The following is a 72,089-nucleotide window of genomic DNA, read 5'->3' as shown; positions in this document are numbered from 1 at the left end:
TATTGATTATGATTATTCAATGACCCTAAAATCTGTATTATGTCTTCATTCCAATCCACTGTAGAAGTTGTGAAAGTGATTGAAAATGATGGCTCATCAACATTGCACTAAAGTAGTTATGCATATAATATGAGGCAATGTAGAAAGTGATACAAATAGATGATCACCAAATAAAGAAAATGTGTATGCATCATATTTATCATATTTAAAGAATGCTAGACCGCTAGCAAGACAAAACTGAGACACACCTCTATACATTCACCAATTTTTTTTGTGGAAATTCCTGGAAAAAGTTACATAGCTAATGACAAAAATGTTAAGTTCAAATAAAATACAGGTATGAATATGATGATATTCCCCAATGCTTTCCTAAATTCCTAGTATAATTATAAAGCTTACCCATAAATCTAAAACAACAAAAGTGAATGAATTCTCTCAACAGATCAGAAAATGCCAAATTGGTACTGGTAACAAGGCTCAAGCAACATTGAAAGGTTGTCCATCTCAAAATTCAGTTGAGTATCTTGTTGTTGTGGTTGTGGTTGGTAACAAGTGCCACGCCTCGAGAATTTCTGTGACACAAAGAGCAGCGTTTGAGGTGTGCTGAAGGTGCTGGAAGGTTTCGGAAGGCGTGAGAACGAGCTAGAGTATGCTGGAAGGCTCTAGAACCTGGTGGAAGGGTCTGGAGTGGCCTGAAAGATTCCGGAATATGATGGAAGAACCTTGGAGGGTCCAAAAGAGTCTGGATGGGTCTGGAACATCCTAGAATATCATGGAGAAGCCTACCATGTACTACACTAGTATTGAAAATTCTAGAAGGTAGTACAAGGGTAGTTGTCCTAGATATTTCTATGGAGGGTTCTAGAGGAGAACTTGTAGCCCTTGGATCAAAATGATCGTAGCCATCCATTGAGGAGGTAGATGGCTATATAAGGGGAGGAGTCTCATTTGTAGAGGTCCCAAGAGAGGAGATCCAAGAGAGCTCTAAGAGTAAAGCACTTGTGAGGGTGAGAGCCTTGTAAAGCTTTGTACACAACTATACTTGTATAGTGAATACATTCTTCCACCTAAATTTTGTGTTTTAGTTAGTGTGGTCGAATGAGGAAGGCTGACTTAGGTGCAACCAAGTGGGTTGATAAGCATCTAAGGTCGCACGGTTGGCTTGGAAAATCCAAGGCCGTGACACAAGGCTCCATCAACATCGAAACATTGTCCATCTGAAAATTCGGTTGAATAGCTTGTTGTTATGGTTGTGACTGGTAACAGGGCTCAATTAACATTGGAAAATTGTCCATCTCAAAATCCAATTGAATTGTTTGTTGTTCATTTACTGCCATATTTGATTTGAGATTTTATGAGTTGGGTTTTGCCTAACAGAATTAACGTCAATAAAAGAAAAGAAAAATGAAAGAAAATTTATGTTTGGTGAATTTTTAAAAATATTTTTTTGCATTTTTAATTCGTATTTTTATAGTTTTAGTGGTTTTTTTATTAATTTTTTTTACTTATTAGATCTACTTAATTTTGATATACTTTGAAAAATCTAGAAATCCCCTAGATGTTGATTTGTGATTATGTATCAATTTTAAGCAGAATATAACAATCCCAATCAAACAATCAAGACAAAGAGACACAACGATTTAACGTGGAAAAAAACCACAATTGGACACCTCCAACTGTGATCAAAAAACCACGGGCAACAGCCACAAGACAATCCACTAAGAAGAATTAAAGGAATTACACAGGTATACTCTCAATTACCTAGCGAATCCACAACGCCTAATTGAACCAACCTCTATGTGCCTCTTCCAACCCCATCTTCACCACGGAATTGTCTTTCTGATGAGCCACTCCGGATTCCACCAAAGCTTCAGGCTCGAATTCTTCAGAATCCACAACTGAAGAATAACTCTCTCTTTTGTGTATAACAAACAAACCTTTGATGTACTCTCTTTAGATCATGAGTTGAATACTCAATAAAAACATCAAAGAAAACTCCCAAAGTATCCCCAGATATAAACCCTAGAAACCAAAAAGAAGATCTGGAGAAGTCATCCTTAAAATCTGACCCAACACGCGAATTTATAGAATCTGTCCCGCGATCTCCGCTCGAGCTCAACACAGCCCGCTCGAGCGGACTGACCAAAAACTGCGTGCGAACAAACTGAGATGCGCTCGAGCGTAGGAGAATCCGCTCGAGCGTACAATCACACATTCCAGTATTTTTACAGGCGACTGCAGAGATGCTGAGAACTTCCAATTCACGCTCGAGCGTCCCTTTCCCCGCTCGAGCGGACAGGCCAAAATTGGAAAACTGGAAAAAAATAACAGCTCGATCCCCGTCATAATCAGCGAAGTGGCAATCTTGAAAGCTAGCCTCACAAACTTCTCTGAAAAGCACAATTCGGGTTGGATTCGCATCTAAACACTCATAGTCTCACTGAAATAAAAAGTGCGAATAAAATTACAACTCAAAGGAGTTTTGTCAAACGGGATTGCCAAGAATAAAACCTAACATACTTAAAAAATATAAAATTTGTACAATTTAAAAAAAAAACATTAGAATGTACTGAATTTTCATTTTTTAATTTTTTTGTATTTGGTAAGTGTTTTTTTTTTTTTTACAAATATTATGTTTTTAAGTGTATCTAGATCAGATGTATTTAAAAAAAAAATTGCATAAATATTTAAAAAGATCACTAAAAATAAAAAAAATACCGAAAACAAAAACTTAATTTTTAGAAAAATGAGTTGATCCAAACAATTATCCCTAATTTATCGTTATTTTTCTATTTCATTATTAAAATATTAATTTTATCTATTTACTTCCTATTGTTTATAATCTTAGATTGCATATGGTTGTCAAAATGTTGAAGCCTAATTTAATAGACAAAAATATTATTTTAAAATTTAAATTATTTAAATCATACAACAAAATACTTATATTTTTTTGTTCACTATTTTGAAATGATGGGTGGAGAGGAAGTTATATATTTGGTTGTAAGGTGTATAATATGGTCTGAATAAGATGAGATGTGTTTAGTTGCATGTTTTTTTTATTTTAATTTTTTAATCAGAAAACTCAAAACTTAATACATTGTATATTTGACAATAAATCGTTCAATAAAATATATTAAAATACAAAATAGATCTCAAATTGTAAAATTACCCATTTTACTCATTAAGTTTTCACCATTTTTAATTTAGACATGTTAATTCCAATTAGCTCGTGTGAATTGAAATTTTTAATTTTTAAAAAAAAAAAAAAAAAAACTCTGATGACGAAAGCCCATTTGGCAATTTAAATAATAATAAAAAATTAACAAATTATTAAAAAATCTAATTCCGAGAACGACGCTTACAAGATTAAATTGATAATTTAAAATGAAAAGGAAGAAAAAGATAAATAACAAATGCATCTCTTCAAGCTTGCTTAAAATATAATTTTTTTTTGTAGTTTTAAAAATTATAAATATTTTCTTGTCAAAATTTTTTATTTAACAAAATTAATAGAAAAAAAAGGAAGAAGAAAAGCATCAAATATTCTATTCTATTGGGAGGTTCTAAAAAATTATCTTAATAAATAATTTTAACATTATCAATACCTGTTAAATGACTTGATAGAAAGTAATTCAAATTTTAAACAAATTTCATAATTATATTTGTAATTTACCTAAAAAATAAAAGTTAAAGGAATAAAGTGAAATTAATATTTTAAACTTTAAATTACATCATTCACTCAAAAATATTTATTCCTTATTTCATTTTTTATTGTTTTAAAATATTAGTCTCTTTTCAAAAATCAAGGAATAAAATAATATGAATTTACTATTTTGCCCTTCTTTTAAATTCATTAATAACATAAAAAATATAATTATGATAATTGATATTCTCAAAAAAAAGTACTATCAAAGGATAATTTTAAAAAATTAATATTTTCAAAATGTAATAATTGTAATATCAAAAAAAGTTAGATTTCTCAAAAATTATTATTATTTTGAGACAGAAGGAGTAACACTTATACCGTTAAAAATAATAATAATACTTCATCCGTCCTCAAATAATAGTCATTTTTGGAGAATTTAACTTTTTTTTTATAGTACAATTATTAGATTTTAAAAATATTAATTTTTCAAAACTACCATTTGATAGTACATTTTTTAGAAATATCAATTGTCATAATTGTACTTTTTGTATTGTTAATGAATTTTAAAAAATGGATAATTAAAAAAATTATATTATTTTAGTTCTTAATTTTTAAAAAATGACTAATATTTTGAAACAATAAAAAAAATAATATTTTAAAACAGAAGGAGTAATAATAATAATAATAAGGGTAAATTACAAATACACCCCTTGAGGTTTGCTTAAAATACAGATTGTCCCTTGTGGTTTGAAAAATTACAAATACCCCTTTTATTAGAATTTTTTTAATAGAATTAACTAAAAAAATGAAATTCATAATTGCTCTCCTGTACAATAATAAAATTACCTGAATTATTAATTAAAACATATTTTAAACATCATTAAAACTGTTAATTGATTTGATGATTTATTAATAAAATGGGCCATTTATTATGAAATTAAGAATCTCAGGGTTGGAATGTAATTTTCAAAATCATAAGAGACGATTCATATTTTAATCAAATCTCAAGAAGTGTATTTATAATTTACCTTAATAATAAATACTAAATACTAGGACACAAAGCTGTCCCGGTATTTGACATAACCCGACAAGCATGACAAGTTAACACCTGTTCCCAAACAATTCCAATTCCTAAAGCAGCATACAAACCCTAGCCCACAAAAAAGTGAAAAAAATTCTTAACTTGCAGACATTGAAAGCTCGAAGATTGAGATTGTATTTAGGTTGAGAGATTTGGATTAGTGTATTTAGGTTTTATAGATTTGATCAATAAAATGGAGGAGATTGCAGAGGGAGTGCACAACAGCACCATCATCGAAGCAAAGGCGAAGAATCGTATTCAAGTCTCCAATACCAAGAAGCTTCTCTTCTTCTATGTCAATCTCGCCAAGGTAAACAAAACCCTAGTCCCCAAATTTGTGATTGTGTTCTGTTTTGTTGATTTTTATTTTTATTTTTTTGAATTGTTTATTTGATGTCTCTGCAGAGATAATGTTTCGGAACCTTCTAGGATATTCTAGGATATTCTAGAATCATCCAGATTTCTCTAGTTCTTTCCAGAATCTTCTTGATCTTTCTGGAGTATTCTAGATTCATATGGAAACTTCTAAAATATTCTAGAGAGAAGATTTTAGAGAGTGGAGAGAGTTACGCTATGTTTGGATTGAGTGATTTGGAGAGAAAAGAAAAGAAATAGAGTGATATGTATTTCTTTTGTTTGTTTGGATAACCTAAGTAGAGAGAAATGGGAAGAAATGGAGAGAAATGGAGAGAAACTCATTTCTCTTATAAGTCTCATTTTCAATCTTCTCAAAAGTGGAGAGATTGAGAGAGAAAAGAAACCACTATTTTCATAATACCAATTTTATCCCTATAAAAATAAAAGAAATAAAATGATTGAAAATATAAAAAGGTTATTTTGGTAATATAACATAAAATAATTTCTTTTCTTTTCTCTTAATGAAACCTAACCAAACAAGAATGAGAGAAATCACAATCACAATCATTTCTTTTCTTTTATTTCTTCCTTATCCAAACAAAAAGGAGAGAAATCACAATCATTTCTTTTCTTTTTCTTTTCTCTTATTACTTAAGTAATCCTTTCTTTTCTTTTCTCTCTTAAGTTCCCAAACATAGTGTTAGTGATGACTCTCAAAATAAGAAAGCTCCGAGAGTTACGCACATGAAGAGAAAGGACTGTGCTATCAAGAAGACAATGGAGCTTTCGATTCTCTGCGAGATCAATGTCTTCACACTCTATTTCAGCCCCAATGAAGAGGTTGACACGTGGCCCCAAAACCCAAACGAAGTGAAAGCTGTGATCAAGATGTACAAAGAGTCTGCCAAGAAAAGCCCGGTTAGGAAAACTTGTGGATCTTCTTTTTCTGATTGTTGTTTGGGTTCTGCGAAAGTTGCTAAGAAAGTTTTGTTGGGGAATGAGGATGGTTATGGTTGGCTTGATGGGTTATCGGCATAGTTGGTAATGAGTTTCTTGGGAAAGTTGGAGTTAAAATTGGAGGTTTTGAAAGCAAGAATCAAGTTCTTGAAGATGGTGAATGAGCAGAAAAACAGAGGAGTAGTAGTAATGGGAAAAGAAACAGAGAAAACTTGTTGGTTTGATGATATGAATGCGATCAACAATTTGCAGAAAAACAGAGGAGTAATCGTAGCGAGGAAAGAAACAGAGGAAGCTTGTTGGTTTCATGATATGAATGCAATTGACAATTTGTAGAAAAACAGAGAAGTAATGGTAATGAGGAAAGAAACAGATGAAGCTTGTTAGTTTGATGATACCAATGCAATCAACAATTTTGAGGACTATCTTGCAATGTTGCTTGAGCCTCATTACCAGCCACAACCACAACAACAAACAACTCAATTCGATTTTGAGATGCAAAATTTTCCAATGTTGATTGAGCCTTGTTACCAGCCACAACTGCAACAACAAACTACTCAACTGAATTTTGAGATGGACAATGTTTCAATGTTAATGGAGCCTTGTTATCAGTCACACCCACAACAACAAGCTACTCAACTGAATTTTGAGATGGACAACCTTTCAATGTTCCTTGAGCCTTGTTACCAATACCAGTATGGTTATTTTTGATCTGTTGAGAGAGTTCATACACTTTTGTTGTTCTAGTTTTGTGGGTAAGATTTATAATTATACTAGGAATTTAGGGAAGTATTGGGGAATATCATCATATTCATACCTGTATTTTATTTGAACTTTACATTTTTGTCGTTAACTATGTAACCTTTTCAAGAAATTTCCACCAAAAAAAAAAAAAAAATGGTGAATGTATAGAGGTCTGTCTCTTCTTTAGTTTTGTCTTGCTAGTGTGACTAATTTCTCAGTTTTGTCTTGCTGGGGGTCTAGTATTTTTTAAATATGATATATACACATTATCTTTATTTGGTGATCAAAATCTATTTGTGTCACTTTCCTTATTTCATATTCTATGCATAACTGCTTTAGTGCAATGTTGACAAGAGATGAGCATGCATATGGAGAAGTTGAGTTTTTAACCAAGTAAGAAAGGACCCATCATTTGCAATCACTTTCACAATTTCTATTGTGGGTTGGAAGTGATTAAAACACAAATCTAAGGAATATTGAATAATCATAATCCAGAAATACTAATAATTAAATATATGAAAGTTAAAAAGGTGGATCAATAGTTAAATGTTATACTTGTTTCTATCTTTTTAGACAATTACCAATTTTAGGCTGACGGTGGGAATAAAAAATACTATTTGACCAAGTCTATTTTAAGTATTTATAAGGGAAAAAAAAATAGCATTTGGCCCTTACAAAATTTATATAGCTTTATTTTGGTCCCTTGAAAATCTATGACCCCTCCAAAATTTATATAAGTTTACCTTGCATCCTAAACCAAACCAAACCAAGCCTTAAGTCCCATCAAATGGGGTCGGCTACATGAATCATTCTTCTCCACGCGGTCTTATCAAAAGCCATTTCATTAGTCAAATTAAGTAGATTCATATCTCTATTTAAAACGCTAGTCAACGTTAATCTAGGCCTACCCCGTCCCCTAACACTTCCATCTACCGTTACAGCATCGCATCTCTTCACTACTGCCTCTGTTGGTCTCCGTTGAATATGACCAAACCATCTCAAACGATTCTCTCTCAACTTATCTTCTATCGGTGCTACTCCTACCCATTCCCGAATACACTCATTCCTAATCCTGTCTTGTCTAGTCTTACCACACATCCACCTTAGCATCCTTATCTCAGCCACACTCATCTTATCTACATGTTGTTTCTTGGTTGCCCAACACTCCGTCCCATACAACATAGCTGGTCTAATAGCCGTTCTATAAAACTTACCTTTTAGTCTAGTGGGCATTCGTTTATCGCACAATACCCCAGACTCACTTCTCCACTTGCACCATCCCGCCTTAATCCTATGGGCCACATCTGCATCAATCTCTCCTGCTGTTGTGATAATCGATCCTAAATAACGAAAATGTTCACTCTTAGGCAATTCTTGGTTCTCAATCTTCATTTCTCCTCTGTTTTCATTGTTACTATTACTAAATTTACACTTCATGTATTCTGTCTTAGTTCTGCTTATCCAGAATCCTTTAGATTCAAGAACTTTTCTCCAAATCTCTAACTTTGTGTTAACTCCTTCTCTAGTCTCATCCACTAGCACAATATCCTCTGCAAAAAGCATGCACCATGGCACGTCATCTTGAATATTTATCGTCAACTCGTCCATAACTAAAGCAAAAAGATAAGGACTTAAGGTAGATCCTTGGTGTAACCCTACAGTGATAGAAAATTCATTTGTTTCTCCAGCTGGCGATCTAATAGTGGTCACCACCCCTTCATACATGTCCCTAATCACGTTAATGTAACCTTTTGTCACCCATTTCTTCTCTAACACCCACCATATTATATCCCGAGACACTCTGTCATATGCTTTCTCAAGGTCGATAAACACCATATGAATGTCTCTTTTTTTTTTTCTTTATACTTTTCTATTACTCTCCTCAAAAGATAGATTGCTTCCATTGTTGACCTACCAGGCATAAACACAAATTGATTCTCTGACACCTCGGTTATATCTCGCAATCGGCGTTCCATCACCCTCTCCCACATTTTCATTATATGACACATTAGCTTGATTCTTCTATAATTGTTACAATTCTGGACATCACCTTTATTCGTATAGATTGGTACTAAAATACTCTTCCTCCACTCATCTGGCATTTTCCTAGTCAACAAAATTTTGCTAAACAACCTAGTCAACCAACCAACTCCCTTTTTACCCAAACACTTCCAAGCTTCAATAGGGATATCATTGGGTCCTAAAGCCTTATTTGATTCATCTTCTTAAGTGCAATTTCCACTTCAAAGTTCCTAATCCTGCGATAGAACCTATAGTCTTGGTTTATCGTATTACTGGCTATTTCTTACGTTATTGTCGTACCTCCATGTTTCTCATTCAATAGTTTCTCAAAATAATTCTTCTATTTTTCCTTAATCTCATCATCCTTCACCAATACCTTAGAATCCTCACTCTTGATGCACTTTACTTGATTAAAATCTCTTGTTTTCCCCTCTCGTATCTTAGCAAGTTTGTATACCCTCTTCTCCCCCTTCTTACTATCTAGTCTAGTGTATAGGTCATCATTTACTTTCAAATTGGTCTCTCTCACTACTTTCTTGACCTCTTTATTAGCCAATCTATAACTCTTAAGGTTTTCCTCAGTTCTATCCTTCTGCCACTTTTTAAAGCACTTTTTTTTTTTTGCCTTAACTACTGCTTGAACCTCTTCCCTCCACCACCAAGTTTCCCTAGAGCTGGGTCCCATTTCTTTCGGCTCTCCAAGCACTTCCCTTGAGATTCTCCTCATAAAATTGGCCATCGAGTTCCACATAGTGTTAGCATCACCTTCTAAATCCCAAGTACCTTCTTTATCCATTCGATTCTTAAATATTTCTAGTTTATCCCCTTTTAGGTCCCACCATCTCGTCCTACGACGCCCATCATCCTTCTTAGCTTGGTATTGCCCTCTAAAACATAAATCTAGTGCCAAAATCCTATGTTGCGAGACCAGACTCTCTCCAGGAATCACCTTACAATCATTGCATTTTAGGCGGTCCACTTTTCTCACTAAGAAGTAATCTATTTGACTCTTAACTAATCCACTCTTAAAGGTTATCAAATGCTCCTCCCTCTTCTTATACATAGTATTGGCCACCACCAGGTCAGAAGCCAACGCAAAATCTAAGATACTCTCTCCAGCCTTATTTCTATCACCAAAACCGTATTCACCATGCACCCTTTCATAACCTAGTTTATCTATGCCCACATGGCCATTAAAATCTCCACCTATAACCAGGTTCTCTCCTACGGGTATCTCCTGTAAGATCTCATCCATTTGCTCCCAAAAATCCCTCTTAGTCTGATCATCTAACCCTACTTGAGGGCGTATGCGCTAATAATGTTCACTATATTCCCTCCAATAACTAGTTTAACTAGCATAATCCTATCTCCTTTCCTAGTGACCACCACTACACTTTCCATAAGACCCTTGACAATTATGATTCCTACCCTATTCCTGCGTCTATCCTTACCACTATAATATAGTTTAAAACCGGTATCCTCAATTTCCCTAGCTTTCTCTCTCGTCCACTTAATTTCTTGTATGCAAGTTATACTAACTCTCCTCCTAATCATAACATCTACCAATTCCATTGTCTTACCAGTTAAGGTTCCTATGTTCCAAGTGGCTATCCTAAACCTATAGTCTTGGACTAGCTTCTTTACCCGCGCTTGTCCAGAAAAGTGAGGAAACCTTTGCCCATTTTACACCGCACCCAGGCGTCGATGCGACGCCTCTTGCTCACTTTTCGAAACATCCGGAGGCAGGCGCAACGCGTCACTTGAGGGGAACGACCTAGCATTTAAACGATTCAAAGTAGGATTCATTTTCATAAGGGATCCGAGCGGGTTTTTTACGTGTTGGCTGTCGGCTACCTAACACACAACCCTCCTCCTTAACCTGGGCTTGGGACTGGAGGAGTTGTTAACAACCCTGGCGGAGTTATAAGTTTACCTTGCATCCTAAACTTCAAAAAATCTCATTTTGCCTATGCTATATTTTGACTATTTATAATAGAAATTAATATTTTTGCCCCTTGAAAATCTTTATAATTTTATTTTAATCCCTAAAATTCAAAATGATTTTTTCCTGGAGCACAACTATATGGGATTAAACCCTACTTGTACTTAAGGAATTAATTAATATTAATTAATTGGGGTGGAAACCACCTCATCACTATTTTAAGGTTACATATTGTTTTGACTTGATAATTAATTAGTGTATATAATGTAAGGCCCTGAAATTTTCCCACAAGAATATGCCCAAACAAATACAACAATATACCCAAAAAGTCCACGTTCCCACTGAACTAAGAGATAAGAGGTTACAATTTACTATATACATTCCCATAATGTTCAGAATTCGTGTTCCAGTTCAATGAACTAGGTGGTCTTACAAAATATAAGCCTCTAGGGCGTACAATTACAACAAAATAAGTTAATAGTCTTGTCACAAAAATCTCAATTCGAAATAACAAAATACACATGGATCAACTTTTCTAAAAGGGCTATTGTTAGACCAATCCTTCAGGGAGGTGGAACTCCATCATTTCCTGAAAAAAAAAAAAGATAGGGTTGAGCTATATACCCAATAGGAACGCATTTAACCAAGTATTTAATCCTTTGAATAAGATTATAGTATCTTTGCGACCAAACATTACATGGAAATTTATCTTTACATGTAATCCTTAACAAACATACATATCCATGATAATCAAATAATAACAGTGACTATTCAGGTCATCTAGCGCAACAATCAAACATGCACAACCATAGAACGCAAACCATGTGTCCATCTGTAAGAGTCCAATTAAAAACACCCTTTACTTTTGTTTTTAAAACCACCCCCACATTTGCCGGCTATTATACGACAGGGGGTGGGCACCGGAAACAAAACCATCTGTTTTTCCACTTTTGCTGGCTATCATACGGCAGGACTGTGTGGACACCCAAAAATATTTTTCCCACATTCGTCCAGCGATAAGCCTAGACAGGGCATTTGGGCACCTTTTTACACTCCCTGCGTGGGTACCAACACAGCACCACACTTGGAAAACCGACTCTTACCCAGACTCATGCACGATTAACAATTCATTCATATTTTATTCCATCAACAACCATCTAACATTACCCAAGAGTTGAATACAACACAAGATTTAAGGAAAAAAAATAACATCCAAGCCACAATTCTTTTAGTATATCAACATCCACATCCTTCATCTATTTATTTTTACAATATTTTATGAACCAAGGAAATTCCCCATTCAATGTGGTGTTTTTAACTCAAATAGAGAATCTAGGGTTTTTACCAATTTGGGGGTTTTTCTCCTCTATTATAGACATGGCTTGTAGTAACATTTATATACATGTTTTGAAAAGAGGGAGTAAAGAAATCTCAAGCAAGAGTCAAGTAAAATGGTTTATTTATGTAAAACATGAGATTGATCCAACAATACTCTCCAATTAACTCATAAATCACAATCATACCATGAAATCCCTTCAAAACAAAGAAATACTAAGGTAAAAGCATCCCTACCTCAAGTCGTGAGGAAGAAAACCCGAAATACTCAAGGTTGACGAAGCCACGAACTTCTCGGACCAATAGAAAGCCCTTGACAAGATCTTCAAGTTATCTCAAAGGATCAAGGTGAGAAGACACCTCTAAGAGTGTAGATCTAAGGATTGAAGTGGAAAAAGTGAGTTTTTGAGAGAAAGAGAGAGAGACTCTCGGTTTTGAGAGGAAAAAGAGGAGAAAAATTATGAGAAAGGTGGGGTTTGGGTCTATTTATAGTATTAGATGATAGCCCTAAGGTCAATGAAAATGATAAGTCCAAAACCCCCCAAAAATAGGGCCCATTCGAAGTCCAAAATTATGAAAAAAACTCGTAGGGGTCAACCTTTCGGGCAAGGAGGTCGACCCTTTAGGTAGAAAGACAATCTAGAAACCAGCAAGGGGGTCGACCCTTAGACAGGAGAGGGACGACCCTATTTTCCAGCAACCATCACAGAAATTCTGCAACATAAGAGGGTCGACCCTCCGTAGACTGGTGTCTACCCTATTTTCCAACAACACCTCCAGAAACTTCACCAACAGGTAAGAGTCGACCTTTAGGAAGGCTGGCGTCTACCCTATTTTCCAACAACACTTCTTGAAGCACTACAACATGCAAGGGTCGACCCTTAGGAAGGCTTGTATCGACCCCAAGGCAAAATTTCTGAGTTTCCAAGGAACTTTTGACAAGAACAAACGCGAACTAACAAACCCAACGAGTTTAAATCAGATTGTACTCCTTCAAAACCAATAGACAACAACTCCAAAGACTTCCAAGATAAAAATAAGGATATTAAACACACCTTCCAATATATTAAAACACCCAAGTGTTACAACTTCTCCACCATGGGAAATTTCACCCTCGAAATAATATCCATCCTCACCATGATAACATGGTTTGGCAACAACATCATATTTGTTCAATCTTCAACAAACTCATAACCAAGCAAAACATGTATATCAATTTGACTCCAAGACAAGGAAATAATAGAAGGTTTTGGCTCATGCCCAATTCATCATGTACAAAAAAGAACAACAAAACAAATACATCACAATTTAGAAAATAAGTCGAGGTATTTCTCGCGAATCTCCACTTTACGTTCCCATGTAGCTTCCTCCACACCGTGATAGCGCCATAACACTTTAACTAAGGGAATTATTTTACCCCTCAAAACTTGTTCTCTAGTATCTAAGATTTGGGGTGGTTTTTCTTCATAAGACACATCTTCGTCTATCTAAATCTCTGTCCAATCTAACACATGAAAGGGATCGGGTTCGTACTTGCGAAGCATAGATACGTGAAACACATTGTGGACTCAGGAGAGTTGTGGCGGCAATGCAAGGCGATATGTAACTTCTCCAATCCACTCAATGATATCAAAGGGGTCGATGAATCTAGGTGATATCTTTCCACTTTGGCCAAATCTCATCAACCCTTTTCTAGGAGATATCTTCACAAAGACATGGTCACCAACTTCAAAGGATAAGGGTCGTCTTCTTCTATCTGCGTAGCTCTTTTTTCAGCTTTGAGCGGTAACTAACCTTTTCCAAATGAGGGCTATTTTCTCAGTAGTTTCATGAACTAGATCTGAGCCTAGCAAGGGTGAATCTCCCACTTCAGTCCAACATACCGGTGATCTACACGGACACCCATACAATGCCTCGAAAGGTGCCATCTCGATGCTTGCTTGGTAGCTATTGTTATAAGCAAATTCAACTAAGGGTAGGTGTTTCTCCCAAGAACCTTTAAAATCTAGTACACATGCCCTCAACATGTCTTCCAAAATCTGAATAGTACGTTCGGATTGCCCGTCGGTCTGGGGGTGGTAAGCAGTACTAAAATTCAGTTGAGTACTTAAGGCACTTTGAAGGCTCTGCCATAGCCTGGCTGTAAAGAGAGGGTCTCTATCAGACACTATACTCACTGGTACCCCAAGGAGGCGAACAATCTCACGGATGTAAAGTTCAGCTAGAAACTCTATGGAATCTCCCATGCTCATGGCGAGGAAGTGATCGGACTTTGTAAGTCTACCTACAATCACCCATATTGCATCATTACTTCTTTGAGTTCTGGGAAGGCCAAAAACAAAGTTTATGTTGATGTGTTCCCACTTCCATTCAGCAATCTGAAGAGGTTGTAGCAATCCTGCCGGTCTTTGGTGTTCAGCCTTAACTTGTTGACATGTCAAACACTTGGACACAAATGAGGCTACATCCTTTTTCATACCCCTCCACCAAAATTGACGACTCAGGTTATGGTACATTTTAGTGCCTCCGGGATGGACAGCTAGGCGGGAATGATAAAAGTCCCTCAAAACTTCATTTCTCATAGATTTAGGTACAAACAATCGGTCGAGGTAACGAACACTAGAATCTACATGAATATTTGAACCCCTCTCTTCATTCCCTTGAAGAATTCTCTCTTTAATTGCATCCACTTCTGGATCACCTAGTTGTGCTTCAACTACTCTTGCAACAAGGGTAGGTTGGGCGATGGTGGTGAAGAGGATAGCCTTTTTCTGGAGATTCACTGAGCTGTTATGAAAATTCATTGGCATCCTCTATCATCTTCCATTCCCTTATTGCTAGACCAGCCATCGTACTTACCGATTTTCTACTCAAAGCATCCGCTACTACATTGGCTTTACCAGGGTGGTAGTGTATTTCAAAATCATAGTCCTCTAGAAACTCCATCTATCTCCGTTGGCGAAGATTCAAGTCTTTCAGGGAGAATAGGTATTTGAGGCTTTTATGGTCGGAGAAGACTTCGAACTTTTCACCATACAGCTAGTGTCTCCATAACTTCAAGGAAAAAACAACAGCGGCTAGTTCTAAGTCGTGTGTCGGGTAGTTCCTTTCATGCGTCTTCAGTTGACGCGAGCCATATGCTACCACTTTATCCTCATGCATTAGAACACATCCCAACCCCTCTCTTGAAGCATCACAATAGACCGTATAACTTAAGCCTCATTCCGGAATGATGAGAATTGGAGCAGTGGTCAATCTAAGCTTTAGTTCTCGGAAAGCATTCTCGCAAGTTTCGCTCCAAACAAACCTTACTCCCTAACGGGTCAATCTAGTTAATGGTGATGCTATGGAAGAGAAATTCTTTACAAATCGACGGTAGTAACCGGCTAAGCCCAGAAAGCTACAAACTTCTGAGGCATTCTTAGGCTGCTCCCACTTCTGCACAGCTTCTATTTTTGAAAAATCCACCATAACTCCGTCTCCCAAAACTAAGTGACCCAAGAACTTCATTTCGGAAAGCTAGAATTCACACTTCTCATGTTTTCGTACAAACGATGCTCCCTAAGAAGTTGCAAGATAGTACGAAGATGCCCTTCATGCTCCTATTCGGAAGGTGAATAGATAAGAATATCATCTACAAAGAAGACCACAAATTTATCAAGAAACTCCCGAAAGACCCTACTCATTAAATTCATGAATGTGGCTAGAGCGTTAGTCAACCCAAAGGGCATAACCGAGAACTCATAATGACCATATCGGGTATGAAAGGCAGTTTTGGGAATGTCCTTCTCTCTAACTCAAATTTGGTGATAACCCAACCTTAAATCTATCTTGGAGAAACAACGAGAGCCTTTAAGTTGATCGAAGAGATCATCTATCCTGGGCAATAGGTATTTATTCTTGATTGTGGCTTGATTCAATTTACGATAATCTATACACAATCTTAGGGATCCGTCCTTCTTCTTTGCAAACAACGCCGAGGCTCCCCAAGGTGAGGTGCTAGGGCGTATAAAGCCCTTACTAAGTAACTCTTGCAACTGTTCCTTCAGAACCACCAATTCAACTGGGGCAAATCTGTATGGTGGCAAGGAGATAGGTTCCGTACCCAGAAGCAAGTCTATGGTGAACTCTACTTCCTTATGAGGAGGTAATTCTATAAGATTGTCAGGAAAGACATCGACGTATTCACATACTACCTTTGGAAATTCTCCCCGAACTACACCACTTCCATCGTCCAAAAAGGCAGTTAAAAGAGAATTAAACTGGCCCCAGCCACGTGGATAGTATGAGGAGGGTAAGGATCTACCGTACTTGTCTTCCAGAAACGTGGAACGATCACTGCTTGTAGTGCACACCGTAACTCTCTCTCGATAACAATCTATGGTCGCCCGGTACGTAAATAACCAGTCCATACTGAGGATAACTTCAAAACCTGACATTTCTAGTAGGACAAAATTAAACGGAAGTTGTTGACCCGCCACCTCAATTACACACCCCTGACATCCCTGGGTTAGAATGACCTTACCCCCAACCAGTGACTCCACTGTAAGTGAAGATTGCAGTTGCCCACTCTTTAACCCCAACAATGGTACAAAAGATGTGGCAATAAATGAATGTGATGCTCCAGTGTCAATCAACACATTAGCCCAAGTATTGAAAATGAGGAATGTACCTCACACAATTGATGGCCCCGACGTTTATTCAGAAGCAGTGACAGCACACACTCTTCCCTGTGACCTCTGCTTCCCTACATCACCTTTTTGAACATAAGCTTGTTGTGCAGATTGAGCAGATGTGGCTCCCTAAACTGTCCTCGATACTTGTCCTGACTGAGCCGGCTGATAAGATTGCCTCTGTCCTTGACCCATCTGTAAACCTCCTGACTGTCTAGACCCTGCTACATTAGGAGTCCCCACTTTCTGCGGGCAGAACTTCTTCAAATGTCCCGGCTGACCACATAGATAACAAGATTGGTGCTGGCTTTTATTCTGAGATTGACCCTGTGGACACATAGGTTGGGACCATGCTTCACTTTTCTGTCCACACTCTACAGCCTTGTGACCCATTTGGCCACATCTATAACAGGCACCAACAACTCGGGTCATGCTTCCCGAACTTCCATTCATCACAGAACTAGAGGATTTATCTTGTGGTGGAGGCGATTGAAAGGATGATGATGAACCCCTCGACCTCTTTGAAGAACTCGTGTCACCCCTAGCATCAGAATGTCTTACTCTCTTCAATCTCTGCCTTGCCTCTTCGGCCTCTACAGTAATCTCCACATGAGCTACCGCTTCAACTAAACGATCATAATCACATATCATATTGCCAACCACCTTCATCAGGATCTTCGGTTTCAACCTTTTCTCAAATTCAAGGCACCTTCGTTCTTCCGTTGCCACTAATTTAACTGCAAAACGTGAGAGGCTAGTAAATTTGGCTTCAAACTCTGCCACTAGTGCATCTAATTGTGATAACTCCTCAAACTGCTTCCTCAACCGCTCCCTAGCCGTGGGAGGGAGGAATTTATCTTGGAAGGCTTGCACAAATGCTTCCCAAGTATGTTCAACCCTATTCTTTATGGATTTCCACCATTGCCTGGCCTCCCCCTTCAACTGGTAGCCGCTAATGCCATCGCAATTCATTTTCTCGAATGTCTAAGATCTCAAAGGACTTGACCAATTGCTCCAACCACTCATCAGCTTTCATTGGATCAGGTTTGCCGTTATACTCGACGGGATTGGATCGAAAGAACTCATTTTTCAAAAAGGAAGCTCTTGTTTCTCCCTCCATTGTTCTAGCCCCTTGCTCGGCTCTTAATATCTCCATGGACTCCCGTAGAGCCCCTGTCATTTCCCTAGCTAAGGTCCCCATAGCTTCTTGGGTTGGTGGAACGGGTATATTATTTTGACCCACTCCTTCTTCTTGCGGAGGGATCTCAGGTTCGGCTGGAATATTCCTGCCTCCCCGACGGGGTCTACCACGAGCTCTAACACATTCAGACATCTATAAGAAGTAGAGACAATATTAAATTCAAGACCAACTTGCCGCACTCATGTGCTCCATTCTTAATCCGTACACTTATACACCCAGTAAACACACAAACTTCCACATAGAATAATCCAAACAATCACACATACAATCAAATAAAAGCACGCGTGAGTTGTTATCTTAAGATATTAGCTAGTTCCATGGCAATCAAGGACCTCAAAGTGGAAAGAACAGCGATCAAGTGCCTTTCCAAAAGGATTTCGATGAATGTAACGGACAAAAGCTATATCATAGGATTCTCACCTCATATCCACATCATCACATGAAAACACATAACACACAAGACATCCAAAGCATTTTGTCCTAGCCTAGGGACCATATTGTGACTCACGTCACTTCCCACGAGCCCGAGATATTCTAACCTATGGTTCTGATACTAGTTGTAAGGCCCTGAAATTTTCCCACAAGAATATGCCCAAACAAATACAACAATATACCCAAAAAGTCCACCTTCCCATTGAACTAAAAGATAAGAGGTTACAGTTTACTATATACATTCCCATAATGTTCAGAATTCATGTTCCAGTTCAATGAACTAGGTGGTCTTACAAAATATAAGTCTCTAGGGCGTACAATTACAACAAAATAAGTTAATAGTCTTGTCACAAAAATCTCAATTCGAAATAACAAAATACACATGAATCAACTTTTCCAAAAGGGCTATTGTTAGACCAATCCTTCAGGGAGGTGGAACTCTATCATTTCCTGAAAAAAAATAAAATAAGATAGGGTTGAGCTATATACCCAATAGGAACGCATTTAACCAAGTATTTAATCCTTTGAATAAGATTATAGTATCTTTGCGACCAAACATTACATGGAAATTTATCTTTACATGTAATCCTTAACAAACATACATATCCATGACAACCAAATAATAACAGTGACTATTCATGTCATCTAGCACAACAATAAAAAATGCACAACCATAGAACGCAAACCATGTGTCCATCTGTAAGAGTCCAATTAAAAACACCCTTTACTTTTGTTTTTAAAACCACCCCCACATTTGCTGGCTATTATACGACAGGGAGTGGGCACCCTAAAGAAAACTATCCGTTTTTCCACTTTTGCCGGCTATCATATGGCAGGACTGTGTGGACACCCAAAAACATTTTTCCCACATTCGTCCAGCGATAAGCCTAGACAGGGCATTTGGGCACCTTTTTAAACTCCCCGCGTGGGTACCAACACAACACCACACTTGGAAAACCGACTCTTACCCAGACTCATGCACGATTAACAATTCATTCATATTTTATTCCATCAACAACCATCTAACATTACCCAAGAGTTGAATACAACACAAGATTTAAGGAAAAAAAATACCATCCAAGCCACAATTCTTTTAGTATATCAACATCCACATCCTTCATCTATTTATTTTTACAATATTTTATGAACCAAGGAAATTCCCCATTCAATGTGGTGTTTTTAACTCAAATAGAGAATCTAGGGTTTTTACCAATTTGGGGGTTTTTCTCCTCTATTATAGACATGGCTTGTAGTAACATTTATATACATGTTTTGAAAAGAGGGAGTAAAGAAATCTCAAGCAAGAGTCAAGTAAAATGGTTTATTTATGTAAAACATGAGATTGATCCAACAATACTCTCCAATTAACTCATAAATCACAATCATACCATGAAATCCCTTCAAAACAAAGAAATACTAAGGTAAAAACGTCCCTACCTCAAGTCGTGAGGAAGAAAACCCGAAATACTCAAGGTTGATGAAGCCACAAACTTCTCGGACCAATAGAAAGCCCTTGACAAGATCTTCAAGTTATCTCAAAGGATCAAGGTGAGAAGACCCCTGTAAGAGTGTAGATCAAAGGATTGAAGTGGAAAAAGTGAGTTTTTGAGAGAGAGAGAGAGACTCTCGGTTTTGAGAGGAAAAAGAGGAGAAAAATTATGAGAAAGGTGGGGTTTGGGTCTATTTATAGTATTAGATGATAGCGTTAAGGTTAATGAAAAAGATAAGTCCAAAAACCCCCCAAAATAGGGCTCATTCGAAGCCCAAAATTCTGAAAAAAAACTCGCAGGGGTCGACCCTTCGGGCAAGGGGTTCGACCCTTTAGGTAGAAAGACAATCTGGCAACAAGCAAGGGGGTTGCCCTTAGACAGGAGGGATCGACCCTATTTTCCAGCAACTAACACCGAAATTCTGCAACATAAGAGGGTCGACCCTCCCCAGACTGGTGTCTACCCTATTTTCCAGCAACACCTCCAGAAACTTCACCAACAAGTAAGGGTCAACCCTTAGGAAGGCTGGTGTCTACCTTATTTTCCAGCAACACTTCTTGAAACACTACAACATGTAAGGATCGACCCTTAGGAAGGCTAGTGTCGACCCCAAGGCAAAATTTCTAACTTTCCAAGGAACTTTTGACAAGAATAAATGCGAATGAACAAACCCAACAAGTTTAAATCAGATTGTACTTCTTCAAAACCAATAGACAACAACTCCAAAGACTCCCAAGATAAAAATAAGGATATAAAATACACCTTCCAATATATTAAAACACCCAAGTGTTACATATAAAACCGAGAAATTATATATAATCGAAAAATTAGTCGGGGTGGAGTGCCAAACACCCACTGGCAAAAACAAAAATCCACTACAAATGCTTAAAACAAATTTCATTCCTAAAGAATGTTAATCCACTATCCCAATTTTATATTAGGTTTTAAAAGGGACATTTAGACTACAATTTTAAATTTTTTAGCTAAAAGAACATCAATTTGCCCAAATGATACATATATGTCTAAATTTTGTTTATTTATTTATTTATACATGTCTTTTTTCTGTCCACCTTATTACCATCAGCTGCCACCGCCAGTCACCACGAACAATTTTCCAACAATTTTTTTAACACCGATGACTTTTTCTAATGTGTCCTTATCACCAAAATTGTTCTCTAAAAAAGTAAATATTTTTTTTCTCCTTAAAATGTATTTATTAGGAACATTTTAAAAATATTATCGTTAAAAAGTCTATTTTTTTACTTTGATCTGCCATTTTATTAACTCATTGTATGATAATATAAGAATTGATCTACTGAAATTTATTTCTTAGAACTATTATGTATTGTAGTGTAAAGAAGTTAATGCTGGTTAATGTCACTCACATTTAGTAACTATCACATCCAATAATAACATAACAAAATTTTTGACCAAAAATATTAAATGATTTTTGTTCATTCATTAAACTGCCTTTAATCATCAAATTAGGTAAAAGGTTAAATTTAAAATTACAAACCTACGACATTTACACTCACCGCTTTAGAAGTTCGCTCTAATCAACATTTCATGAGGAGTCAACATTGGGTGTTGCTTAGCACCATGGTTTTTGGGTTGTCTCATGCAAAAGATGCTTCTTCGTATAATCTAATTAATCTAAAAAATATTTGGAGATTGGTTCTTACAAAAATGAAAAATGATTTGTAGCTCGAAATTAAGAGCTCGAATGGCCCGAATAAAAAGCAAAGGTGTGTTCTCTCTCCTCAGACTCCGAAACCATCTGTTTGTCCTCACTCTCTCCTCAGACTCCAAAATACTCTCTCTATTCACTCCAAAAGCATTCAAGCCCTTAACTTAATTTCTCTTTGAAATCCTCTCATCCGATCCTCTCATCCTTCATCCCTCTGTGAAACATTCGACTCTGTGAATGCATAGAGACAGATCTTGAGCTACGGGTGTCGAATCACAGATGGAAAGTCGTTTACCTAGCAGAACAAAAGGTAAACTCGAAATCGCAAAAAACATAGGGTTTATGTGTTCGCTTTAATTTTTGAACAACTTCATTGCACCAGACTGTTTGTGTTATGATTCTGCTTGCAATTTGTGTTAGGGTTTTGGTTTTGAGTTGAATTTTTAGAACATGTTTTTCGGCCTTATGAATGAATGATTGTTAGGGTTCATAAAAACCCGGGTTTAGGCATTATGGGTTTTGCCTTAATTTTTTTTTTTTTTTGGTTATGTTGATTTTAACTCCGCCGGGGTTGTTAACAACTCCGCCGGTCCCAAGCCCGGGTTAAGGAGGAGGGTTGTGTGTTAGGTAGCCGACAGCTAACACGTTAAAAGCCGCTCGGATCCCTTATGAAAATGAATCCTACTTTGAATCGTTTAAATGCTAGGTCGTTTCCCTCATATGACGCGTTGCGCCTGCCTCCGGGTGTTTCGAAAAGTGAGCAAGGGGCGCCGCATCGACGCCTGGGTGCGGTGAAAAATGGGCAAAGGTTTTCGCGTTTTTCTGGATGAGCGCGGGTAAAGAAGCTAGTCCAAGACAGGTTTAGGATAGCCACTTGGAACATAGGAACCTTAACTGGTAGGACGATGGAATTAGTAGATGTTATGATTAGGAGGAGAGTTAGTATAGCTTGCATACAAGAAACTAAGTGGACGGGAGAGAAAGTTAGGGAAATTGAGGATACTGGTTTTAAACTTTATTATAGTGGTAAGGATAGACGCAGGAATGGGGTAGGAATCATAATTGCCAAAGGTCTTGTGGAAAGTGTGGTGACGGTCATTAGGAAAGGAGATAGGATTATGCTAGTTAAATTAGTTATTGGAGGGAATATAGTGAACATTATTAGCGCTTACGCCCCTCAAGTAGGGTTAGATGATCAGACTAAGAGGGATTTTTGGGAGCAAATGGATGAGATCTTACAGGAGATACCCGTAGGAGAGAACCTGGTTATAGGTGGAGATTTTAATGGCCATGTGGGCATAGATAAAGTAGGTTATGAAAGGGTGCATGGTGGATACGGTTTTGGTGACAGAAATGAGGCTGGAGAGAGAATCTTAGATTTTGCGTTGGCTTCTGACTTGGTGGTGGCTAATACTATGTATAAGAAGAGGGATGAGCATTTGATAACCTTTAAGAGTGGATTAGTTAAGAGCCAAATAGATTATTTCTTAGTGAGAAAAGTAGACTGCCTAAAATGCAATGATTGTAAGGTGATTCCTGGAGAGAGTCTGGTCTCTCAACATAGGATTTTGATACTAGATTTATGTTTTAGAGGGCAATACCAAGCTAGGAAGGATGGTGGGCGTCGTAGGACGAGATGGTGGGACTTAAAAGGGGATAAACTAGAAATATTTAAGAATCGAATGGATAAGGAAGGTACTTGGGACTTAGAAGGTGGGGCTAACACTATATGGAATTCGATGGCCAATTGTATGAGGAGAATCTCAAGGGAAGTGCTTGGAGAGTCGAAAGGAACGGGACCCAGCTCTAGGGAAACTTGGTGGTGGAGGGAAGAGGTCCAAGCGGTAGTTAAGGCAAAAAAAGAGTGCTTTAAAAAGTGGCAGAAGGATAGAACTGAGGAAAACCTTAAGAGCTATAGATTGGCTAATAAGGAGGTCAAGAAAGTAGTGAGAGAGATTAAGTTGAAAGTTTATGATGACCTATACACTAGACTAGATAGTAAGGAGGGAGAGAAGATGGTATACAAACTTGCTAAGATGCGGGAGAGGAAAACAAGAGATTTTAATCAAGTAAAGTGCATCAAGAGTGAGGATTCTAAGGTATTAGTGAAGGACGATGAGATTAAGGAAAGATGGAAGAATTATTTTGAGAAACTATTAAATGAGGAACATGGAAGTACGACAATAGGGGAAGAAATAATCAGTAATACGATAAACCAAGACTATAGGTTCTATCGCAGGATTAGAAATTTTGAAGTGGAGATTGCACTTAAGAAGATGAAATCAAATAAGGCTTTAGGACCTGATGATATCCCTATTGAAGCTTGGAAGTGTTTGGGTAAAAAGGGAGTTGCTTGGTTGACTAGGTTGTTTAGTAAAATTTTGTTGACTAGGAACATGCCAGATGAGTGGAGGAAGAGTATTTTAGTGCCAATCTATAAGAATAAAGGTGATGTCCAGAATTGTAACAACTATAGAGGAATTAAGCTAATGTGTCATATAATGAAAGTGTGGGAGAGGGTGATGGAACGTCGATTGCGAGACATAACAGAGGTGTCAGAGAATCAATTTGGGTTTATGCCTGGTAGGTCAACAATGGAAGCGATCTATCTTTTGAGGAGAGTAATAGAAAAGTATAAAGAAAAGAAAAGAGACATTCATATGGTGTTTATCGACCTTGAGAAAGCATATGACAGAGTGTCCCGAGATATAATATAGTGGGCGTTAGAGAAGAAAGGGGTGACAAAAGGCTACATTGACGTGATTAGGGACATGTATGAAGGGGTGGTGACCACTATTAGATCGCCAGCTGGAGAAACAAATGAATTTCCTATCACTGTAGGGTTACACCAAGGATCTACCTTAAGTCCTTATCTTTTTGCTTTAGTTATGGACGAGTTGACGATAAATATTCAGGATGACGTGCCATGGTGTATGCTTTTTGCAGACGATATTGTGTTAGTGGATGAGACTAGAGAAGGAGTTAACACAAAGTTGGAGATCTGGAGAAAAGCTCTTGAATCTAAAGGATTTCGGATAAGCAGAACTAAGACAGAGTACATGGAGTGTAAATTTAGTAACAGTAACAATGAAAGCAGAGGAGAAGTGAAGATTGAGAACCAAGAACTGCCTAAGAGTGAACATTTTCGTTATTTAGGGTCAATTATCACAACAGCGGGAGAGATTGATGCAGATGTGGCCCATAGGATTAAGGCGGGATGGTGTAAGTGGAGAAGTGCGTCTAGGGTATTGTGCGATAAACGAATACCTACTAGACTCAAAGGTAAGTTTTATAGAACGGCTATTAGACCAGCTATGTTGTATGGGACGGAGTGTTGGGCAACTAAGAAACAACATGTAGATAAGATGAGTGTGGCTGAGATGAGGATGCTAAGGTGGATGTGTGGTAAGACTAGACAGGACAGGATTAGGAATGAGTGTATTCGGGAATGGGTAGGAGTAGCACCGATAGAAGATAAGTTGAGAGAGAATCGTTTGAGATGGTTTGGTCATATTCAACGGAGACCAACAGAGGCAGTAGTGAAGAGATGCGATGCTGTAACGGTAGATGGAAGTGTTAGGGGACGAGGTAGGCCTAGATTAACGTTGACTAGCGTTATAAATAGAGATATGAATCTACTTAATTTGACCAATGAAATGGCCTTTGATAGGGCCGCGTGGAGAAGAAGGATTCATGTAGCCGACCCCATTTGATGGGACTTAAGGCTTCGTTTGGTTTGGTTTGGTTTGGTTTGGTTATGTTGATTTTGATTGTAAACCAATGTTCTAACTTCTGAATGTGGTTAACTTAATTTTTCTAACTTAATGTTCAAATGTGAATGAACATCTCTGACTCAATTTTTGTAACTTAATTTGCTTCACAAGGTTCAATTAGAAAAAGCATAGACAACACAATGCTTAAAACTGTGCATTTGAAAGTTTATTATCTGTTGATGAAATCTGTTATTTACCCAAAATAAGGATTACTCTTGGATATCTGTCTATGAAATGTGGATTACTCTTTGGATATCCGTGTAAGAAGGGTATGAAATCTGTCTATGGAATATGGATTACTTTTGGATATCTGTGTAAGAGGGGTATGAAATATGTCGATGGAATATGGATTACTCTTGGATATCTGTCTAAGAAGGGTATGAAATCTGTCTATGGAATGTGGATTACTCTTGGATATCTGTCTAAGAAGGGTATGAAATCTGTCTATGGAATATGGATTACTCTTAGATATCTATTTTCCCAAAATAAGGATTACTACTTGCACCTATCATATCAGGTCTCCCACATATGATCACTATGCAATCCTACCATAGCAAGAAAACTACACATGTTCATACCCTTCTTAGCAATTATGCACTGAAAAACATTAATCCTGAATCTGTATGGAATTTTCTCCTTGAAAGGTTTCCAAGTTCCTATGTTAAGCTACTGGCCTTATTAATTTGCCACAGCTTGCCCTATGTATCATGTATGTTTTGTATATTGTATGCAGATTAAAAAATGGCTTGTTCCTCTACTAACAACAGCAACATAAGATTAAAACCAAGAATGTGTTATTGTATTTTGTATTGTTTTCTATTTTATAATGTAAATTATCCAGTTGTTAGCTTTTTGGAATTTGATGGATGTACTTATGGATTGAATGGACTTGATGGATTGTGGGTATGTGTTGTGATGACTTGAATGTGGGAATGAAAACTTATTTTGTTTTCTATTGTTGTTGATTTACATGTTCTTGAATGTGAGCAACAAATTAATAAGGCCAAAATACATGTTCTAAATCTGATCTGCTATTGATTTACATGTTATTTTTAATTAATTATTATTATTTTTATTCAAACATGTTCTTGAATGTGAGCAACAAATTAATAAGGCCAAAATACATGTTCTAAAGTTGATCTGCTTGTTGATTTACATGTTCTTATTTATTTATTTATTTTTTGATTCAAACATGTTCTTGAACGTAAGCAACAAATTAATAAGGCCAAAATACATGTTCTAAACCTTATTTACTTGTAGATTTACATGTTCTTTTTTTTTTTTTTTTTTTTGTGAGCAACAAATTAACAAGGCCAAAATACATGTTCTAAACCCGATCTGCTCTGTTTATGAACCAAAACCTAATCTGTTCATGAACAAAAACCTGATATGTCTATGCTTTTACCTGATTTGTCCATGAACCAAAACCAAATATGTCCATGCTTTTACCCGATCTGTCTATGAACTAAAACCTAATCTGTCCATCAACCAAAACCTGGCCTGTCCATGCTTTTACCTGATCTGTCCATGAACCAAAACTTGATCTGTCCATCAACCAAAACCTAATCTGTCCATGCTTTTACCTGATTTGTCCATGCTTTTACCTGTTTTGTCCATCAACCAAAACCTACTCTATTTGTGTTTAATATGTTGTTACAAAACCTGTTTTGTTTTCACCCACAACAAAAACCTATTCTATTTTCACCCAAAAATTAATTAGAACTCTGTTTTCAGTAAAAACTGTTGTGTCCATGAAAAACCTGCTTTGTCCATGAAAAAATTGTTGTATTTGGATTGAACAGAATATAACAAAAAAATAGAATTAAAAGAATGCGTAATAATTAAAAGAAAAGAGAACAAAATAAAGAAAAATTATAGGTGAAACAAGATAACACACTGATATAGAGCTTAGCATGTAACAAAAGCTCATTCATGATAACACCAACAGAAAAACTCTTATTTCTCAAAATTTTCCATAGAAGACAAACCAACACGACTTCAAAAGTATGTCAAGTGGAGGCTCCCAGTTTCATACAATTTCATACACATCCTACCAATTCAACTTTCAGTCATAATTAACCAAAACTTGCTTCATTTACAAATGAAGCAAAACAGAATCTACAAATTGTAGCCAACGTAAATGAAACCAAACTATCCAAACTGTCATTTGGTTACAAATAATTGTCATCAAATCACTGATTCGACACTAAAAATGAAATGGGGCATTTGGATCCGCATCTATATTGAAGTCAATAAATTTTGAAGCCAGTGTCGAACTTTGACTGCTTATATTCATTCCTGCTTGACTATGAGATGTGCTTCAAATATTGTCCACCATTTGCATTGGGGTAACCCATGCCTATAAAAACAAAGTACGTATTACAAATATTGTCCAGAAACATATTGACTAAAATGAAATTTAATGGATGTAAAAAAGATTTGTACTCATATCTTCAACACATACCGGTACATACATACTCTCTTGCGTGCCATCCAGGCAAGGATAGTAGTAAGATTGAGATTGTAGCACCTTATGATGAAATAGTACCAACATGTGATTAATAATTTGACAGATTAAAATAAAAACAATCAAAATCAATATAATTATGAGAATACATACTGGATGGTACATAGTGTGTTGCATGCCTTCTGTAGAATCAAGGTTTAAGTTACGAGGTTCACCTTAGCGCACCTTATGACCCTATAGTAACAGACATTGGTTAATAATTTAGGTTAAAAAAAATTAGAAATTCACATATCAAATGAAATTTACATATCAAACTTTATGTGTGCATTCGTAGCCTTCTTATCCTTTCCCTTCAACTGATTCACGATTTCATCGACTTTGCTAACCTTCCCTTCTCAAGGCACTGTCATTGTAATAACCCGAAAATTTAAGTTATCCCTTGAATTTTATATTAGTATTATTTAATTATAAATTATTTCAAAAAAATAATTTTAACTTTATATTGTTATTCGATATTATTTTCTGAGTATTATGGTATTTTTATTATATTTTTCCTAGATTATAATATATTGAAATATAACATTTTCTGTACAACAAACTTACGTGCCTCCTAAGTCTCTTATTGCTCAAGACTCCTGTCGTCCATGCCACGATTCACTATATATATATATATATATATGTCAATCATCTATGCATCTCCCAAGCTCTCCAATCCTCTCTCTGGTTTCTAGTTTTTTATATATAAAAAACTATGAGTTTAGTTTGGAGTATTTAGTGGGTGGCAATGAACGAAAGGTAAAAATTGGAATTAACATTTAGTTGAGTTATATTATACCTTGAGTCACCATCATATATTTTACGTATGTTTGGAGTTACCATAATTTATTTTACGCAATTTGTGTTTTATAAATTATATTAGTATTTTTAATTTATAAACCTTATTTTATATAATAAGGAAAACCCGTTGATATAATTGTTTATTAAAATGTATTTTGAGTAATTATTTTATAAGTACCACCACGGAGGTCCGATGCCTTGGGAGACTTAAATAACCATTGGCCCTCTGATTAGTCACTTTGTGACCCTCTTTCTGTCATGGGTCCACTGACACTTTGATTTTTGGTGTGGAGCAAAGTGCTGTACGGAGCTAAGTGCTACACTACTGTGAAAGCTACCTCTAGAGTTCGTATGAGCCACCTCTTGAGTCCATACATCTGTTCCGTTTTGTACCGTGGTTATGATTTCCAGTGTGGAGCAAAGTGTTGTACGGAGCTAAGTGCTACACTATGGTGGGAGCCACCTCTAGAGTTTGTACGAGCCACCCCTTGAGTCCATACATCTATTCTGTTCTGTTATGTACCATGGTTATGATTATTTTGTTTATATGATTTATGTATTATATGTCAAATGATCTCTATATTATATACTCTGTATTTTAATATCAAGCTTTGTTTAGCCAATAATTATCCATGTGAATTTTATGCCCTTATGCTCTTAGTATAATATTTCTTACTTTGCCATGTGCTTATAGTTATTTACCAATTTTCAGGAAACGATGCAATTCAGAAATAGCTTTTGGAAAGTCCTAGGAGCAGTGATGTGAAATAGACACACAGAGCACTTTTATAGTGTTTATAATTCTATTCTTTATATGTAAATATCGGCCTTTTGGTCAATAAGTTTTTGTTATAAAAGTAAAAGCTCCAATGATTATTTTAGTACCCCCACTTAAATATTTTTCCGCTCGCGTTTAGTAATTGTTTAAGAATTGGCCAGTGGTAACTTCAGTTACTGACCATCACGATGCTTAACCCTTAGATACAGGAAGCGGGTCGTGACAGTCATACTGCTCAATAAATTTCTTTAAAGTAGTCTTCGAGTTCACATATCTATCAAAAAAATGCATTCATGCTTTCACTTCGCTGTGTAGTTGACATGCTAGCCCAAAAGATGTCTTTCATATAGGCAGGAATCCACCTATGTCGCTGATCGTATAATACCCCTAACCATTCATTATCATAAAGACTGAACTTTGCAAGCATTGCTTGCCGTTCTTCATCAAATTTAGTTCTTGTGAAACTATCATAAATTGCATTTTGCAAAGCGAACTTGATAGATTCATATTGGGAATATCTTCTAAATTTCTCCAGAATTTTCTTCATTATATGCCATAAGCACCATCGATGTCGAGACTGTGGGAATACAATTAATATGGCATTTTGCATTGCTCTGCACTGGTCAGTTATTATGGCTTTTGGGTGAGCATCTGACATGCAACCTAACCATTCTCTAAATAACCAAACAAATGTCTCTGTGTTTTCATTACATAACAGCCCACAACCAAATAAAATTGATTGTCCATGGTGATTAACTCCTACAAACAGAGCAAACAACATATCATATTTGTTTATCAAATAGGTGTAGACACCCCATTTTGGACCACCCTTAAGACTAAGACGTCATCGTCTATGCATTCGATGATTGCGCATGTTTGTGCTAGTTTTGAGTGGCCGAAGGTCTCGGCCGAGCGCCTTGTCTTTGAGCCTCTAAACCCTCTGTGTTTTGGCCTTGTTGTTAGACCAAACCTTGGTGCCTCTTGGCTGAAGGAGAGTGGGGCCCTGCCGGCTAGTTTTGGTGTTTGCCAGCCACTTTTTATCCTTACCAGCCAGTTGGGGTGGTAGGTCAGCTAGTTTAAGTGGCCGGTCGGCCACTTAACTGGCTGGCAGCCTTTTTTTCTCATTTTTCTATTTTTTCAGATATTTTGAGCCAGCTGTTGGGCATTGAAGCCATCCTCCATACACGTGTATGAACGGATTGAAACAAGCTTTAAGCTTGTCAAGCAAGCTTTTGCTTGCATTGCCTATATAAGGGGAGGTCCCTCCCCCTTGTTAGAGGTTCTGAAATTTTAGCGCTGAAAATTCTTTCTCTCTCTAGAATTCCTTCTCTCTCTCTCTCTCTATATATATATATATATATATATATTGTGCTTGAAGTTGATTTTTCTTCACATTTTTGCACACAACCCTTAGCTAAACACCTTAACCTTAGGCTTGAGGTTCTTGGAGACCTTGTTTGGAGCTCCTTGGAGTGATTTTGGCACAGAAGTTGGTTGTTTGCTTGCTATTTTAGAGTTGTGCTTCAAGGGTGAGAATCTACCTCTTTAAGCTTTGTTTTTGTACATTAGTTTAACCACCTTTGCATGCCATTTTAGGCTTGGTTGTTAACTACAAAAAGCTCTATTTTTAAGTGTTAAAAATGGTGGTTTGAGGTCTCTTTAGAGTTGGGGGTGATCCACTCTTGTTTGTTGCTTATTTGCTAAGCTTCTTGCCATCTTTTAAAGCCTTTAAAGAAATATTTTCTTGGCCTTTAAACCACTGAATTCCAAAGGAATTTTAGTGGTGGAAAGGTGGTTTTGAGGTCCCAAATAGGAGGGGGTGGTCCCCTCTCCTCTTGTCTTGTTTGCATGTGTTGATGGCTCACCAAATGAGCATGTGTTTCTACTTTTTTGTGGCTTTGTTCAAGCATGTTTTTGTGACTTTTTAGACCTGCCATAACTCTATTTTTGGCTTGTTTGATCATTGGTTGCTTGCTCTTTGCACTTGTAGTGTAATCTTGCTCACTAGCCTCTAATGAGTTAGCTTGTTATTCTAGCATGTGTTGGCTTAATCTCAGCCCATTTTTGGTCTTATTTCAGCATGTTGTAACTCTGTTTTGGCCTGGTTGAGTCACCTCTTGCATGCTTCTTACACTTGTAGTGTAACCTTGCTCACTAGCTTTGCATGCTTGCCACTTTAGCCCATCATTCTAGCTTATTTTGGCTATACTCCAACATGTTTTTAATCATGTTTTAGCATGCTTGAACTCTATTTTGAGTGGTTTTGGCTCTTTGAGGCTTGCTTTGTATGGCTATAGCATGATAGGCTTTAATAGCTTTGTGTTTTGAGTCCTCTAGCATGCTTTGCTTGGGTTGTTTACATGATTTGGCATCATTTAATATGTGATTTCAGAGCATGTACCGCTGTCACACTTCCACATGTATCACTCTTTCAATGCTTTTGAGAAGTTGAGCCTCATGCCTTATTTGTGAGCCAATACATGAGCATACCTTTCTTGCCATCTATACTGCAAGTCTAGCATGTTTTTGCTACTGTTTCAACCTACCTTAGGTCTATTTTGAATGGTCAAGGTCATTTGAGCATTGCTTAGTATGGTTGTAGTGTAACGGGCCTTGATTAGTTTTGAGTTTTGAGGCCTTTAACATGTTGTGCATGTGATGTTTGCATGGTATGGCACCATTTAGCATGTAATTTCAGTGAATATAGTGTAGTCACACTCTCATATACTTCACTTCTTCATAGCTTTTGAGGGTGGTGTATTATGTCTTGCTTATAGGCCAACATGTGTGCATGTTCTTCTAGCATTTTGAGCTCTCATTTCAGCATGTTTAGACCATTATTTTAGCATGTTTGAGGTCTGTCCAGGGCCGGTTTGGTCCTTTGTGATTGATTTTTCATAGTCTTAGTGTAAAGCTCTTCACTAGTTTTAATGCTTAAGCCTTCTAACATGTCGTACATGAAGTGTTTGCATGTTAGAGTCTTGTTTTTCATGCCACTTTAGCACTGAAAAATCTGCCATCTCCCTCATTTCTTCACTTTTGATTTGTTTTGGGGATTGGTTAATCTTGAGTTTGAGTTTAATGCATGGGATTGAGGCTAGTTCTTAAATGGCTTTAACCCTCTTTTGAGAGTTCCTCCTAGTCAAAGGCATGGTTTCTCCTATGCCTTAGAACCATTCTCTTGGTTGACCTCCTCTGCTTAGAGGACTTGCACATTGGACTTAACCAATTAAAGAATGGATTGGTAATGTAAAATGTGTAAACAAGAATTGAGTCAACTAAAACATGCCAAGATAACATATATGTGTTGCATTGCATGTGTTTGGATCAGACGTTAATCCAAACACAAGAAATATGGGACGTTTCATACTTGAAGTGATGAAACGTGTCATGTTTCTTGGTCGCTAACACCCTTGATCAAGCATGATAGGGTGGAAGCTCTTTGTGTGTTGTTTGTGCATTCATAAACATGGTATAAACTTGGTTCTCAGCCACCATGCATCAAGGTGCTTGGTTGGTGGCTTGAGGGTCGAGTGCCACACTCCTTTGAGCTTGAGACATGATTGGGAGAGTGGCAGTGCCTACATTGTCTTGCAAATACATTGCTGTGCTTCTATTGTTCTCTGTTGCAGCAAAACCAGAAGCTTGGAGGAGCAACTAGCCGACCGGCCAGTTTTACTAGCCGATCGGCCAGTAGCACTAGCCGACCGGCCAGTAGCACTAGCCGACCGGCCAGTTTTAGTGGCTGGCAGCCACTTTTTCTGGCTGGCAGCCCACCAGTAGATCCCTTTGTTAAAGTAAAGGCATTCTGGAGATTGGCACAATTTTCAGAGATCAAGGCAAGTGCAAATAGAGACAATTGACAGCACGGTAATGGATTTCCGAGCGAAGGCCAACCGAGAATACATCTTCAACCTCTTGGAATAGAGCTGAGGCAGTGTGCTTTGTAATTAGCTTTACTTGTTAGTTAGCTTAATTTGTAGTTTAATTAATTAGTTTGTTAATTAATTAAGTGTTGTAATAATTAGTAAGTAGTTTACTAGTTATTCGTTTTGTTGTGTAATAATTAGTCTAAATAGCTTAATTAGATTAGTTAGTTAGATTAGCTTAGTTAATTCATTCGGACCCTCCGTCGAGAGCGAAAATGTTGTAATAAGTGTGCGTGTGTGTGTGAATGTCTTCCAACTTCACGTCTTTCTCCTTTTTACTTAACTGCTTTCAATAGTTAGTTTAGGGTCATTTTCAATTAGCATATCGTATGCCTAGCATGTTTGCATCTATTCATTTGTATTGCATGCACCGAGCTCGACGCATCATTCAAACTGCATTGTATTTCAATACACTTATTTGAATACGTGTTTCAAAGCATGTTATCAAATTGTTGCATTTCATATACCATCTTAGATAGCCGAGCCTATTTAGTTACATTTTTGCATGTGTTGCATTAGTCATCTTGAGCATAGTTAGGATTATGCATTGATTTCTAACTAGTTCTCTATTTTGGCTTGGAGTACACTGTGAGTGTTTATGCTTTAGCATACTTGTATGAGTGTGAGTGTTGCCATGTTTCGCATGCTTGCCATGAGGCTATTTGCTTAAGTGATTTAACTGCATGAATGCCTGTGGATGAAGGCTTCATTATTTGAATTGGAACAATTCATCAAAATATGAGTTTTAAGCCCACTTAGAGTGACAAATCATCATATTTTAAGCCCACCTTGTTTGGTGGCAAATCTGCATTTCTAAGTCCACTTGAGAGTGGCAAATTCAAACCATTTTTGAAAACAAACATGAGGTGTTTTGTTCCAAATTGAGTGATTCAGTCTATACTTGTATGCTGTGCGCATCACGTAGTAAGTTAGATAATAACCGGAATAAGAACACATGTGTTTATAAAACAACATATCATGCTTAGTAGAGGCCGATCCTTTGATCGGTCGAGCGGAGGTGCTCATTTCATGACCTTCCCCTCTCGTACCCGAGTTTCCGAGCCGAGGCAACTTTGGTGATGACAGACACGTGGCCTTTGGCACGAGTCAGGGTTTCTTAAATTTTCCCAAAATAAAATATTTAGGTGGCGACTCTGTAATCTGGCAAAACAGTCCATGTTTGGCGCTTTTTGATTAAAATCAGTTTTCCAAAACGATTTGCCGAATTTGAACTCTTTGGTGATTTCTCAGTCTTACATTGCACTTTGTGAGATTAGATTCAGAACCGTGACAGGAGTCCGAACTGTAGTAGCTAAGAACCCAAGTGATTCGCGCCCTCCCCGAAAGGGGGGCGCGCGGAGGAAGTTCGGGCGATCTACAATAGGTTGTGTCAAATGAGACAACATCTCCAAATTCTTTCCATGCCGCCCTACTCTTTGCATCCGCCCAAAACAAGTTTCGCATGCAACCATCTTCATCTAAGTCAATTGTAGAATAGAAGTTCGAATTTTGTTGTTGCATGTTATGGAAATAAAGTGTAAGAGAATCAGTATCTTCTACCCCAAGTCTCAATTTCCTATCATTTTGAATGTGATTCCATGCATCTTGTTCGTCAAATGTTAATGCCTCATATCCCCGAGCTTCAACAACTATAGAATGAAAATTCCTAGCCACCCATATCCCTGCTGCATCATTTATTTCTAGCCTCCTCTTCACAGGAGTACGAATCCTCTTATTCATTGCAAAATGCCATGAGTCACTAGTAGGAATGGCAACGGGGCGGGGCGGGGCTGGGGATCACACTCCCCGTCCCCGATCCCCGATGGGGAAGCTATCACCGCCCCCGCCCTCTAACGGGGATCGGGTTTCCCGACCCCGAACATTCCCCGGCCAAAAAAAAAAAAAAAACCTTCAGAAAATACAACAATTCATCATCAAGAACAACAACAATATCATCATCATCATCATCATCATCATCATCAAGAATAACAAATGTGTAAATCATATATGAAATTTGTGTATAATGAGACAAATCTGAAACAGATCTGAAATTTGTGAAACAAATCTGAACCACATCTGAAAAAAAAAAAAATCTGTTTCAGGTGGACGGCGGTGGTGGTCGATGACGTCAAGAAGAGAGGGAGTGGATGAGAGACGCGGTGGTGGTAGTGGTGGTGGTGCGAGGTGGACGGCGGTGGTGGTCGGCGACGTCGAGAAGAGAGGGAGTAGATGAGAGACGCGGTGGTGGTAGTGGTGGTGCGAGCTGGACGGCGGTGGTGGTCAGCGACGTCGAGAAGAGAGGGAGTGGATGAGAGACGCAGCGGCGGCGGTGGTGGTGATGGCGGGAGCTAGACGGCGGTGGTGGTGATGAGAGAGAGAGATAAGGCAGTGAGTGAGGTAGAGAGACATGGCTGTGAGAGAGAGAAGTGAGTGAGACCTGCTTAGTTTGGAAATGGTTTTTATGCTTTGATTATATATATAGGGATAAAATAGTAATTTCACATCGGGGATAAACTGGACCGGGGAACAGGGACGGGGACGGCCGGGTACGGGGCTGAGACACTTATCCCCGTCCCCGACCCGAATATGTTCGGGGATTGATTTTTGAATACCATCCCCGTCCCGTCGGGTGTATTTTTCAGGGAAATCCCGCTCAATTCGGGGTCGAGGGGTCGGGTCCGCTTCGGGCCGAGTTTAAATTGCCATCCCTAGTCACTAGGAATCAAGTCATGAATATGCTCAAGCATAATTGTGGTTAACTTATATATTCCATCCTTTTATAGACTGGCTCTTACCCTTGCTTTACATTCAATCTTTGATGACAAAGATGGTTCCAAAGGATTTACTCTTGTCTTTTTGTTCTCGTCCGCCCCCGAGCACATTCATATTCAAAGTATTTTACCTCCCCATCATCTCCAATATTCTGTGTTCTATAAGCTATAGCAAATCCTAGGTGTTTTGCATATTTCGCATAAAACGTGTACACTTCTTGCTTTGAGCTAAAATGCATACCCTTCTTCGTTTTTTCAACTTCACCACTCTCATTTAATGAAAGATTGTTGTCTGGTTCTTCAACTTCCTCAATCCCATTGAATGAAGTATTATTTGAATCTATGTTCATTGTAGCTTAAAACTGAAATATAGATTCACAATGAGAAAGAGTATACAATCCTAAATAATTCCAAAGCTTTACATACTCAAGTAGTAGCTTAAAACTTAAAATAACATTCCTTGTCCAAAAGCCCAATAAAGAACAAAATTTCCTTGTCTACACATAATGATTTAAAAATTTAAAAAGCAAAAAGAAAAACTCTCTTTTTCCAAAAACTTGTAATAGTATCCAAAAACTTGTAATAGTAAAGGCTATGAATAGCCCCAAATTTAATTATCAAAATAAAAGAAAACATGTATTATTTAACCCCAAAATTATCAGAATAAAACATTGCTATTAATAGCCCCAAAATAATCAGAATAAAACATGTAGTATTTAATTAGAATAAAATATTGCTATAAAACATGTGTTATTAAATTATCAAAATAAATGGTCAAGAAGGCCTCTTATTAAGATTTTTCCTTAAGCCCCATTGAGGGTTGGGCCATCCTTACATGCATTTTACTTGTATCTGCAACCTTACATGCATTCTACTTATATCTATTGAATAGTTTTTCACAACTATTATTAGGAAAATTTCCTAAAAACAAACTATCTTATAGGAAAACACAAACAAACAAAGCAAAATATGTTCAAGAAGGCCTCAAATATTTTCCAACATTTAATATGAGGTTCTGATATTAAACTCCACATGATTTGTTTCAAACACTAAATTTGTTTCAAGATTTCTCCCACAAAATCTCTATTTGTTTGAAGAGTTCTGCCACAAATTTCAGATCATTAATCAATATGTTTGTAAACCTTAACTATCCCAGATCATTACTCCACCATTTCAACACAAGCAAATCATCAAACACCTTGATAGCAGAAAATCCAGGTACCCGTGAGTTGCAGATTACACAAGCAAATCATTCCAACATTTCATAGGCATATATATATATATACAGATTACACAAGAGGGAGCGAAGGAGTTGAAGTTGAAGACACAAATACCCGTGAGTTGCCTTCACTAACAGTCGAAATGCGATTCATGAACAGGTCGATGGTGTTGGCGGCAAAAGGATAATTTTGGTGGTCGTCGGTGGTCACCCAGGTTGATCGTGAGCAGCACCAACTAGGCCGGTGATCAGCAGTGGCACACAACTCGGTCAGTAGGTCACGAGCTACAGTTTCGTCCTCCTCTCTCTCTACTCCCGCTTCGTCTTTGTTTTCCTCTCTATTCTCACTTTATCTCTGTTTTTGGAAATCAAACGCGTGCTTGCATGAAGGTGTGCGACTGGGCGAAGGAGAAAACAACCCCTTGCCAACTCATTCGGACCATTCGAGCCGAGTGAAATTCGGGCTACGTAGCTGCACTGTACAATAATTATCATGTAGTTTATTAATAAAGCAAATTTAACTTACATTTGAATTTATAAAGAAACACCATTGACACCTCATAATAGATTATAATATATATCAATTTTTTTTTTGTTTGTTTTGAATATAATATTATTTATTTTTATTAATTCTATATTAATTATTTTTAAAATTCTTAATGATAAAAAACTGAGGACGTGTAATAATTTTTATTAAAAAAAATTATATGTACAAAATTCAATCTTAAAATTGGACATAATCGCCTCAAATGAAATGGTTCCTACCAAATGTGTAAACCCAACCTCATAAGAGAAAGTTGTAATTGAATTTTGTGAACGGAGAAGAAGAACAGCTTACGTGTCAAGCATGGAAGTGGTAAATAAGCACACAAAAAAAAAAAAGTTTTTACCTCAATTTTGACTACTAATCCAAGTGATATGCCATAAGATCTTATCATGTTATTAGAGGTTGGTTTTAGAATTTTAAATTAGTGAGATATAATATTACTATAAGCAAAAATTATTATACAAGTCGAGAAAATCACGTAACTATATTTATTTATATAACAATATCATTTTATTTTATTTTATTTTATCATTTTTTAGTTTGTAGATTATATAATTCTTTAGACTCCTTAGAGCCACGGCACGTTGAGACTAGTCAAGTCACATATAAACTAATTCAAGCCCCTCATCATAAAAAAAGAAAAACAATTATTATTAATGATTGTCCACACTAACACGAAAGGAGTAATGCTAGAGATCCCAAATATTCTACCAAAAATTTTACCAAATGTCTCACATGGGTGTGGGATCCACACAATGTGGGTTCCATGTGGGTCCCACACCCATGTGAGACATTTGGTAAAATTTTTGATAGAATTTTTAAGACCTCTAGAATTTTTGAACACTAAAGAGTTAGATTAAGAATTTCAAATAATTTATCAAATTTTTACTAAACCATATGAATATGAGACCAAAACATATAAATTTATATAAGTCACGTACCCATCTAAAAGGTTTGTAAATTATTCAAGATCATAATATTTTCCAATATGAAATTCGCACCCATGACAATTACTCAGTCGGGGGTAGGTCTCATGATCTGAGTCAGCAACATGTCAAATGTCTCCTAGTATATGTGACACGTGTACATGAAAGCATGCATACGTGGTGGACACGAAGGCCTTTCACGTCGTCTATAAACCAGGCTCTTCCCTTTCAATTTCATAGAATTCCGTGACTATCTTAGCAACTTTTCTCAGTCTCTCTGTTCTCTCTGTGTTTTTTAGTCTCTGATTCTCTCTTCTTCTCTGTTCCGGCGATCTTTATTTTCTGAATGAAAAATGCCTAACACCCCCAGTGGGGGTCACTGGGGGTCGCCCCTGATAGGCTGAAAAAAATTTTTTTTTTTTTTTTTTTTTGAAGTCCACCCAATGGCAGTGTGCCACCTGCCACTGGGGGTCACTGGGGGTGCCCAGCTGGGGGTCTGTAGTTGAGAAAATGAAGGAAAATCTGGAAAACCCTTTGCGGCTCACCTCTCTGAATCACGTCTCACTTGTTTGTAGATCACTCGAGAAATCCATCGATTTCTACACGAATGTTCTTGGGTTCGTCCCAGTGAGAAGACCCAACTCGTTTAATTTTGATGGAGCTTGGTAAGAAAACACCCACTTAGAATAATGGCGTTCCTACTTTCTTCTTAATTTTCTCGGGAAAATATTTTTGTTGCTGATTTGATTGATTTGGGTTTCTGGGTTTTAATGTAGGTTGTTCAGTTATAAAATGGATTACATCTTTTGCAATCAGAAGACCCAGAACATATGACGAAGAAAAGCAAAATCAATCCCAAGGACAATCATATTTCATTCCAGGTACTTTCAAGTTTCAATCTGATCAATTGTAATATGTTTTTATTATTTTCATTATGTTTATATGTAATTTGTCACTTTCTTGAACTAACTTGGGATGATGACAATAATCAGTATCTGAATAGTTACAGAAGGAACCCAACATGAAGACAAGGATGATTCTCACCAACTTTTTTTGGCTCTTGTAGGAGAGGGTTCAAGAAAGGAGTTGGAAAATTCGAAGATCTTCAAAGATCCTTGAAGAACAACTTCGAATTCTCTAGAAGAAATATGAGAGGCTTAGATTCTTCAATAATCTCAACTTAGGAACACAACAACAAAGGAGATGATGGAGATAAGAGATTGGGTGAAGAAGAAGGCAAAATGGCTAGAGAATAGAATAATGGCAAGGCTCTCCCATGGATCTCCCACTTTCACTCTCAAGGTTGATAATGGAGAAGGGAAATTAGTTCTTTCCCAAGAGTTAAAAAATCTCCAAAATCCATCCCTTGTAAAGCTATGGGTGCGTGCTATTTATAGGCACCTCATGATGTAGGATGGAGCCCATGTGCAAGGCACATGGGGGATATTCTCTCTAACCACCTTGTCCGAGGGGGTGACCTCTCCGAGGAGGTGACTTCTCCGAGGAGGTGACTTCTCCGAGGATGAGAAAACCCCGAAGAGGAGATCAATCCCTCGGCGAACCCTTCTTCTTAGCCACACCTAACCAATGATCCCCAATCATCCCAAAGGGTCAGGGGTAGTCCCAGAGGACGTCCTGCCGCAAAATATTGCCGAGTCTCATGGACCCCCCGAGGTCGTGCCACCTCGACTCGGGTATAGGCTAGTTTAACCGAAGAGTGAATTTATCTCCACTCACCGTCCTCGGGATCGGGTCCTTTGTTCGAACTCCATTACGCCCATGGTTCTGGTGCGTAGATCCCGGAAAGCTCCGAGCCCGCAAGTGTTCTGGGACTCATTAACGGAGCGACTTCTAGATTGCGTCTGAATCCGTTCGAAGCCAAGTACTTCGGATCTCTAGATTCGTGGGTCCGAATCCTTTCGAGTCCGAGTGCCTCGGATCTCTAGGCTTGCTTAATACCCTTTCGAGTCCGGGCCCGAGTAAGTCTCTAGGTTCGTGGACCCGAACCCTTTCGAGGCTTACAGCGATTCAATCCGTTTGATGGCGATAAATCTGGGCCCACCGATTCTTGGACTTGCGATAAATTCGGGCCCACTAATCTTGGGCTATTGGGCCTAAATAATTTAGTGGGCTCAAATTAGCCCCTCTTACATTTGCCCCTTGCGTGTATGAGAAATTTTAAATTTCTCAGACATGCATACTGTCATTTCTTCGACCCTGTTTCGCATCACGTTCCCCAAAAAAAAAAACATTTTGTCACGACAGAGCCTATGGATAAAGTTGATGACGCACTTCAATTTACAAAAAAAATTGACAAGCAAAAATTTAATTTTTTTGTACTCTTTTTTTTTTTTATTTTTTTTTTTATCACACGTGCCTTTGTTGTTTGGCACACACGGATAATGCTCTTTTTTTTTATTTAAGGAAAGTGCCAAAACCCTAAGCCTCACCAAAATCTTTTACACAGCCGCCACACCTACTCTCTTTCTTTCTTTAACCCAGCTTTTCTTCTTCTTTAAGAAAAACTTGTTTCTACAATACCAGAGCCCATTTCGGCACACTTTCTCTGCTGCGATTTCACCACTTCTCAGCCTCTGCTGTCCAGCTCCGATTACGCACGTCGCCCTACTCAACGCGACGTGTGTGGCCACCGTTCAGCTTGTCGCCAACACAACAACTCGGCAGCGCACACTCACTCACGGCAGTCAATACACTGCGTTGCTGTCCTGCTCCAGCCGCTGCTGCGCTACGGTTCGGCTCGCACCTGTGACCTCACTGCGCTACGGTTCGGCTCGCACCTGTGACCCAAGCCGCTGCTCACTGTCGGTGCTTCATTTCGGCCCAGCAACGCCACTTCAGAACTCCGAACAGAGCTCAGTCTTGCTCTGCCGAAGACCACCACTGTTTGTGTGTTACTTGTTACAGCAGCCTTAGGTGCCGCAGCAGCCGCCTCAACCTGCGCTACTGTTCTTTGCTGCGCTGTTGTTCACTGATTATATTTGCTCCGAATACGCCAACACCGCGATCCTAGCCATCGCCCGTTCAGCTCGCCAACTTCAATGTTTGCTCACTCCGGCGCCACTTCATCACGATCTCGGTTTGTATTGTTCTTGGCCACTCTCTCTCATGGGCGTGGCCTTCAGATCTGTAAGTATTTTATCGAAACCCACTCTCGATCCTCTTGCTTTGATGGAATCTGAATTTCTTTTGATTTGGGCCTTTGAGATTTGTGGGCATTGTTTTATATTAATTTTGAATTTGAGATAACTGAAGCTTCCATTGAATCTTGACTTGCATATGAAATGTAATCCTGAAATTCATATTCTGGAGCTTCATTTTTGGTGGGCCTTGGTCTTCCTCTCAACTAATTTCATTTTTTTTTTTTTTAAAAAACTTTCTTCTCTTGATTTCGGGTTTCAAAAAAAAATCTGGGTAAATTTTGGCCCTTGAACAACTTGATTTAATACTCCGAGAATTTGCAATTTTTCACCTGAGATAGGTAATACTCTGTTGAATTTCATGACATTGCACTCCTGCTAATATTTAATCGAGAATTTGCAATTTTTCACCTGAGATAGGTAATACTCTGTTGAATTTCATGACATTGCACTCCTGCTAATATTTAATCGAGAATTTGCAATTTTTCACCTGAGATAGGTAATACTCTGTTGAATTTCATGACATTGCACTCCTGCTAATATTTAAAACTTGAGCCCGTGCTTTGATGATTTTGATACAAATAGAGCTATTGAAAAATATTGATCACTCGTTGGTTGTTTCAGTTTTTTTTTACTTTGCTGTTTGACAAACTTTGGGCAAATATATATATATATATATATATTGATTATCATATATATATTTTTTTTTGTTTAGAGCTCGGATTACCCACATTAGCCTTGGCTTGTGCACAATCAATTGCTGCTTCCGGCTTCAGCTTATCCGACGTCGACCACGCACGTTCGCCCTCTCAACGCAACGTGTGTGGTCTTGCCCAACCTAGCTCCACATCGCTGCTTCCGGCTTCAGCTTATCCGACGTTGACCACGCACGTTCGCCCTCTCAACGCAACGTGTGTGGTCTTGCCCAAGCCTAGCCCAGTCTTGTTGATTACAGTCTGTAAAGCCTCTCTGATTTCAGCTTAAATTTCCAGTATCGGCTTCGGACTTCACCTCTCTAACTGCCCAAATTTGTAAGTATGGCATTCGACCCCCTCTTCCGAATATAAATATATTTAAATATATATAAATATATTTTGTGGCAATGTAGAGGGCTCAAGCAATCTGATGAAAATAAAAATAAAATACATAAATAAAAACTGAATCTGAATATGGACTCAATTTTTTTTGTGGCAATCCCAATGATATATTTTTTTTTTAGCTCAAACTCCGTGATTTTGGCCATATGAAAACATGCACTAGCACTTGAAACCTTATTGAGGTGCTTGGCTTGAACATAATTTGTTGAACCTTATCACCGAGGAAAGGCCGAATATAACTTGTTGACTAGTATTTGAGCTCCATTTTTGACATGGAGAGGGAAAACCCTGGACTTATGAATATGGACTTTGGAAAGGACGTTCTTGTAATTTGCATAATGATCCATTGAATCTTGCTACTGATAAGCAATGTAATATACTTCGGATCTCGGGCCTGAAATTTACTATTGAACTTCACTCTGTCCAAATTTTGAACCCCGTATAAATTGGACCTTTAATATAGAACATAGTGACTTTAAGAAATTGACCCAATTGAACTTCATCATGAAGCGACCTATGACATTGCACCTCTTATTGATGATAGAAGACGAAAATCTATATGTTGATGATGCACCCATTGGTATTAAAATTTGTTGAGCTTGAAGAATATCCAAGAAAATGAATTGTTGATGACGTCCGAAGTTGAATTTGTTGATAAACCCATCATGTTGCATGTAACAATATTCTGAATTTTAATACGGTCAACTCTTTAATATTTATACAGGTTATTTCAGCCATATGTCTTCTCGAAAGAAACCCGTTGTCCCGGGGTCATCGGAACCGGCTCTCATGAAAGAGAGGGATGTACCTCCGGTATCTGAGTGGAGGAAATCTCCTTATTTTGGTCGGAAGGACCCCTTCTGGCGGGCGGCTACCTCTACCACTTCTCTTCTATCTCCGAAGGGGGCTCCATTATGTCTCACTGAGGACACTGACTCTGGCCAGGAGGCCCTCATTTCTCCTTCCTCGGTGCTACGCTTTCGGATTGAACGGGGGGACTTTCCATACTGTTATCCTCAGTTCAAGGCCTTCTCAAACCCTCCTTTCGGTTGGCAAGAGTGGGTCGATGATGTCCTCTCGGACAAGAGCCTCTGTCAACGGCTTCAGGAGGCTCGGCTATTGATCCCGGTGAAAATATCTAGATCTCTATCCATCCGTCGCAACAATGCTAGCCTGGAAGCCATGGCTCTTCGGTGGAGCACCGAGACACACACCTTTATACTTGGCCAGCACGAGATGGGGCCCACCCTTGAGGATGTGTTCATGTTGCTGCGTCTGGAAGTGACCGGCCCTGATGCCTTCGACCCTGAGCAGACACCCCCCGAAGATGATTCTTTGATCCAATCTCTGAAGCTAAATCTTCAAACTTGTGGTCGGTGGAGTTCTGTTTTTGATGGTTCAGCGAGGAGGACTAGTCGAGTAAGGACGGACCGTGCCTCCTATACTGCATGGATCCGTCACTTCTTCAAGGATCTTCAGCCCTTGGCCAGAGATGCTGACCCTGACTCTCGGGAGTATGAAGCCGGTCCGATGTATGGCTCCAGGCTCTATTTCTTGGGATTTCTGGCTTGCTTCCTTTCATTCTTCATTCTTCCGAGCACACCTCCGGATTCCCTCAATCCTTTCGTCTTCCCCTTGGCAGTTAGGCTCTTTAGAGGAGATCGGATCCCTTTGGCTCCCCTATTTCTTGGGAATCTCTACTATCGGCTGGATCTACTACATCGAGATATGGTTCGCTCCGTGGGTCGATATGAGCCTGTCTCCTTTATTCACAGCCAGTTCCTGCTATGTTTCTTCTTCGAGAGGTTCCCAAAATTTGCCCCTGCTCCGACTGTATTTGAGGCGGAAGTTCTTCGGGAGATAGTGGATAAAGATGGCATCCCCGTGCTCAATACTGATGGGTCTCGGACATTTGAGAAAGCGAAGTCTTGCCAGCCGTTGATTACACGGTGGTCACGTACCATTTCCACCTTATCCTTGAATACTCTGGTGGATGATCCCCGACGCTTTGTGGCACAGCCGTATGTATGCCCACCTGTGGGTGTGGCCACACCGCTTATCTATCATGGTTCCTCCCGCTCGGTGTCCTTTCCTTTGCCGAAGAACATCCCTGCACCCTTTGTTGATATGCTGATTATGATCCGTCCGAGTTCATTACCGGTGTGGCATGAGGAAGGCGTTGATAGTGCCGTTTATAGGCCCGACCGCGTAGCATGTCAATTCGGGTTTGATCAATGTGCCCCGGGGCCAGCACCTCCTTTATTATCATTTTCAACGAGCTACGGGAGCTTCAGTCGCGGGCTTGTACACACCGTGCTTCCCATATCCGGCTCTTTGACGATGCCAGGCTTGAGCCGAGTAGGGGGTTTCACCCCCTCTTTCAGGCGGTATTGGCAGAAGAATATCGATGCGTTTATTGCATTTGTCCAGAGCAGACCGACCGTATGTTTGCCTCCGCCGATTTATAAGAAGGATTCTTCTCTTCGGCTACCCGAGAGCCGAAAATCTGACCACATGTACGAGAGTTTCTTCACCTCATCTGCTCCAACTGACCCTTCTGCTCGGGCATCTGCTTCTAGCTTGGCAATTACTTCTCCGGAGCCAGTCCCTTTGAATAAGGCCTCTGGTCCTCGGACGACCCGCCTTAAGAAGATGGCTCACAAGAGGACTTCTGATGCCAGTCCTTCCGCTCCTCGCCTTTCCAAAAGGCTTCATGAGGTACCCGAAATTTTTGATTTGAAGCTACTTTCCTTTTTGCGACTATACCTTCTAAAAATGAAAACTTTTATTTGCCCATGTTGTGCAGGATCCTGCGGTTGTTGACGTTCTCAGTACCGTGGCTCCTGGCCATGCTGCCTCCCCCAGGCCGGACTCAGACTTGGACGACACCCTCCCTTTGTCTGCAAGACTTGTGAAGATGTGCACCCCTCGTATAGCAGTTATAGATGACGATGATGATGAGGTTGAGTCCTCCGATCATTTTTGTGACCTTATTCCACGCACGCGTCGTCATCGCCCTACCGTAGCTGAGGAGGAGCACTACCTTGGTGACGAGTTTATTGGGGCTCACCGTTCTGATGTTGAGATTGCTGGAGGGACTGATGCCACAGAAATTGATGTCGCGGGCCATGCTTCTAGAAGCGATGTAGAGATGAGGTGCGCCTCTGGGAATGGTGTGGAGGTGGATGTGCTAGAGATCTCTGAGACTCGCTCTGGCACTTATGGTGATTCTCATCCTCCGGCCCTCCTTCCTTCTTCAGGGATGACTGCTACTGTTCAGGCTTCATCAGACATTGAGATCGATCAGGTGGTCTCTACACGACCAAGTGACTTTGTTGATGCTAGGAGTCCTTCAGTTGCCCCTGCTTTGCATATTGATTCTCCCTCTGGTAATCTTTCTTTCTGAAGTTTGTCATTTACTTATATCTGTGAGAAATCTTTACTTAAATGACTTTCTTGTTCCCTACCTCTAATAAGGCCTTCTTATCTTTTCTTCAGTGTTAGCTGCTAACGGGGTCTTGCCTTCACCTACCTCAGACTCTGCTCCAGTGTTAGCTGCTACCGGGGTCCTGCCTTCACCTGCCTCGGACTCTGCTCCAATGTTAGCTGCTACCGGGGTCCTGCCTTCACCTGCCTCGGACTCTGCTCCAGTGTTAGCTGCTACCGGGGTCCTGCCTTCACCTGCCTCGGACTCTGCTCCGACTCTCTTTGTAACTCCTCACGGTTCTCCTTCTCAAGGGGGGACACCTGCCTTTGAGACGACTGCCAGAGGTTCTTCATCACCAGTGCCTTCGAATATTTTGGATCTGAATCTTAGTGATTTCCACATTGATAGTGATGTTTTTGGTCTTTCCCCTTATCGTTCGGCATTCTCAGGCTCGGGACCTCTGCCGGGAGTTACCCCTCCGGGTGGTTCATCTAACCCGATAGACATTGGGGAGATTCCTGAGACTAGCAGCTTTCCGGCCCCAATTCCTCCTTCAGCTTCTGGCAAAGTATCATTTCTCCATTATTGGGTAGCTCCTGAGTTTGCTTCAGTTCTACAGCTTGTGCATTCAAGTTACCCGGAGACCTTTGCTTCATTTGCTTGCCAGTGTCCACTCATTCAGACTGCTCTTCTCGAGTCTTTTGCCACTATCTTATATAGCTTGGACAGGCAACGGTTGTGTGACCTTAATGGGAAAGTAGTCGAGACGGCGTATCAGGGGATCTCTGACATGGAGCGTCACCAAGTGGACTTATCATGGCTTCGGAAGCGCCTGGATATAGCTTCGAACGCCAGTCATCAGCTGGAACTTATGTCTGTGCTTGCCTCTTATCGCACCTCTATAGATGAGATAAAGGCAACTCTTCGTGAACTTGAGTCGGGTTATGCTCGGGCCTTGGAGACTTTAGAGGCACACTCTACTGTTTGTCCTCCAGATGTAGATATGACGGGCAGCTTCTTCGAGGGTGTCTTTAGGAAAGATTGATTTTTTTTTTTTTATCATTACTTTCTTGCCCCTTTCGATAAAAATGTTTTATCTAGGACAATGCAATGAAATGACAAAATTTTTGTTGTTTGGATATTTTCGCATTGTTTTCTCATTCTACTTGATAAAATATTTATTTCGAATGATAGAACAATCATATGCACATGTTTACAAAAGCTGAAATATTCTCATTAGTTCTTCAACTTTCTTGACAAAAGCATAATAGATTCACTGTAAGTGATGGGATAAAACATACACCATAGAGAAAACCAGCTTCTTCATAACGCAAGGGAAATACAACCTTTAGACAAAGTAAGAAAGTGAAAATGAATTTCAACATAGATGAGTCCAACTATGGGTAGTAATGCTTGATAAACTTTGCATTGAGCGGGCCAGTTCGGAAGCCGTCTTCAACCCTTACAAGTTTGTAGTACCCACTTGAGCTCGCCCGAACCACCTTGTAGGGCCCTTCCCATTTTGGAGAAAACTTGGGCAAAGGCTGTCTTCGCATGATTGGGTCTACAATCTTCCATACTAGATCACCTTCTTCAAACTTCCTTGGTATCACAGTCTGGTTATAGGCTCGGGCGATGGACTCATGATACCTTTCCATGACTTTTGCAGCTCTGTCATGCTTTTCCTCTAATGCTTCCAATCTGGCGGTTCGAGGCTCCAATACCATCCCCGAGGCAAGAGCCATTCGAGCAGATGGCGTTTCCAACTCTATAGGTAACACTGCCTCGGACCCATACACAAGGGAGTAAGGAGCTGCTTGAGTTGGCTTTCTCTTCGAAGTGCGATACGCCCACAGGGCTACTATCAACTGTTCGGACCAAGTCCCCCCAAACTCTTCCATCATCTTGCTCAGAATCCTTATCAGTGTCTTGTTTGTGGCTTCCGCTTGCCCGTTCCCTTTTGGATAGTAGGGTGTGGATTTGTGATGCTTCACTTGGTAAGTCTCTAGGAGGCTCTTCACATATTTGTTTATGAAGGGAGTGCCGTTATCCGAGAGGATGGTGTTTGGTACTCCAAATCGGCAAATGATATTCTCCTTGATGAAGTTCGCAACTGCAGGCCCCGTAGCGTTCTTCAGAGGAATTGCTTCGACCCACTTTGTACTCAATTCTGTGGCTGCGAGAATCCACTTGTACCCCTTAGAAGATGTGGAGATGGGCCCTATCAGATCAAAAGCCCAGGTATGGAACGGCCATGGCGTTCGGATACTATGCAGGTCTACAGCTGGAGCATGGATCAAATTTCCGTGTTTCTGACAAGTCTGGCACCTCTTCACGTGATGGGATGCATCTGACTCCATGGTCGGCCAGTAATACCCAAGGTGTATAAGTTGCTCGAACAGCCGAGCCCCTCCTTGATGTTCAATCTCGTGGGCTCTTCCGAGGACTAGATCTGACTCCTCCTTGGAGAGACATCTCAGGGGAGTGCCCTCAATACTTCTTCTATACAGCTTGTCCTGATCAAGAAAGTACCGCCTCGCTCTCCTCTTGAGGTGTGCAATGTCCCTCGGGCTCTCAGGTAGTGTTCCCTCTTTGAGATAATCAATGTAGACTTGCCTCCAGTCAGGGGTATCAATTTCAAAGGAACTCTCATCCTCCCGGATGTATGACTGACACTTGGGGCATTCCCTCTGTAATTGATTTGAGTCTTTCTCCATCTCGGGCCAATAATAACCTTGTCTTTGGATTCTTCTATACAGACTGATATCCCCATCCCCGCAAGACTTTTCATGGATCTGTTGTAGTCGGAAGCTTGCTTCTTGTTGGCCAATACACCGGGCTAGGAATCCGGTACCTCCTCGGAAGTAAAGTTCACCTTGAATAATTGTGAATTGGGCAAGCTTGGCCATAGTCAGTTTTCCAACTTTGCTTCTGAGTTGCTCGAGGACTTCTCCTCTCCAGTCCTCCAGAAGGCCTTTGTCTTCGGGTATTATTGAAGGTTCTGTTCTCTTCTTGATAACAATTGTTGCCTCTTCCTCTGGAATGTCAACTCTTGCCCCTAATGTTGCGAGGGCATCTGAAAACTTGTTGTCGGAGCGAGGCACATGCTCTATTTCGACCTTCTGAAATTTGTCAAGAAGCCTTTGGACTGTTGTTCGATATGTGGCCAAGGCAGGCTCCTTTAAGACGAACTGTCCTGAAACTTGCTTCACTATTAGCTTTGAGTCCCCCCAGATCCGAATCTTCTTGATACTGTGCTTCTCAGCTGCTATCAAGCCTAAAATAAGAGCCTCATACTCGGCTTCATTATTCGAACAATGGAAATCCAGTTTATAAGACAAATATAACTTTTCCCCACTTTTGCTTGTAAGGACTATCCCGGTTCCTCCTTTCCCTCCGGCTGCTGCTCCGTCAAAGCTCAATGTCCAGAAGCTTTCCTCGGAAGCCATAGCTGCGTGCACCTCTCCTCTTAATTCTTCATTCACTGGTTCATAGTCACCACTTGGAAATTGGGCAAGGAGATCAGCTAAGGCTTGACTTTTGATCGCCTTGGGGGCTACACATGTGATCTCGAATTCACCCAATGCTAACAACCATCTTGCCACCTTCCCGGTTAGAGCAGGCTTGCTGAGGAGGTATCGGATTGGATCGCTTCTAGTAACAATCTGAATCTGATGTGCTAGGAAGTAATGTCTGAGCTTTTGGGCAGTGAATACCAAAGCTAAACAATGTCTCTCTACTGGAGTATATCGGACTTCTGCTCCTCGAATCTTCCGACTGATGTAATACACCGGGCGTTCTACTCCATCTACATCTTGGACCAATAATGCCCCTATGGACTTGGGGGTTGAAGTTAGGTACAACATTAGAGGCACCCCGGGCTGCGGGGCTATCATGGTCTGAGGCGAGGTCAAGGCCGCCTTGATTCTCTCAAAGGCCTTTTGGTGCTCTTGGTTCCACTCGAACTTGGCATCTCCTTTTAACAAAGAGCCGAAAGGCGCAGAGATCTCTGCCAGTGCTGGGATAAACCTCCGAATATAAGACACCTTCCCGAGGAACTTCTTTAACTCCTTCTGAGAATGCGGGGGAGGCATTGCTCTGATAGATTTGACCTTGTCTTCATCTGCCTCGATACCATGCCTATGTACAAGAAACCCGAGGAACTTCCCGGCCGTCACCCCGAAAGCACATTTGAGAGGATTCATTCTCATTTTGAATTTCTGGCACCTCTTGAATACCTTCTCAAGGTCTCGGAGATGGTCTTCTTCTTTCTTGGATTTCACCACTAGATCATCAACATAATCTTCCATCTCATGATGGATCATGTCATGAAAGATTGCAGTCATAGCCCTTTGGTAAGTTGCACCGGCATTTTTGAGTCCGAAAGGCATGACTGTATAGAAGAAGTTTCCGAGAGGTGTTCTAAAAGCGGTCTTTTCTGCGTCCTCTTCAGCCATCTTAATCTGATTGTATCCACTGAATCCATCCATGAATGAGAACATCTGGTGTCCCGAGGTAGTATCCACGAGGGTGTCGATGTGAGGAAGAGGGAATTCATCCTTCGGGCAAGATTTGTTCAAATCTCGAAAGTCTACACATACTCTGATTTGGCCATTCTTCTTCTTTACTGGCACGATGTTTGCTAACCACGTGGGGTACTGTATTGGCCGGATGAAACCAGCCTGTTGAAGTTTTTCAATCTCCTTCTTAATCTTCTCTTCGAGATCTGGATGATATTTTCGAGCAGCTTGCTTAATTGGCTTGGAGTTTGGGAACACATCAAGATAGTGGGAGACTAGGTCAGGATCTAGTCCGGGCATTTCCTTATATGACCAAGCAAACACATCTGAGTATCGGCTTATCAACTTTAACAACTGTTCCCGCTTCTCTAGGCTAAGGCTCGAACTTACGAATACCGGCCTCGGTGCATCTTGTCCATCACTCAGATCTATTTCGATAAGTTGTTCAGGCTGAGGCTTCGGCCCATCTTGCATACATTCTGGAGCCACTTCAGGCTTTATTACTATATCATTGTCAGGAGGCTCTTCTTTTGACTCGGAGTCGGTGACTGAAGAAACCGACTCCCCGCGCCTTCATAAATAATACACCATCTTGCCTCCTTCTCGAACTTTCATCACCTTCCGAGGAATAGGCGGACTTTCTGGTCTAGACATCGCCCGCTTACTTGATTCTGTCATCGGCTCCTTGTCATCTTTGATATCCTCCCAACGAGGAATTTTGACCCCTCGAGGCTTAGAGGTGGTGGGAACTTCTTCGACAGCCAGTTCGGTGAAGTAGATGGCATCAGAATAATGAGCTTCATGGATCTCGAAAGGCCTTTCTGTAGCCTGAATTGTCACCGTCTTCTTTCCCCATTTAGCCTTAACACACTGATGATAACTCGATGGTACAGCCCCATATCTATGCATCCAGGTCCTCCCTAGAATGATGTGATAATTTGCCTCAGAATCGATAATATGGAACTTAGTGGCCGAGCGAATCTCTCCAACGGCTAAATCAACAGTTACGCATCCGATAGTAACTCTCCTTTCTCCACCGAAGCCAGTGATGACTATCGGCTGCTTCACAATGCGTTCTTCAGAGATTCTGGCTTTTTCTAGAGTAGCGCGAGTCATAATGTTGATAGAGGCTCCACTATCTAGAAAGGCCCTTTTGAACTCAACCCCGTTAATAAAAACAGTCACATAAAGCGGGCGATTGTGAGAAAAAGGATACTTCCGATCAGCCTCGGAGAAAGTAATGGCACTAGATTGCTCTTTTGCCTTCCTCGGGATAGACCCTTCAGTCGACATGCATTCCTCATGGTGTGCCTCGGCTATATTAATGATAGACTTGGTGATTTCCGTTCTTGCCTCCCTGGAAAGTCCAAGCTGGTCAAAGAACTGCTTGAACTTTACACAGTCTTGCAGGGTTTTGGCATAGTGATCCGGATCTTTTTCCACTCTTGGAGGCTCGTAGTTAACCATCTCCTCGGTCTCCTCAAAATAAGATGCCACATAAACATGGTGTCCTCCTCTTCCATAGCATTCTTCTCCTCCTTCTGGATCAAAGGGATCTTCGCCATGAGTCATAAATGTTCTGCCCTCTGGATCGAGAGCATTTCCATAGTAAACTTGCTCACCCTCTGGCTCGAGGATGTCGTCCAGATAACAGTCATCGTCATCGAGATTAGCGATAGCCTCGATCATTGGGCCTTCATAAGCTATCATAGCAACATTCTTGCCCTTGTCTCGGTGTTGAGGATATGGTTGTTCTCGGATGTCTTGAGTCCCTCGCTTTTTGAACCTCAATTCGTCTGCCTCGACTTTATCTCTGAAGATTTTCCTGAGAGTCCAACACTTCTCTGTCGGATGTTTCAATGTACGATGGTAGACACAAAATTCAGGGCTCTCACGGTCCTTTTTTGATGACATTTCTTCAACATAAGGCAATTTTAGCTCTCCGTCAGCCACCCATTCCTTAACTAGAGCTTTCACTTCTTCGATTCCACATGGATAAGAAACATTCCCCTTTTCACCATTATATTGCTTTCTTTTCTGGCCCCTATGACCTCCTCCTTGTGAATTTCGGGTATCCGGGGCAGAGGCAGCAGCAACGATAGGTCCACGAGATGACTTGAAACTAGTCTTGTAACTGGCTTTAAATCCGGACTCCTGAGCCTGAGGGATGCTAATGTTCCGAGCTGCTTCTATTAATGCCGAGAAGGTGGGTAGCTTGTGGTTAACTAGAAACATTTTGTACCTGCTCAATGCCCCTTCTAGACAAATTTGAACTAGATAACTCTCCTCAACTGCTTCATGACAATCCACGGCCTTGTCCTGAAACCTTTTGACGTAGTCAAGGATGTCTTCACTTTCTTGTTGCTTCTCTTTACACAATGTAAGTGTGGTCACCTTCTCCGCCACTTGAAAGAACTTGGAGTGGAATTTGTTAACCATTTCCTCCCAACTTCGGACAGAGTTTGGGGCCAAATTAACATACCAACTATATGCTCGGTCAGTGAGGGACTTAGAGAATTCTCTCAGTCGGAGGACGTGGTTTGAACCATGAATACCTAGAGTCTCGATGAACCGCACAACATGTTCTCGGGCATTTCCTTGTTTGCCGTCGAACTTGATGAACTTCGGCACTGTATACCCCTCAGGGTATGGATAGCTTAGCATCTCAATGGGGTAAGGCGGCTTGACGTCTGGATCAGGCAAAGAGGGTAAGGTCCTCTTGCCCCGTTCGAGATCGAACATGGCCTGCACATCGGCGAGAGTGAGAAACTGTTGAGGGAGAGAGTTTGATGGTGGTATTCCTGGGACTTGGCTTATGTACCCGAAGACTGAGCTAGGGGCGTCTTGGCCATTCTGGTGCTGCGAATTCATCATTGGTGAGGACATTTGACGATACTGGCCATCAGCGCCTATAGACAAGCCAGTCGGTGATGGGATATTGAATTGAGGCCCATAGAGTCCACCGCACGGCGCCGCTATACCAGGTTGTGCTTGCAGATTTGTTGTTGGCACCAAAGGAGGCCCGCTTGGTGCTTGGGTAACATTCACTGGTGGCGTAACAAGATTAGGTACGGGCATAGCTCCCTTTTGCGCCATCATGCTCCTTATGTTTTCCTGGACACCAGCAGTCGTTGGAGTGCCGTTCATTACACCAGAAACTCCCCTAGTCACCATTGGATCTTGGCTTGGCACGCCATGGAGACCGGGTGTGGGCAAACTGCTGCCGCCTACTGTGGTTTGAGCATGTGTTACTGTGGCCGTGTTGCCATGAGCCACAGGCTGATTGGGGCCTACTTCTCCTTGGATTTGATTTTGCGTTCCGGCGGGAATAACTCCACCAACAGTTTGATTTCCGTTTGGCGCCGGTGCAAAGTTAGAACTCATCACCATCATGGTGTGAGTGAGATTCTGAAGAGTGGTAAGAATCTCTTGTTGAGCATTTTGAAGTCCTTGAATGGCTTCAAGCAAAAGTGGTTGATCTGGAGCCGTGGTCCTGTCATCACCACCATTAGAGGATCCTTGTTGGTGAACTTCATCTTCTCCCGCCATCGTTGTTGGAGTTGTGTGGATTCCAGATCTCGTTGAGACCATTAACCAATCCGCCTCCCCAGCAGAGTCGCCAAAATGTAGGAGAGGGTTCAAGAAAGGAGTTGGAAAATTCGAAGATCTTCAAAGATCCTTGAAGAACAACTTCGAATTCTCTAGAAGAAATATGAGAGGCTTAGATTCTTCAATAATCTCAACTTAGGAACACAACAACAAAGGAGATGATGGAGATAAGAGATTGGGTGAAGAAGAAGGCAAAATGGCTAGAGAATAGAATAATGGCAAGGCTCTCCCATGGATCTCCCACTTTCACTCTCAAGGTTGATAATGGAGAAGGGAAATTAGTTCTTTCCCAAGAGTTAAAAAATCTCCAAAATCCATCCCTTGTAAAGCTATGGGTGCGTGCTATTTATAGGCACCTCATGATGTAGGATGGAGCCCATGTGCAAGGCACATGGGGGATATTCTCTCTAACCACCTTGTCCGAGGGGGTGACCTCTCCGAGGAGGTGACTTCTCCGAGGAGGTGACTTCTCCGAGGATGAGAAAACCCCGAAGAGGAGATCAATCCCTCGGCGAACCCTTCTTCTTAGCCACACCTAACCAATGATCCCCAATCATCCCAAAGGGTCAGGGGTAGTCCCAGAGGACGTCCTGCCGCAAAATATTGCCGAGTCTCATGGACCCCCCGAGGTCGTGCCACCTCGACCCGGGTATAGGCTAGTTTAACCGAAGAGTGAATTTATCTCCACTCACCGTCCTCGGGATCGGGTCCTTTGTTCGAACTCCATTACGCCCATGGTTCTGGTGCGTAGATCCCGGAAAGCTCCGAGCCCGCAAGTGTTCTGGGACTCATTAACGGAGCGACTTCTAGATTGCGTCTGAATCCGTTCGAAGCCAAGTACTTCGGATCTCTAGATTCGTGGGTCCGAATCCTTTCGAGTCCGAGTGCCTCGGATCTCTAGGCTTGCTTAATACCCTTTCGAGTCCGGGCCCGAGTAAGTCTCTAGGTTCGTGGACCCGAACCCTTTCGAGGCTTACAGCGATTCAATCCGTTTGATGGTGATAAATCTGGGCCCACCGATTCTTGGACTTGCGATAAATTCGGGCCCACTAATCTTGGGCTATTGGGCCTAAATAATTTAGTGGGCTCAAATTAGCCCCTCTTACAGCTCTATTAGGTTGCATGCCAAAAACACAGAAAAAAATTTGATTTTCATTTTTGTTTTTTTCTGTTTTTGTTTTTTTATTTTTAAATTTAGCTTGTGAATCAACATAACAAGACGTGTACATTATGCTGTTCTGATAGGTTTAAAAATAATCATTTTGTTTGACTTTGTGATTAAAGTAGATGTTTGAATTTTTTATTTTTCATATTTGTTTGGTAATTTTTTAATATTTTGATTAATTTTTTTACTTTCAAGATTCAATAGGTACCCAAAAAATAACATATTTAATGATTTTTTTACTTTCTGGTTTATTTTCAGAGTTTTAAATTTTTTTTTAATTAAAACAGGTTGAAATAAGAATTTGATTAAAAATTTGGGAAGCAAAAAATTTATAAGCAGTTTTTAAAACCTAAATCAAACAGAATGAATGGAATTTTGATGCATGACAATTTCCTATTTTGATTTGAGAATTACAACTTGTACAGAATTTGAAGGAGTATAGGCTGTCCATGGGTTGACATCTGGGTATGAAAAATAGTTGAGACACCTAATTTATTACCCATAAAATCTATCCTATTATTAGGTCGAACAATGCCACATCGTTATTTAGAGATGATAAATTAGAGGAGGTAGAATTGTTGATCTTGGTATACCGAATGGTGTTACATCCTTCTAATTTTGTATCCTTAAATTCCACGTTTGAGGTGCAATTGGGGATGATGAATTGGGGGATGGAGTATTTCTCTTTGATTAGTTATGTTGTATACAGTATATGAGATTAAGCAACTTAGTGATCAGAATGTGGAACTGGCTGTCAGATCAGTTAAACGATACGCAGTTTGTTTTCTGTGTCATTGCAGTGTGAGATCATGGCAATGGTGGAGAAGAAGCTGAAGGAAATGGGAATCGAATGCATGAGGCAGATGGTGGGATTCACATCGATCAACTGTTCTTCCACGACCCGGATGGCTTCATAATCGAGATATGCAACTACGATAACATCCCCATTGTCCCACTATCTGGAGAAGTGGTTCGATCATGTTCCCAGGTGAATCTGAAGAAGAAAATGCAGCATCAGCAGCAACAAATACAAGTAGTCCAACCATAGGGGAGCTATAGCTAGCATGCCTCAGCTTTCTCTCCTTTCGTTTTTCTTGTTTAATTCGTTTATTAATTTGGGGTTTATGTATTAACAACTTGGTGATCTCATGATTACATTCCATCAACAAAATGATAATGGTCATTTATGCCCATCTTGGAATCTTATTATGAGCTTGTATGCAAATTGTGATTCTCTCCTCCATGGCTTTAACTGGGGTTTGGTTGTAAATATTTTGGAGTGCTTGGCCATGTTATAGCCTGAACTTTTTACTCTTTTGGTTTGGCAATTATTTCAAAAGTGGGGCGTAAGGCTACACTTGAATATGATAAGAGTAATTTTTTTGGATGTTTTGGTGGGTGTTTATGTTATAGGATAAAAATACAGAAGTGACTTTCTGCTTACATTGTGATTAGAAGTGAAAAATCTAAAATCTCAGAGATATTAATTTCTAATTATGTATCAATTTTAAATAGTAAATAACAATTTCAATCAAACAATTAAGACAAATCAACGTAACGATTTTAACGTGAAAAAATTACAATTAGAGCATCTCCAATTGTGATAAAAAAATTACGGACAAAAACCACAAAACAATCCACTAAGAAGACATAAAGGAATTACACAAATGTACTCAATTACCTAGCGAATCCACTCCCAAATCGAACCGACCCGTATATATCTATTGCAGCTTCGTCTTTACCTTGGAATTGTCTTGCCCAAAGTTGAATCCACAACGTCGATGTCAAATGCACAACGATGAGCCACTCCGGAATCCACCAAAGCTTCACGCCCAAATTCCCCAGAATCCACCAAAGAACAACTCTCTCTTTTGTATTGAATGAAACAAACAATCCTTTGATGTATACTTCTCAAACCATGAGTTAAACTCAAACAAATATAAAAAAAAACTAACAAAAAAGCTCCAGAAGAAAACCCTAATATCCAAGAAGAAGATCTGGAAGCCGTACTTTAAAACCTAACTGAACCGCACCTTTTATAGCAAACAGATCTACGATCTCCACTCGAGCGCAGGAATAGCAGCTCGAGTGGACTGACTAAAACGCATGTGACTAAACAGGGTCTACGCTCGAGTGCAAGAATGACCGCTTGAGCGGAAAAAAACAACTCCCAGTACTTTTGTAGGCGAGTGAAACTTCTAAAAGGTCGCGATCTCCACTCGAGCACAGGAATGGCAGCTCGTACGGAAAAACAACTTCGACTGCAATTTTGCTTTTCCCTGACATAGTCAGTGAAGTGGCAAATATGAAATAATAAACTCTTGAAACATCTCTACAAGGCACAATTCGAGTTGGATTCGCATCAAAAAACTCATAGCCTCACTGAAATAAAAGTTGAACAAAATTACAACTGAAAGGAGTTTTGTCAAACGGGATTGCTAATAACAAAAACCTAACAAGAAGGAATGTATTGAATGACTATGATAAAAGTAATTTTCTAGATATTTTTGTGGGTGATTATGTTATTGGATAAAAATACAAAATTGACTTTCTTCTTACATTGTGATTAGAAGGAATGTTACAAGTCTCTTAGTTACGAAGGATGAGTTTTACTCGTGGTGTATGTATTATTGTGTGGTATCAAAGTCAATTACTACGTTGAGTATGGAATCAGATGCACTTGCATTGAGTATGAGATCTGATGCATATATGTAAGTTTGGGAGTATGGAATCATGTGCACTGGCATTGAGTATGAGATCGGATGCATTTATGTAAGTTTAGGTTCAAATGAGTGCGGCTTTGCAGTTCAAGTCTTGAAGGGAGCGACTTATAAGTTGGTTACACCCAAAAAAATATCAACCCTTCGGCCTATAAGTGCGTTACACCTAAAAAATATTAAACATTGATAGTTGAGTAAAGAAAAGAAAGACCATGAATTGAATAGGATTGGTGTACTCCCTTATAAAATATTGGATGCAAGAATGTAAGACTTTTTTTTATCAATTTGATCAAATATAGGGATGGAATCGGTCTTTTAAGTTTAAAATAAAATATTTTTTCATAACTCATGGTAGACCGTATAGTTAAAAAAATGTTGAACACTGATAGTTGAATAAAGCCGTTAAAAGAGAAAGGACTATCACTGTGATGACCAGTTACGTTGTACGTCTCTTCCCTCCTTGTTTACATTGGGTTTGCCCTTATTAGAGTGTCGGGTCTAAGTTGGAGCCTTGTTAATTGTTTGGGTTTGTTGTGTCCGGAAGTTTTTCTCAAAATTCTTGCTCTTGTTTATTCTGGTGTTGATTTTCACTTGTTCCGGAGAGTGTGAGGTTGGACCCGGAGTGTCTGGAGTTGAGTTGGAAATTTTATCGGTTGGAGAGCCAAGGCCGCACGTGTGGACAGGGGCCGCATGTGCGGGAGGTGAGGCCGCACGTGCGGGGAACAGTGGAAATTTCTAGGTTGCATTCTGCATAAAAGACATGTGAAGAGGAAGGTGCGGAAGGAGGAGCAGGAAAGTCGCCACACGTGCGGGGGTGAAGGCCGCACGTGCGGTGGTAGGTGGAGTTCGAAAATCTCTAATTTTCTTCCTTTTTGGCTGCTTGTATCTCACTTTGGATATCTCTCTCTCTCTCTCTCTCTCTAAAAAACTCTTTTCTCTCCCTTCTCTCTACATTTCTCACCAAAAACATCACAAGATCTTTGATTTCTCCAAATCCATACACATTTTGACCCAAGTTCCTTCATCAAAGTTGGAGAGCTAAGCAAGAGCTACATTGTGTGCAGTGCAGATTGGGTTTTGGCACCGTCGATTTTGGCGGTTTCATATCCAAACTTGAGGTAGGGACTTCTTTGAGTTATATATACATGTTTTTGCAAGGTTGATGTTGATTTTATGGTTTTCTTGAAGATATTATGAAAGTTTTGACTTTTGGCTCAAGAATGTAGGGATTTTCAAAAGTGGGTTTAAATTTCAAATCTTTCTAAGTTAATCCTTGAGGGTTTCACCTTCATTGTGTGAGAAAGGATGTTTTTTGTGTGTGTGTGTGTCCTTTAAATAGGTGAAGAGATACCTAATCTTAGCTAAAGACCCAAATTTATGGATTTTTGAAATGGGTTGAGGGTCTATAAAATTAATCAATTTGTTGTTATGCCACAATGGAAGAATGAAATGGAAAATATCTTTTTCCATTGTAGAAATGATAAGTTTCATGGAATGTGGGAAATATGGAGATGGGAATTTGTAGTTGAAATTGTAGATACGGTTATGAAGTAACAAATTGTTGGTCTAATGTAAAATGTGAAAAATATCCATTTGCTGATGAATTTAAACGAAATTATGGGTATCATGCTAGATAATGTTGAAAGAGGAGTGGAAAGTTTGATTATGATGAATCATCGTTGAGAAATTTGATGACGTAGAAATGTTATGTAGTGATGACGATTATTACATTGCATATTCATTCAATTGATTAATACAAGGTTATTATTTAGCTTTGACATATGTTGTGTTGGCATTTCTAACATTGCATTGTCACAAGTGTCAAATTGAGATTTGAAAACATTTACATTGAGAAAGAAATGTTATGAAATGAATTTATTGAAATGTTTTGGGATAAATACGTTGGTAAGTCCGGGTAAGAAGTGTAGATGAAATTGATTAAGTTAACCTGAGTGTCCAGGGTGAAAGATTGAAAAACACGTACGGAGGAGGTACCACTTCCTTTCCGGTTAGCAACCGACAAAATAGAGTTTTGGTAGTGCTAGTTGAGCCTACTTGCAGACAACAACCTAGAGATTACCTGAGTCATATTTACTGCCCCATTGAATTAAATTGAAAATTTACTTATTGTTAAGACTTCAAATTATCATTGAGCATGGTGGTTTGCATAAGATGAAAAATGTAATCTTGTTTTAAATGGCATAGCATGACAATGCATTCCATATTGGGAATCTTGCATAAATGTATATACTTTGTTGAGAATTCTCTACTGGGCTTTATGCTCACCCTATGAGACTTTGGTACAAGAAAAGATGAGGTAAATCAACCAAATTAGGGTGTGGATGTGTGTATCAAGAGCACGAGGCTCTAATTGCCCGAGTGGTGATTGCTTTTACTATCTGGGAGACCGGGTCGACAGGGTCTTGTCGCTAGTTTTTGACCCTCGTAGTAGAAACGAGCTTAGCGGGCTTCTTACTACTCTCTTGGATAGAGAGAGAGAGTGACAAGACTCGTGTTGAGCTGCCAATAGTAGTTTGTGAATACCCGGACGTATTTTCCGAGGATCTTACTAGTTTGCCACCCCACCGGGAGAATGAGTTCACCATTGACTTAGTGCCTGGAATGGCACCAATTTCCATGGCGCCGTATAGATTTGCACCCGCGGAGTTGCATGAGTTGAAGATTCAACTCCAAGAGCTTTTAGACAAGGGTTTCATTCGCCCTAGCACATTGCCTTGGGAAGCACCGACTCTCTTTGCGAAGAAGAATAATGGGTCGTTGCGGTTCTATATTGATTACCGTAAGTTGAATCAGGTTACCGTCAAGAACAAGTATCCTTTACCTAGAATAGATGACTTGTTTGACCAACTTAGAGGGTCTTGTTGCTTTTCGAAAATATATTTGAGGTCAAGGTACCACCAGTTGAGAGTCCAGGAGGAGGACATCCAGAAAACGGCCTTTCGTACGCGTTATGGCCACTACGAATTCCTTGTGATGCTTTTGGGTTGACTAATGCATAGGCTTCCTTTATGGATTTGATAAACCGAATTTTTAGAGAATACTTGGATCATTTTGTGATCCTTTTTGTGGATGACATCTTAATTTATTCAACCTCCAAGGAAGAACACGAGGCTCACTTGAGGGTAGTGCTTGACTTGCTTAGGGAGTACCAGTTGTATGCCAAATTTGAGAAATGTGAGTTTTGGCTCACCGAGGTGAAGTTTTTAGGTCATGTAGTGTCAAGAGAGGAGGTAACTATAGATTCTTCGAAGATAGATGCCATGTAGGATTGGAAATAACCCAAAAATGTTTTTGAGATCCAGAGTTTCTTGGGATTGGCGGGGTATTATCGGCGTTTTGTAAGGGACTTTTCTAGACTAGCCGCGCCTTTGACTAGATTGATTAGAAAAGGGGTTAAGTTTGTGTGGAGTGAGGCTTGTGAAAAGTCATTCCAAGAGGTTAAGACTAGACTGACTACTGCACCAGTGTTGATAATTCTGAAAAGAGATTTGGGTTGCATCGTTTATTGTGATGCATCTCGGGATGGGCTTGGTTGTGTCTTGATGCAAGGGGGAAAGGTTGTAGCTTATGGTTCACGAAAATTGAAAACTCATTGGAAGAATTACCCCACCCACGACTTGGAGTTAGCAGCAATAGTGTTTGCCTTAAAAATTTGGAGGCATTATTTATATGGCGAGAAGTTTGAGGTTTTCTCCGATTATTAGAGTCTAAAGTATTTGTTTTCCTAAAAAGACTTGAATCTACGCCAACGAATGTGGATGAAATTTTTGGAGGACTATGATTTCGAGTTACACTATCATCCGGGAAAGGCCAATGTAGTGGCCGACGCCTAAAGTCAGAAATTCGTAAGTCGTTTGGCGAGTGTGGCCATTCGGGAAAGGGTTATGTTGGGTGACATCAACAAGTTTGAATTGCACTTGGGTGAGTCCGATGAGGGTGCAACTTTGTTTACTTTGAGTGCTCAACTTACCTTGATTAGTAAAGTTATAGAGGCACAACAAGGAGACCGTGAAGTAGAGTCAATTCATGATAAAATCTCCAACGAGAAGGAAGAGAAGGGTTTGAACATCCACTTGGATCTGAGTGTACGATTCTTAGACCGTTTGTTTGTACCAGAATCTTGTAGAAAGGAAATGCTTCGAGAGTTCCATCACTCACGCTTTGCGGTACATCCGGGAGGCACCAAAATGTATTGTGATCTTAGTCGTTAGTTTTGGTGGAGGGCTATAAAGTGGGATATCGTTTCCTTTGTGTCGAAGTGCCTTACCTATCAACAAGTGAAGGCTGAACACCAAAAACCAGCGGGTTTGTTACAACCCTTACCGATAGCTAAGTGGATATGGAAGCACGTTACCATGGATTTTGTAGTTGGACTTCCTAGAACACAGCGGGGCAATGCCATTTGGGTGATTGCTGATAGGTTGATTAAGTCTACACATTTCATCCCAATGCGTACCGGCGACTCAGTTGAGCACTTGTCAGAGTTGTACATTAGAGAGATAGTTCGACTTCACGGAATTCCTATAATCATTGTATCAGATAGAGATCCTCGTTTTACTGCCCGGTTGTGGCAAAGCCTTCAAGAGGCGTTGGGAACTAAGTTGGCCTTTAGCACCGCTTACCACCCTTAAATCGACGGACAGTCGGAGTGTACCATCCAGATTTTGGGGGACATGCTTAGAGTTTGCGTTCTCAATTTCAAAGGGTCTTGGGAGAGACACTTACCGTTGATTGAGTTTGCCTATAATAATAGTTACCAAGCTAGCATCGAGATGGCACCGTTTGAGGCCGTGTATGGCCGATCTTGTAGATCACCAATTTGTTGGGCTGAGGTGGGGGATGCACCGTTAGGTTTGAAGATAGTTAGGGAGACAACCGAGAAAGTTGCTCTCATTCGGAAGTGGTTAGCTACGACCCAAAGCCGACAGAAAAGTTATGCCGATAAGAGGAGACGGCCTTTGTCTTTCGAAGTGGGTGACCTTGTATTCCTTAAGATATCAACTAGACGGGGTTTGATGAGATTCGGTAAGTGTGATAAGTTGTCTCCGAGGTTTATTGGGTATTTTGAGATATTAGAGAGAATTGGGGAAGTGGGGTATCGGTTGGCCTTACCGCCACAACTATCGGGGGTTCACAATGTGTTTCATGTGTCTATGCTTAGGAAGTATGAGCCTGATCCTTCTTGTGTGCTTGATTGGGTCAATTTGGAGGTAGATGAAGATGCCTCTTACGAAGAGCGACCGATTCAAATAATAGATACCCGGGAGCAAGTACTACGGGGGAAAACTATACCGTTAGTAAAGGTGTTATGGAGACAACATGGGATCAAGGAAGTAACGTGGGAACGAGAGGCGGAAGTCCGCTTCAAGTATCCGGATTTATTTGAGAATGCTTAAGTTGTTTTAATTTGTAATATTCCCTAGTGTTGAAGGAAATGCATTAAGATTATTAACCATGTATTGTTATAAGTATTGTTGTTTTGAGTATGAGATTGATATGTGTGGCCATTACTATTGATTGAAATATTTCATGCTTATATAATATCATGAACCGTTGTTGTTAGCATTGTAACTAAGATACTACAGAACCATGATGATAATAGTAAGTGTTTTTTGAGAACCTATTTTGTGATTTGAAATTTAATAATGTGATTGAAATTGCGAGAAACTCTTTTGTTTGAATTGTTGGTTTAAATTTCGGGGATGAAATTTCCTATGGTGGGGAGGTTATGATGACCGGTTACGTTGTGCATCTCTTCCCTCCTTGTTTACATTGGGTTTGCCCTTGTTAGAGTGACGGGTCTTACTTAGAGCCTGGTTAATTGTTTGGGTTTATTGTGTCTAGAAGTTTTTCCCAAAATTCTTGTTCTTGTTTATTCCGGTGTTGATTTTCACTTGTTCCGGAGAGTGTGAGGTTAGATTCGGAGTGTCTGGAGTTGAGTTGGAAATTTTCTGGGTTGGAGAGCAAGGGCTGCACGTGCGGAGAGGTGCCGTACGTGTGGGAGGTGAGGCCGCACGTACGGGGAACAGTGGAAATTTCTGGGTTGCATTCTGCATAAAAGGCACGTGAAGAGGAAGGTGCGGAAGGAGGTGTAGGGAAGGCGTCGCACGTGCGGGGGTGAAGGCCGTACGTGCGGAAGGCAAGCTTTGGATGTGAGGGCATGGGTGCCGTATGTGCGATGGTAGGTGGAGTATAAAAATCACTCTTTTTCTCCTCTTTTGGCTAATTTTATCTCACTTTGGATATCTCTCTCTCTCTCTCTCTCTCTCTCTCTCTAAAAATCTCTTTTCTCTTACTTCTCTCTTCATTTCTCACCAAAAACATCACAAGATCTTTGATTTCTCCAAATCCATACACATTTTGACCCAAGTTCCTTCATCAAAGTTGGAGAGCTAAGGAAGAGCTACATTGTGTGCAATGGAGATTGGGTTTTGGCACCGTTGATTTTGGGGGTTTCATCTCTTTTTCTTCTCCAAACTTGAGGTAGGGACTTCTTTGAGTTATATATATATATATGTTTTTGCAAGGTTGATGTTGATTTTAAGGTTTTCTTGAAGATATTATGAAAGTTTTGACTTTTGGCTCAAGAATGTAGGGATTTTCAAAAGTGGGTTTAAATTTCAAATCTTTCTAAGTTAATCCTTGCGGGTTTCACCTTCATTGTGTGAGAAAGGATGTTTTGTGTATGTGTGTCCTTTTAAATAGGTGAAGAGATACCTAATCTTAGCTAAAGACCCAAATTTATGGATTTTTGAAATGGGTTGAGGGTCTATAAAATTAATCAATTTGTTGTTATGCCACAATAGAAGAATGAAATGGAAAATATCTTTTTCCATTATATAAATGATAATTTTCGTGGAATGTGGGAAATATGGAGATGAGAATTTGTAGTTGAAATTATAGATATGGTTATGAAGTAACAAATTGTTGGTCTAACGTGAAATGTGAAAAATATCCATTTGTTGATGAATTTAAACGAAATAATGGGTATCATGCTAGATGATGTTGAAAGAGGAGTGGAAAGTTTGATTATGATGAATCATCGTTGAGAAATTTGATGATGGAGAAATGTTATGTAATGATGACGATTATTGCATTGCATATTCATTCAATGGATTATTACAAGATTATTATTTAGCTTTGACATATGTTGTGTTGGCATTTCTAACATTACATTGTCGCAAATGTCGAATTGAGATTTGAAAACATTTACATTGAGAAAGAAATGTTATGAAATGAATTTATTGAAATGTTTTGGGGTAAATACGTTGGTAAGTCCGGATAGGAGGTGTAGATGAAATTGATTAAGTTTGCCTGAGTGTCTAGGGTTAAAGACCGAAAAACACGCGCGGAGGAGGTACCACTTCCTTTCTGGTTAGCAACTGATAAAATAGAGTTTTGGTAATACTAGTTGAGTCTACTTGCAGACAACAACCTAGAGATTACCTGAGTCATATTTACCGCCCCATTGAATTAAATTGTAAATTTACTTATTGTTGAGACTTCAAATTATCATTGAGCGTGCTGGTTTGCATAAGATGAAAAATGTAATCTTGTTTGAAATGGCATAGCATGACAATGCATTCCATATTGGGAATCTTGCATAAATGTATACACTCTGTTGAGAATTCTCTACTAGGCTTTATGCTCACCTCTCTGGGATTTTGGTGCAGGAAAAGGTGTGGTGAATCAACCTAATTGGGGCGTGGATGTGTGCATCAAGAACACGAGGCTCTATTTTGTTGTGTTCATATTTTTGTAAAGCCAAGAGCTATATATGTGTGGGTTTCGAGACACCATTTTTGTGTAACTGGGCTTAAGCCTTGGAATTTGTAAGCCTTTGAGGGCATTTTATATACTTTTGAATTTGACTTTCTACATGCTATAGATTCATGTATGTAATATCATTGAATGTATAAATTGCATGTGGGACTATTTTGTACAAACTTCTATGATCAATGTTATGATGATTGGGGAGTTGCTATTATTCTTTAATGAATGTTGGTTGATGTACCGAGATTATGTTGGGTAAATTTTAAGGCGTTACAATCACTGGGTCTAATGACAATCTTTCTTTACTTATAAAATATAGTATTGGATACAAGAATGTAAGACTTTCTTATCAGCTTGATCAAGTATAAGGGTGGAATCAGTTTTTAAGTCCAAAATAAAATCTCTTTCATAACTTATAGTAGACCGTATAATCAAAAAAATGTCGAACACTAATAATTGAGTAAAGTTGATAAAAGAGAAAGGACTATCACTTGATCTAATGTCTCTGATGTCAATGTCAATAGAGTGGGTTGTTGTAAACATCCTAGAGTAGCTCTCACTATCTCACCACACATTGGAGACTCCTTCCTTCCCTCAGTGGAGAGCACCCTCTCTGTTAGTCTCAACTCAACCCACACATCCATATTTATACATAAAATAAGATGAAAAAATATAGAGAGTAAATACACTTTTTATTAAAGCTATGCTAATACATAGCATTACATTTTTTGCAGCAACAGTTGGCATTCCCAAAGCCCATCATGCATCCACCAATCCAATGCATCAACCAAACAGCTCCCAGGTGAAAAATAACTACTTCAATTAAATATTTGTTTAACATTTCATACTGGCAAAAAAATCCAACACAAACGAACAACAACATATATATGATTGATTTGAAACATACAAAATGGACTCTCTTTTTTTTTTTCCTTCATTTTTTTACATGCTTTCTTATTCATAGATCTTGAATGCCCAATGGGGATTGATCAAAACAAACACATAATAGTAAAATGTGAAAATTGGAATTCATTGAACTTTAAGCATACCGGTAAAACCAGAGGTAAGTAATGAGACGATTTTAGGTTGAGTGTAGTCGGGATAATTACTAAGATAACTATTAGCTACCATAGACATGTGATTTAACTTTTGAAGAATTTGATTTTCACTAAGACCATCAATATTCTATTCATACAATTTTTTGGCAGAAACATAAAATTGATTGCTAATATTAGTTTCTTCAAATTGAAGATCAGGTGGAGTTGGTTTGTTAGACCAATTTTTTGTAAGAGTAGTAGGATTAACTTTCGAATGTACAATTCAATTAAGATGAGTAGTTTGAAATTGCTGTGCTAATTGACTAATTTCATTAGTAGATGTGTCAGAGTCACAAGTAAATTCTAAAGGTGGTTGTTGTGTTAAGACAGTAATTCCTTTGTCGTTAGAAGGGGCAGATAACTTGGTAAATAAATCTTCAATAGCTTCAACAGTATTAGTATCTTGAGTAACTAGACTTAACCTTTTTCTAGTGCTAGGAAGATTAATAAGAGGTTTGTCTAAAGGTTTACTAGTTGATGTATGGCTAGTTGAGTAATCATCAAAATGAGTTTCAATTTTATCTAATTGTTAACCAATAGTTTTTAAACATTGATTTGTATAATTATTTTGTTCAATCACTTTTTAATTTCAAATTCATCACCAGGAAGTTTAAAAGGAGAAGCATGTACAAGCGATCATTTATGTTCAATGAGGATGGTTTCTAAAGGAGGATGATTAGAAGAAACAGTAGTATTAGGGGAAGTTTTCCATTTAGTTTTTGTAATAGTATTTAATTTTTGATAATAATTTTCAAAATAATCAAAGAAATTGACTTCAGTACTGATTTCATTCATAAATTTATACCATGTCTTAATTATTTTCGATTATTGTCGTTCACTATAAGTATGCCTATAAATCTATCATTTTAATTTATTATCTTTATATTTAAATTCAAAATGAAGTTTATTAAGATCTAGAATAAAAGGTTTACTAAAAGTTAATAATTGTGGATTAACTGGAGGAATAACTTCAAAGTCTGTTTGAGTGGGTGAATCTTGAGATGTGGTATCTTCTTCATGAAGATGTGTGTGTGTTGAATCAACAAGTTTACTAATTTGAGATGTAGAGGAATTATCAATTCCTTTTAATTTACTATTAGCAGTATGTGGGGGTTGACCAATAAAAAGTTTTCGATCTTTGTGAGTAAATAAAGAGGTACTAAAATTTTCATTGTCTTCAGTAGGGATACCAGAGGCACTATGACCAGAGGAGTGACTAGTTAGGTGATTAAATCGTATGTGAACTGAACCATCATTGAATTGTTGGATTTGTTGGACATCATTTTGATCAAATTTGTGTGCTTGAGAATAATTTTCATTGACTGTAACCCATTCATCTGGAAGAGTTATATCATTTCAACATATGGTTTTACGGACTTCTATGCTTGTTTGACTAGTACTACCTTGAACAAGTAAGGTTTTGTCTTTTGGACTTTTTACTAAAGCATGTAAATTAAGATTTGTTTTAATACATTTATAATAAATATGGTATATTAAAGCAATAGAATGGGCACCACCATGTATTTTAGTAAATGTGCCAGAAAACTGTATGTTTAATGTAAGAGCTTGAAGATGTGAGGGTCACGAAGACTTAATGTAAAATTAGGAAAACAATTAAAATGGACAGGTCCTTGATCAAGTCCTGATTCCATCATACTGATTAAACTTTCATGATAATTAATAAATCGGGCATCGCGTACACATAATAAACAGAGGAATTAAGACCTTGTTGTGTTAAAGGTTTGACCGCTATTTGGATTAATCCTATATAGATAAAATTATGACCAATGGATATATATTTTTTTAATCGATTCTTTACTTAGCAGATGACATGTTTCTTGAATTTTGGTTAAAGCATAGACTTGTTTGACAGTTTTTACATGCAAATCAATATTAAAGGATGCCTTTAAAAAACTGGTTTTATAAATTTCTTTAATAGGTACTTTAGGGATATTCCAACTTAAAGCTATTTTAATATCTTGGAATTCATGTTCTTCTTCATTTATGACTGTATCATTAGGTATAGGAGCTAATGTTGTAGATCTAGAGCTAACTAAAAAGTTGCTTCTGAATAATCGACTCATTGTGGTTCTGTAAAGTAATTCAAAGTTCTAAATTCTTTGATAACTTATCATGTTTTCACATACTATGTGTTCGCTTATACCCTTTTCAAGAACCCCTATATCTGTCAATTGCCTATCTTGAGGACTTACACAAGATATGGGACGGAAGTTGCGTGGTTATGTAGACACCCCATTTTTGACCGACCTTAAGACTCGGACGTCATCGTTTGAGCGCTCGGTGATGGCGCATGTTGTGCTCGTTCTGAGGTTAGGGAGTCTCGGCTGAGAGCCTTGCCTCTGGATTTCGGGTCTCTTTTGTGCTTTGCCTCGGTTTGCGAACCAAGTTCTGTTTTCTCTTCCCGAAGGGAGGGAGAGGTCTCGTAGACCATCACTCAGTGGCCGTAGGCTACTTTTCATGGTCGTAGACCACTGTTCCCGTTTGGAGACCAGTTTCCAATTTTCGGAGCCGTCGGCCATACGCCTCGGTTTGGGGCCGCTTAACTTTCTCCGTTTCCTTTGGTTTTTGGCACACACCTTGTTTCCACTCTCTAGACGGACACTGTGGCCCGAGAGACTACCTTCGTGGTTGCACGCCACTTTCGATGCTTAACAGTCAGTTTTCGGGGCACCCGGCTGCGTGTTTTGGCCCCCGAACCCTCGTTTTGCATCCATCTTGGTTCATTTTTGACACAGACCTTGTTTTCATTGTTTGGAAGGTGGTACAAGGGTGGGAGACCACCTTTTCACCTTGGAGACCACTTTTCTCCTGCCGGCTGATTTTCTTGTCAGGTAACTGGTCTCCCTCATTTTTGGGCCACAATTGTTGGTCTCCTACCACACCACTAGCTTGCATTTAGTTGGGAGAACACCAAATGGGGTTGCCGACCAGCTTTCATGGAGTTGGACTTTTTGAACTGGTTGGCCGACCACCTAAAGTGGCTGGCCGACCACCTGAACTGGTTGGCCTCTTTTCTCCAGTGTTGTCTTAGTGAGTTGATTCCAGCTGTGCCAACTGGGAGACACAGACTACATCCTCCATACACGTGTATGGAGGATCTTTGCCCTTGTTTTTTAGCTTCTTGGAGAAGCTTTGGTCTCTTTTGGCTATAAGAGAGGCCCTCCTCTCCCTTGGTTAGGGTTCAGAAATTGGTTGAAGGAAAAATATATCTCCTTCTCTATATCTCTACACTTAGGCTTAGAAAGTGCTTGGTTCTTGCACCTTTGCACACCACCTCTTAGCGTAACACCTCCACCACCAAACTAAGCTTATTGGAGGGTCTTGAGAGGTCCTAAGGAGCCGCATTTTTGGTCCATAAGCTGCTGGAGTTGCTGAGCTACACGGGTAACAACCTATTCCCTCTTTTGAGCTTTATTTTGCACCATCTTTTAGCCATACTTGCAAGAATTTTTGAGCTTTGGTGTAAACTAAAAAAAGTCTTTTTTTGAGGTCCTTAACATGTTTGTTTAAGATCATTTTCCTGTTGGGGGTCATCTACCCCCTCGCATGCTTCATTTCACCTTGTTTTGAGCCATGCATTAAGGCCTTTGTTTTGAGCTTTGTTTGCCCTTTTGACCATTGAAATCTAGCAGATTTTCAGTGGTTATTATGTGTTTTTGAGAGCCAAAATCAGAGAGGGGTGACCCTCTCTCTCCTTGTTTTGATTTCTAGCATATTTGGCCTAACAAAGGAGCCCTCATTTGCACACCTCTAAGCCTTATTTCAGGCCCTTTTCAGTGACTTCTAGGGCCTGCATAGGCTCTGTCCAGAGTTGGTTTTGTCACCTTGTGTGTGCCTCTTGCATGTGTAGAATAACCCTTCTTATAGCCTATCAAAGGAGCATATCATTCTAGCATGCATTGATCATGTTTCAGTGGGTTTTGGGGCTTTATTTGGCATGTCATACCTCTGAATTTTTCTGGTTTAGTGACCTCTTGAATGCTTCATATACTTGTAGTGTAAACCCTCTTCACTAGCTTCTATTGCATACTATTTTGGTCTTTGATTCTAGCACTTTTTGGCCATGCCTTAAATTGATTTTGTGCATTTTTTGGACTGCCTTAGCTCTGTTTTTATGCCTCACGGTCAAATGATGCTTACTATACATGGATGTAGTGTAATACCCTTGCCTAGCCTTGAGTTTTGAAGCTTATTGCATGCTTATACTGAGGTGTTTTCATGTTTTGGGGCCATTGAGCATGTCATTTTAGAGCCTATACTTGTGCCATATTCCCATGTTTTCCATTCTTTAAACGTGTTTGAGAGTTGTGCATGAATACCTCATTTATGGACCATTGCATGAGCTTCATTTCTATGCATTTCGAGCCATCATTTTAGACCATTTTCCCACTGTCTTGGACCTGCATAGGGACTTTTTGGGGCTGGTTGGGTCATTTGAGCATTGCTTTGTGTACCTCTAGTGCAATGCACTTCACTAGTTTCGGTATCCGGGCCATCTAGCATGCATTGTGTGAGGTGTTTACATGATTCGGGACCATCTTGCATGTCATTTCAGAGCTGGAAAATGTGTGATTGTATGCCATATTTCATCCCTTGCCATGCTTTGGTAGAGTTGCATTTGGTGCCTTAGGTTTGGTCCCTTGCATTTGTGCATGTTTGCATGTGTG

General features: G+C 39.4%; 1 protein-coding gene, 1 long non-coding RNA gene and 1 pseudogene across 3 annotated transcripts; 2 read left to right on the top strand and 1 right to left on the bottom strand.

Annotated features, from left to right (window-relative positions):
* Positions 1–27,364: 27,364 nt before the first annotated feature.
* Positions 27,365–37,855, bottom strand: LOC145813857 (uncharacterized). Its single transcript, XR_014357219.1, has 4 exons — positions 37,457–37,855; positions 27,961–28,041; positions 27,805–27,870; positions 27,365–27,699 (listed from the first exon to the last, which is right to left on the bottom strand). It is a non-coding gene; the product is annotated as an uncharacterized LOC145813857 (long non-coding RNA).
* A 1,469-nt stretch (positions 37,856–39,324) lies between these two features.
* LOC145812693 (glyoxylase I 4-like) lies at positions 39,325–56,983 on the top strand (annotated as a pseudogene). Its single transcript, XR_014356141.1, has 3 exons — positions 39,325–39,479; positions 39,591–39,695; positions 56,591–56,983. The product of XR_014356141.1 is annotated as a glyoxylase I 4-like (transcript).
* LOC145813804 (uncharacterized) lies at positions 44,069–56,248 on the top strand. The gene is made up of 4 exons (XM_082909920.1): positions 44,069–45,787; positions 45,876–46,458; positions 46,568–46,935; positions 56,216–56,248. The coding sequence occupies exons 1-4, from the start codon at positions 44,252–44,254 to the stop codon at positions 56,246–56,248; spliced, it is 2,520 nt and encodes an 839-aa protein (XP_082766046.1). The 5' UTR covers positions 44,069–44,251.
* Positions 56,984–72,089: the final 15,106 nt, after the last annotated feature.

The sequence above is a fragment of the Camellia sinensis genome, chromosome 15, assembly GCF_055761805.1.
Source record: "Camellia sinensis isolate YWXY chromosome 15, ASM5576180v1, whole genome shotgun sequence".
Lineage (NCBI taxonomy): Eukaryota > Viridiplantae > Streptophyta > Magnoliopsida > Ericales > Theaceae > Camellia > Camellia sinensis.
This window is presented reverse-complemented; position numbering and strand designations above follow the sequence as displayed.

What these genes read in the sequence shown, in the direction of transcription:
- LOC145813804 (XM_082909920.1), top strand. Translation starts at nt 44,252, where the DNA reads ATGGCTCTTCGGTGGAGCACCGAGACACACACCTTTATACTTGGCCAG. An exon ending in GCATATTGATTCTCCCTCTG is followed by an intron (nt 46,459 to 46,567) that starts GTAATCTTTCTT and finishes TCTTTTCTTCAG; the next exon opens with TGTTAGCTGCTAACGGGGTC. An exon ending in GTCTTTCCCCTTATCGTTCG is followed by an intron (nt 46,936 to 56,215) that starts GCATTCTCAGGC and finishes CAACTTGTACAG; the next exon opens with AATTTGAAGGAGTATAGGCT.